The sequence below is a fragment of the Poromitra crassiceps genome (genome assembly GCF_964638095.1).
Source record: "Poromitra crassiceps genome assembly, chromosome: 1".
Lineage (NCBI taxonomy): Eukaryota > Metazoa > Chordata > Actinopteri > Beryciformes > Melamphaidae > Poromitra > Poromitra crassiceps.
The window spans coordinates 16047867-16104005 of NC_139623.1; the positions used below are offsets into that span (position 1 = coordinate 16047867).

General features: G+C 43.4%; 2 protein-coding genes across 2 annotated transcripts; one reads left to right on the top strand and one right to left on the bottom strand.

Annotated features, from left to right (window-relative positions):
- Nucleotides 1-10874: 10874 nt before the first annotated feature.
- On the top strand, nucleotides 10875-31953 carry cacng8b (calcium channel, voltage-dependent, gamma subunit 8b; the record flags this gene model as incomplete). Its single annotated transcript, XM_083634573.1, has 4 exons — nucleotides 10875-11097; nucleotides 26107-26190; nucleotides 28458-28598; nucleotides 31151-31953. The coding sequence occupies 4 exons, from the start codon at nucleotides 10875-10877 to the stop codon at nucleotides 31951-31953; spliced, it is 1251 nt and encodes a 416-aa protein (XP_083490699.1).
- Nucleotides 31954-38398: 6445 nt separating this feature from the next.
- cacng6b (calcium channel, voltage-dependent, gamma subunit 6b) lies at nucleotides 38399-49644 on the bottom strand (the record flags this gene model as incomplete). The annotated part of the gene is made up of 4 exons (XM_083648857.1): nucleotides 38399-38834; nucleotides 40904-41041; nucleotides 41385-41459; nucleotides 49272-49644. 4 exons carry the CDS (start codon nucleotides 49642-49644, stop codon nucleotides 38614-38616), a joined length of 807 nt encoding a protein of 268 aa, XP_083504983.1. The 3' UTR covers nucleotides 38399-38613.
- Nucleotides 49645-56139: the final 6495 nt, after the last annotated feature.

Sequence of the window (56139 nt, forward strand, 5' to 3'; positions counted from 1 at the left end):
TTTTCTGTCCCTTTACCCATCTCTGTTAGCTGCTCTCTGTCCTCGCTCTCTCTCTCCCTCTCTCTCTCTCTCACCCGCCACTCTCTCTCCCCCCATCGCTCTATGCTGATCTAGACTTTGGAATTCAATGTTGCTATGGTAACAATGTCGGGCTGGTCCTCTCTGCCTCCCCCTCTTGCTCCTCTTATTCAGAATAGATGCAGTACAACTCGCTCTGGAGTCCTGTTTTTAGTCTATCATTCGTTCACTACTATAATTAATCTGTTCTAGCACAAGACTCAAATGCAGCACCTGAAATATACAGCGTTTCACAGAGATGACACTTTGAATTAGGTTGTTTGATCTCTTGCAGGATGAGCCATTTTGCATACATGGTTTTGATATTTTACTTACTTCCTCTGTGTGCTTACATACCATCTGCAAATATGTGACCTAGGGGTGGGAATCACTAGAGTTCCCACGATACGATATTATCATGATACTTAAGTCACAATACGATATTATTGTGATTTAAAAAAAATATTGCGATATATTGCGATCTATTACCTTTTTTCAACTGCAAATTATGTCCCCAACGGGCAAAAAAATCTGTTTTATCTAATGAGATCAAGTTTCCAGTCTGTTCATCTCACTTCAATCATTTTTATTGCTGCAAAATGGGATTGTCAAGCAGACAGACTGACCAACATTGTCATAAATGTCATTATGCAATTTATATAATAAAATATTGTAATACTTGGCATTCGTGCGATACGATATATTGCCCCACAAAAGATTGCGATACTATGCTGTATCGATGCCTCCCACCCCTACTAATAACACAGATTTCTAAACTGAAATTTCGGTATAAAATGCATGTGTTGCAACTGGGCAGGCTACTAATTTCCCCTGTCTTTCTCTTGCTCTGTTTCATATACAGATAGCGACCATGTCCTCCTGGGTGCAAGCTTTCTGCTAACGGAGGACGGAGAGGGACTTAGCCGTCCAGACCACAGCCTCCACCAGCACAGCTTCCCAGTGAGAGAGAGAGAGAGAGAGAGAGAGAGAGGCAGAGGAGAGTGAACGAGTGCAAGGAGAAGAGAGTGAAAACAGTCGATGGATGCTGTCCGGATTGAGGGGACAGCACATTCTTCACTGACGAGGAAAAGAAAGATTTCAAAATTGAGTCGAAGGATAGAAACTCGCCATCAGGTAAGTGTCAAATCAGGAGCATCACACCTTTAAATGTGCTTGAGTTTGTAGAAAGGGAGAGTTCTAGAACCTCTGTCAGTGTCAAGTAGGAGGGAGAGTTCTAGAACCTCTGTCAGTGTCAAGTAGGAGGGAGAGTTCTATAACCTCTCTGTCAGTGTCAAGTAGGAGGGAGAGTTCTATAACCTCTCTGTTAGTGTCAAGTAGGAGGGAGAGTTCTAGAACCTCTGTCAGTGTCAAGTAGGAGGGAGACTTCTATAAACTCTGTCAGTGTCAAGTAGGAGGGAGAGTTCTATAACCTCTGTCCGTGTCAAGTAGGAGGGAGAGTTATATAACCTCTGTCAGTGTGAAGTAGGAGGGAGAGTTATATAACCTCTGTCAGTGTCAAGTAGGAGGGAGACTTCTAGAACCTCTGTCCGTGTCAAGTAGGAGGGAGACTTCTATAAACTCTGTCAGTGTCAAGTAGGAGGGAGACTTCTATAACTTCTGTCAGTGTCAAGTAGGAGGGAGACTTCTAGAACCTCTGTCCGTGTCAAGTAGGAGGGAGACTTCTATAAACTCTGTCAGTGTCAAGTAGGAGGGAGAGTTCTATAACCTCTGTCAGTGTCAAGTAGGAGGGAGAGTTCTATAACCTCTGTCAGTGTCAAGTAGGAGGGAGAGTTCTATAACCTCTGTCAGTGTCAAGTAGGAGGGAGAGTTCTATAACTTCTGTCAGTGTCAAGTAGGAGGGAGACTTCTAGAACCTCTGTCAGTGTCAAGTAGGAGGGAGACTTCTATAAACTCTGTCAGTGTCAAGTAGGAGGGAGAGTTCTATAACCTCTGTCAGTGTCAAGTAGGAGGGAGACTTCTATAACTTCTGTCAGTGTCAAGTAGGAGGGAGACTTCTAGAACCTCTGTCAGTGTCAAGTAGGAGGGAGACTTCTATAAACTCTGTCAGTGTCAAGTAGGAGGGAGAGTTCTATAACCTCTGTCAGTGTCAAGTAGGAGGGAGAGTTCTATAACCTCTGTCAGTGTCAAGTAGGAGGGAGAGTTCTATAACCTCTGTCAGTGTCAAGTAGGAGGGAGAGTTCTATAACCTCTGTCAGTGTCAAGTAGGAGGAAGAGTTCTATAACCTCTGTCAGTCTCAAGTAGGAGGGAGAGTTCTATAACCTCTGTCAGTGTCAAGTAGGAGGGAGAGTTATATAACCTCTGTCATTGTCAAGTAGGAGGGATAGTTCTATAAACTCTGTCAGTGTCAAGTAGGAGGGATAGTTCTATAAACTCTGTCAGTGTCAAGTAGGAGGGAGAGTTCTATAACCTCTGTCAGTGTCAAGTAGGAGGAAGAGTTCTATAAACTCTGTCAGTGTCAAGTAGGAGGGAGAGTTCTATAAACTCTGTCAGTGTCAAGTAGGAGGGAGAGTTCTGTAACCTCTGTCAGTGTCAAGTAGGAGGGAGAGTTCTGTAACCTCTGTCAGTGTCAAGTACTGTAGGAGGGAACTTCTAGTTTACTTTTTAGCTGGACGACCAGCAGCTCTTTAAGTCACTCTGTCAGTTGGTTGGTCCACAAAATGTTTTCGAGGCTGAAATTTGGCATGGAGGTCAAGTGTGTGTGTGTGTGTGTGTGTGTGTGTGTGTGTTTGTGTGTGTGTGTGTGTGTGTGTGTGTGTGTGTGTGTGTGTGTGTGTGTGTGTGTGTGTGTGTGTGTGTGTGTGTGTGTGTGTGTGTGTGTGTGTGTGTGTGTGAAGGTGTGTGTGTGATTGTGCTCATGCCAATTGCTAAAACGGACGGTGTGGGAGGGGGTTCAAATTTCAAAAGGCAGGGTGGCAGAGGCAGAGTAGGGTGGGCTGCCCCTGCTATCCTGTATTTCAGAAATGTGCATACTGTATGTGGTCACAGCTATTCCGAATTCTGGCTTTTGTATCTCCCCCCACCCCCTTTTCTCCCCAATTGTACTTGGCAAATTCCCTTTGCTGTCGCGGTCGTTGCTCCACCCCCTCTGCCAATCTGGGGAGAGTTGTAGACTAGCACATGCTTCCTCTGATACATGTGCAGTCGCCAGCCGCTTCTTTTCACCTCACAGTGAGGAGTTTCACCGGCAGGACATAGCACATAGGAGGATCATGCTATTCCCCCCAGTTCCCCTCTCCCCCTAACTGGCGCCCCGACTGCCCAGAGGAGGCACTGGTGTAGTGAGCAGGACATCTGGCTTCCCATCCACAGACATGGCTAATTGTGCCTGTATTGAGGGGTGTGAATTTCGTCATTGTAGGGGCAAGGCCATTTGGCCTTCGGCATCGCAATTTTTTTTAGGGCACAAGGCCACATGCCAGGGCAGAAAGGCCATTGCTCTATTGACAATGTGAAGAGTGATTTTTCTGAAATGTGTGTTAAAATGAGCCAAGTACACATCCTACATTACACTGAGACCACTGATGCTTTTAAAGCAGCTGACAGTAGCAGGCTGGTAGCAGGGCACTGCCAATGTGCCCTTAGGGATCTCAGGGCATCACGGCCAGAGGGAGAGCAACAGAGCCCTCCATGTAATTGACGCCGGACCAAGCTGGAGGTGGGGGGGCTTGATCCTACGACCCTCTTGTTGGTAGGCAGGGAATCTCTCGCTGCACTACGCCCTGAACTTATATATATATTTTTTTAATATATATTTTTTATTTTCAATTTTTATACAACAATATACGAACAAGACAAACAGGCACAGACATAGGAAAAGAAAGGAAAGGCGGTATTAACCATGTCATGCTAGCTTGTTGGGAAGGTGGCAAAATAATGTTCCAAATTTAGGTAAAACTTTGGCAAGGGTATGGCCATTTTCAAAGGGCTCCCTTCTCAAGATATCTGAGTGAGAATGGCTTATATATACCCATGAGTTCCCACTTTACAGACATGCCCACTTTAAGCTAATCTCATGTAGTTTTTGTACGCATTATAAATATGTTATTTTTGCCTATTCTATTTGAATATGTATGCATACTTGGGGTTCCTAAACATTGGGTATAACCAAATTGGGTATGATGCTTGCTACCCAATCGCCGAAAAATGCAATTCTTACAGAAATCTTCAATGTCAAAAGTTAATGATACCAATTCACAGCATTATTTTTTCTATATTGTTCCTCAAGGTCTTGGTGTATTAATGTGTTATTTTGGGGGGATTTTTGACCTTTTTTTTTTTTTTTTTTTTTTACTTTTTATTTATGCCTTTTCATATATATAGACAAAACAATCAGCAACATGTATAAACAAAAACAAAAACAAAACAAAACAAAACAAAACAAAACAAAACAAAACAAAACAAAACAAAACAAAAACCAACAACAAGAATACAGAAACATCACCAACAGTGACAAAACAAAAACAAACAAAACAAAATATATACATGAAACGCAACACCCTTCCATGTTTGATTGCTGATCAATTGTTGGAAACAACTTCATGTCTATCACAACCATTACTTCAGTAACTCACATTCCATCACAAAACATACAGGTCTTATTCCACCAACATACAAGTATTTCATTGAACCCTTGTCTTTATTCAGTCGTCATTTCTGACCTACCTGATGTCCATAATGACCATATATCACTAAAGTTGTCCATTTTAAATTGTATTTTAACTGTAATCATTTCCATGATGGACACCTCATTCACCTTTTGTTTCCATTGTTTTATGTTCGGGGGTTGTGGCTGCAACCATAGGACAGTAATATTTTTCTTAGCTATCAAGAGCATGGTCCTCAATAAATACAATTTCTTTTTTTCCATTGGAGTTTCTGTTGGAATGCCTAGGATAAATAATTTTGGATCAAGATTTAATTTTATATTCAAAATGCATTCTATTTCCTTTTTCACATCCTCCCAGTACCCCTGCAGCTTAGGGCAAGCCCATAGTATATGTGAAAGGTCTCCCTGTTGGCCACAACCCCTCCAACATAATCCTGATGATTTTCCATATTTAGCCATTATGGCAGGAGTTCTGAAATACCTATTTTTGACCTTCCAGTCAAACTCCCTCCAGTTTGGACTGTTTGTTAGTTTATGACCAGACATACACGCTTCATCCCATTCAATTTCAGAGATTACACTATTCAATTCCAGTTCCCCTTCTTTTTTTGCTGTCCCAATCTTTATCCCTTAAATCATGTTGCAATGCTTTGTAGAATTTTGAAAGTATTCCTTTCTTAAGTTTTTCTTCCTCCCCTCTTATAATGAGTTGTTCTATGTTTGATGGATCCCTTAATATATTTTCCCATTCCTTGTTTTTCTGGAGATAATGTCTAACTTGTAGAAATTTATAATGATCTTGGGCAGGTAGATTAAATTCCTCACTAATTTGTTCAAATGATTTTAGTGTTTGCCCATCAAATAGTTGGCCAATATACACCAGTCCCCTATCCATCCATTTCTTAAAGCCTGTATACAAACTGGCTGGTTGAAAGTCTGGGTTTAATGCAATTTTAGTAGCTCTTGATATTGAGTTTGACAATCTTAACTTAGTCCTTATTTTTGTCCATATTTTCAAAGTGTTCTCTACCCATTCATTTTTTATTCTTAGTTTTTTCCATTCTTTCTGGCTCATAAATGGTAGAGAGCCTAGTGGTACTGGAGAAGAGTTCTGTTCCATTTCCACCCAAATGGAGTCTTTATCTTCTGTAATCCATGACATTATTGTTTTAAGTTGTGCTGCCCAGTAGAAATGTAACATATTAGGTAAATTTAAACCTCCATCTCCTTTAGAACTTTGTAACCTTTTATAACTTATTCTTGCCTTTTTATTTTGCCAAACAAAATTTGAAATCATCTTGTCTAAGGTCTTAAAAACAAATTTTGTAATATTCATTGGAAGTGATTGAAATAAGAAAAGCAAGCGTGGCAGTACATTCATTCGCGTAATTTCCACTCTACCCATTAATGTCAGAGGCAAGAGCTCCCACTTTTTCAAGTCTCGTCTTATCTCTGAAATCAATTTGTCATAGTTGGCCTTAAATAAATGGGATGTTGATGGTGTTAATATCACTCCTAAGTATCGGAAACCTTTCTTGGTCCATTGAAATTTAACTCTTTCCTCTAGTCCACTTGGCCTCTCTCCCGAAAGCATCATTGCAACAGATTTAGTTTCATTGATCAAAAAACCTGAAATTTTTCCATAATCATTTAAGTCCTTCAACAAAGCAGGTATAGAAGATGAAGGTTTGCTGATAAAGGCAAGTAAATCATCCGCAAATAGCGAAGTTTTGTGTTCTTTATGTCCATCATCAGTTATTCCACAAATTTCTGTATTTTGTCTTATAGTCTCTGCCAGCGGTTCAATACTCAGAGCGAACAGTAGAGGGCTAAGACAATCCCCCTGTCTCACCCCCCTTCTAATAGGGAAAAAATCTGAGCAACATCCATTCACTCTAATACGTGATTTTGGATCATTATAAATGATTTTTATCCAGTTGATAAAGGCAGAATTGAATCCAAAAACGTGTAGTGTTTCATATAAAAAACTCCATTTAACCCTATCAAATGCTTTTTGGGCATCAAGACTAAGTATTAGAGATGTTTGTTTATTCTTTTGGGCTCTTGATATGATATTTATAGTTCTTCTTATATTATTTGCTCCCTGTCGAAATGGAACAAATCCTGTTTGGTCCGGATTAATTAATTTTGCTATTCTTTTCTGTATTCTTTGTGCCAAGATACTGGTTAATATTTTCAAATCATTGCATAACAAACTAACTGGTCTATATCCCTCACAATGTATAGGGTCTTTGCCCTCTTTGTGCAACACAGAAATAATAGCTTCAGACCATGTTCTTGGAGGGTCTCCTTTTGACAATGCATAATTAAAGACTTTCACTAGTATTGGTGTAATCTGTTCGGAGAAAAGTTTGTAGAATTCTCCTGGCATTCCATCTGTTCCTGGTGATTTATTATTTTTCAAGGAAGTTATAGTTTTCATAACTTCTTGGTGTGTTACAGGCTTTGTCATATCAAATGCCTCTTCCTCTGTCAGTGATGGTAAGTATATTTTTGAAAATAAATCTTTATTTTCCTTTTCTATTAAGGTGGAGTCTGAATCTGCATATATGTCCTTAAAATAAGCTCCAAAAGCTTCTGCTATATCTTTTGGTGATGTCAAAGATTCCTTAGATTGTGGATGGGTTATTTTTGCCACCAGTCTACTTGACTGGGTCTTTCTTAATTGAAAAGCCAATAAGCGACTAGCTCTGTTACCCATTTCATAAAACCTCTGTCTAGAGAAACGAATAGCACCTTCTGCCTTATATGTTAAGTGTTCATCTAGTCTCTGTCTAGTTTCTTTCAATTCCAAGAGTGTTTTATTTTTAGATGTCATTTTATGTTCTTTCTCCAAGTTGTTAATTCTCTCTTCAAGTTCCTTCTGTTTTTTTAACTGAATTTTCTTCATTCTCGATGATATTTCTATCATTTTCCCCCGGGTAACTGCTTTACAGCCTTCCCATAGAATTGAGGGTGTAACTTCATTGTTGTCATTTATCAGAAAATACTCTTCAATATTTTTTCTAAGTTCATTTACTATTCCTTTATCTGATAGAATCGAAGTATTCAGTCTCCAATATTTAAAGAATGTTTCACCTCCCATATCCATAGTAAGTACAACCGGAGCATGATCACTTATAGTTATGGATTCAATTCTGCAGTCCAGTACATTATGCATATGTTGCTTTGATACCAGGAAAAAATAAATTCTTGAATAACTATTATGTGGATTAGAGTAGAAAGTAAAATCTCTTTTTTGAGGATTTTTGTCTCTCCATGGGTCAATCAATCCCAATTCTTCAATCATATTACCAAGCATTCGATGTTTTTTAGATCTTGGGCCATGTTCTGAGGGCAACCTGTCCATTCGACCATTTTGGACAACATTAAAATCTCCTCCTATTAACGTCGTCCCTCTCCCCTTGCTAACTATTACATTTGCTATGGTTTTAAAAAACGTAGCATCATCTTCATTCGGGGCATAGACATTTACAATGGTCATAACAGTATCTCCTATAGTACCCACTATCATAACATATCTACCTTCTACATCTTTAGTGATACTCTCAAGAACAAATGGGACTGATTTGTGAATTAGTATAGTAACCCCCCTTTTCTTGCCATAACATGCATAGTATACTTGATTTACCCATTCCCTTTTTTTAATCAATCTTGCACCAACTCTGTGTAACAAATGGTATCAACTGAAAAATTGCTGCAACTGTTTGAGACAAAAATTAGCCTGGGGATGGCCATCATATAAGTACCGTAGAGGGGCCTCCAAGTGCTTGTGCCCAGGGGCCTCTGCATTCGTAATCTGTCCTTGCATCCGTCCCTCCTAACCTCAGTCACTGGTCATTCTTAACCTCGTTGAAGTAGGCCAGAAACGGGTCCCAGATAGCCGAGAACCTTCCAAGCGAGTTGGTTCTCAGGGAGCTGAGTCTCTCCATCTGCACAACAGAGATCATGTCCATCAGCCACATCTGAAAAGAAGGTGAAGAGGATGACTTCCATTCCTTCAGAATGAGTCTTTTGGCGACAGTTGGCCCCAGTGTCAAAGACTGTTGCACAGCTGTAGGGAAGTTCAGAGAGGACTCAGAGCAGGCGAAGATGGCGAGTTCTGCCTCTGGCTGTAGGGTTATTTTCTAGGCCTTGGAGTACCAATAAAATATTTTGGCCCAGAATCCTGTTAATGAAGGGCAAAACCAGAAGGCACGAGATAGTGTTCTGAACGTGTAGTTTACTGAAGCAACTTTATTGTACCTCAAACACATGTGATGATGAGCTGGGATTGAGCTTGTGTGCACATGTTTGCATGCATGTGGGTGCATCTGTGTTCAAAGTGAACTTGCGGTGTCCCGTTTCCCCCCTAATAAAGATATAACAGGTTCAAGGTGATCTTATGAAGATCTGTTATACTTTCTATCTGTGTGTGTGTGTGTGTGTGTGTGTGTGTGTGTGTGTGTGTGTGTGTGTGTGTGTGTGTGTGTGTGTGTGTGTGTGTGTGTGTGTGTGTGTGTGTGCGTGCGTGCGCGCGCACGTGCGTGCGTGCGTGCGTGGTGTGTGTATGGGGTCAGGATATGTTTGTGTATTCAACTCCAGCCCTGCTGATTGTGAGGGGGAGAACGGTGTCAGGGTCATGAATATGGAGTAGACTGAGATTGGGAGGGTGTGATCCACATCTATTGTGTCTTGTTAAGCGGAGTCAGCAGAGTCATCCAACTCTCCTCCAAGGACACATCATAGCACCACTTACACTCGCTCTCTCATCTTCCTCATCACACACTCAGTCTCTCACCTTCCTCATCACTTATGCTCACTCTCTCATCTTCTTCATCACACGCTCACTCTCTCATCTTCTTCATCACACGCTCACTCTCTCATCTTTCTCATCACTTACGCTCACTCTCTCATCTTCCTCATCATTTATGCACGCTCTCTCATCTTGCTCATCACTTACGCTCACTCTCTCATCTTCCTCATCACTTATGCTCACTCTCTCATCTTTCTCATCACTTACGCTCACTCTCTCATCTTCCTCATCACTTATGCTCACTCTCTCATCTTTCTCATCACTTACGCTCACTCTCTCATCTTCCTCATCATTTATGCTCACTCTCTCATCTTCCTCATCACTTACGCTCACTCTCTCATCTTCCTCATCACTTATGCTCACTCTCTCATCTTCCTCATCACTTACGCTCACTCTCTCATCTTCCTCATCACTTATGCTCACTCGCTCATCTTCCTCATCACTTATGCTCACTCTCTCATTGTCCTCATCACTTATGCTCACTCGCTCATCTTCCTCATCATTTATGCTCACTCTCTCATCTTCCTCATCACTTATGCTCACTCGCTCATCTTCCTCATCACTTATGCTCACTCTCTCATTGTCCTCATCACTTACGCTCACTCTCTCATCTTTCTCATCACTTATGCTCACTCTCTCACCTTCCTCATCACTTACGCTCACTCCCTCATCTTCCTCATCACTTATGCTCACTCTCTCATCTTCCTCATCACTTATGCTCACTCTCTCATCTTCCTCATCACTTACGCTCACTCGCTCATCTTCCTCATCACTTACGCTCACTCCCTCATCTTCCTCATCACTTATGCTCACTCTCTCATCTTCCTCATCACTTATGCTCACTCGCTCATCTTCCTCATCACTTACGCTCACTCGCTCATCTTCCTCATCACTTATGCTCACTCTCTCATCTTCCTCATCACTTACGCTCACTCGCTCATCTTCCTCATCATTTATGCATGCTCTCTCATCTTGCTCATCACTTACGCTCACTCTCTCATCTTCCTCATCACTTACGCTCACTCTCTCATCTTCCTCATCACTTACGCTGGCTATCTCATCTTCCTCATCATTTACGCTCACTCTCTCATCTTCTTCATCACTTACGCTCACTCTCATCTTCCTCATCATTTACGCTCACTCTCATCTTCCTCATCATTTACGCTCACTCTCATCTTCCTCATCATTTACGCTCACTCTCTCATCTTCCTCATCATATATGCTCACTCTCTCATCTTCCTCATCATTTATGCTCACTCTCTCATCTTCCTCATCACCTCCCTCTATCCCTTCCCATCCGCACCCCTCACCTGCTCTCCTGCCACTTACTAACGTCTCTCCCACATGTTTCGCCTGTCTTTCTCTCTTCAGGCATGGTGTGTGAGAAGGGGATCCAGATCCTCCTCACCACTGTGGGGGCATTCGCCTCCTTCGGCCTGATGACGGTGGCAATAGGGACGGACTACTGGCTGTACTCCCGTGCCCTCATCTGCAACAGCACAGCCAACGTCTCCCAGGATGACCCCCATAATAAGGACAAGAAGGACCCCGGGGCGCTCACCCACTCTGGCCTCTGGAGGATATGCTGCCTGGAAGGTATGGACGCAGGCATTTTGGGTCTCCAGGTGGGGATTTGGAGAGGAAAAGTTGCATTGGTTGTTGCATTGGTTGTTGCATTGGTTGTTGTAACTTCAGTGAAGAGGGAACTGGAGTTGATGTCAGCCAACATGGTTTCCTTTCTACCCGTAGCTAGATTTGAGATTGAGCAAATAGTGTGAACTAGCATGAACAGGAGCTTCACTGTGCTGAATGCCTGATTCTATTTTATTTTTCCCTGTAGCCATATTTGTAATGTGTCAAGTTCAAGTTCAAGTTTATTAGTTGTCCTGAAAGGGCGATTTGTGTTGCAGCAAGCATAAAGACCACATATATCACATACAACAGTAAACAACAGTAAACATGGACAGCAGAAAACATTTCAAATAGGGTAAGTGTACACTGAGTCAAGTAGGTGAGAATGGATGCTGGTTGTTTCCATCTCGCCCTGTGGAATAATTCAGATGGAGCTGCGAGGGCTTTGGAGTTAGTGTGACTTGAAGTGATGCTCGGAGAGGGGTCAGGGGAAGTCAACAACAGCTGGGCCCCTGTCTGCTGCTGCAGAGAGGGCAGATGGATTTGGTGATATACTGTCCTCAGCTCATCAACAAACTAGAGGCAGAGATCACAGTGTTCAGACCGTGTTAGAGGCAGAGATCACAGTGTTCAGACCGTGTTAGAGGCAGAGATCACAGTGTTCAGACCTTGTTAGAGGCAGAGATCACAGTGTTCAGGCCTTGTTAGAGGCAGAGATCACAGTGTTCAGACCTTGTTAGAGGCAGAGATCACAGTGTTCAGACCTTGTTAGAGGCAGAGATCACAGTGTTCAGACCTTGTTAGAGGCAGAGATCACAGTGTTCAGACCTTGTTAGAGGCAGAGATCACAGTGTTCAGACCGTGTTAGAGGCAGAGATCACAGTGTTCAGGCCTTGTTAGAGGCAGAGATCACAGTGTTCAGACCTTGTTAGAGGCAGAGATCACAGTGTTCAGACCTTGTTAGAGGCAGAGATCACAGTGTTCAGACCTTGTTAGAGGCAGAGATCACAGTGTTCAGACCGTGTTAGAGGCAGAGATCACAGTGTTCAGACCTTGTTAGAGGCAGAGATCACAGTGTTCAGGCCTTGTTAGAGGCAGAGATCACAGTGTTCAGACCTTGTTAGAGGCAGAGATCACAGTGTTCAGACCTTGTTAGAGGCAGAGATCACAGTGTTCAGACCTTGTTAGAGGCAGAGATCACAGTGTTCAGACCTTGTTAGAGGCAGAGATCACAGTGTTCAGACCTTGTTAGAGGCAGAGATCACAGTGTTCAGACCTTGTTAGAGGCAGAGATCACAGTGTTCAGACCTTGTTAGAGGCAGAGATCACAGTGTTCAGACCTTGTTAGAGGCAGAGATCACAGTGTTCAGGCCTTGTTAGAGGCAGAGATCACAGTGTTCAGACCTTGTTAGAGGCAGAGATCACAGTGTTCAGGCCTTGTTAGAGGCAGAGATCACAGTGTTCAGACCTTGTTAGAGGCAGAGATCACAGTGTTCAGACCTTGTTAGAGGCAGAGATCACAGTGTTCAGGCCTTGTTAGAGGCAGAGATCACAGTGTTCAGGCCTTGTTAGAGGCAGAGATCACAGTGTTCAGACCTTGTTAGAGGCAGAGATCACAGTGTTCAGACCTTGTTAGAGGCAGAGATCACAGTGTTCAGACCGTGTTAGAGGCAGAGATCACAGTGTTCAGGCCTTGTTAGAGGCAGAGATCACAGTGTTCAGACCGTGTTAGAGGCAGAGATCACAGTGTTCAGGCCTTGTTAGAGGCAGAGATCACAGTGTTCAGACCTTGTTAGAGGCAGAGATCACAGTGTTCAGACCTTGTTAGAGGCAGAGATCACAGTGTTCAGACCTTGTTAGAGGCAGAGATCACAGTGTTCAGGCCTTGTTAGAGGCAGAGATCACAGTGTTCAGACCTTGTTAGAGGCAGAGATCACAGTGTTCAGACCTTGTTAGAGGCAGAGATCACAGTGTTTAGACCGTGTTAGAGGCAGAGATCACAGTGTTCAGACCTTGTTAGAGGCAGAGATCACAGTGTTCAGACCTTGTTAGAGGCAGAGATCACAGTGTTCAGACCGTGTTAGAGGCAGAGATCACAGTGTTCAGACCTTGTTAGAGGCAGAGATCACAGTGTTCAGGCCTTGTTAGAGGCAGAGATCACAGTGTTCAGGCCTTGTTAGAGGCAGAGATCACAGTGTTCAGACCGTGTTAGAGGCAGAGATCACAGTGTTCAGACCTTGTTAGAGGCAGAGATCACAGTGTTCAGACCGTGTTAGAGGCAGAGATCACAGTGTTCAGACCTTGTTAGAGGCAGAGATCACAGTGTTCAGGCCTTGTTAGAGGCAGAGATCACAGTGTTCAGACCTTGTTAGAGGCAGAGATCACAGTGTTCAGACCTTGTTAGAGGCAGAGATCACAGTGTTCAGACCTTGTTAGAGGCAGAGATCACAGTGTTCAGACCTTGTTAGAGGCAGAGATCACAGTGTTCAGGCCTTGTTAGAGGCAGAGATCACAGTGTTCAGACCTTGTTAGAGGCAGAGATCACAGTGTTCAGACCGTGTTAGAGGCAGAGATCACAGTGTTCAGACCGTGTTAGAGGCAGAGATCACAGTGTTCAGACCGTGTTAGAGGCAGAGATCACAGTGTTCAGACCTTGTTAGAGGCAGAGATCACAGTGTTCAGACCTTGTTAGAGGCAGAGATCACAGTGTTCAGGCCTTGTTAGAGGCAGAGATCACAGTGTTCAGACCGTGTTAGAGGCAGAGATCACAGTGTTCAGACCTTGTTAGAGGCAGAGATCACAGTGTTCAGACCTTGTTAGAGGCAGAGATCACAGTGTTCAGACCTTGTTAGAGGCAGAGATCACAGTGTTCAGACCTTGTTAGAGGCAGAGATCACAGTGTTCAGACCTTGTTAGAGGCAGAGATCACAGTGTTCAGACCTTGTTAGAGGCAGAGATCACAGTGTTCAGGCCTTGTTAGAGGCAGAGATCACAGTGTTCAGGCCTTGTTAGAGGCAGAGATCACAGTGTTCAGACCTTGTTAGAGGCAGAGATCACAGTGTTCAGACCTTGTTGTCCCTGCCGGGAACACTTTATTTGGATAGTCCGCCTACAGAGAGTCTACAGTACTTTGTAACATTTCAAAAGCTTATTATCTGACATTTTAGTTGACATTCAACAATTCAACTGTTTGGCTATTTCTGTAGAGGTTGTTTTAACAGCGTATATAGTTGAGATTCAACAAACAGATTATGTTTGGTTCGCGTTCCACACACCTGCACCTAGTGTAATTTTCATGAATTATCACATACTCTATAGATAATATTTGTTGGGGGTTAGGGTTAGGGTTAGAGTTAGGGTTAGGGTTAGGGTTAGGGTTAGGGTTAGGGTTAGGGTTGGGGTTAGGGTTAGGGTTACCTAACCAACACCTGTTAAACAGTTGAAGTGTTGAAATGTTACAAATACTCTGTAAACTCTCTGTAGGCGGACTATCCAGAGAGTTTTACCAATGGATCCAACTCACGGCTGTGGAATGGAAACATTGTATCTTCTTGTATCTCAAAGCTTTTAAAATGTTTCCTTCAGTCGCCATGTGTTTTTTTTAAATCAGGATGTGTTGAATGGATGATAAAAAATGATTACTACAAATACTAAGGTTACTACAGAGCGGCATCAATGCTGTAATAACAATAGTAATAATTATTAACATCAGTGCATGCATGCACACTCCATTCATATTTGTTCAATGGTTCCCACGGTGACAAGCAAACAGTTTTGCATAATTGCAATATAATGGCATGATACTCAGGCAGAACCCTCAGTCAAAATAACCCATTCATCACTGTCTTTGATTCAGACTGCAGTGCTTTGATTCAAGTGCTGAAACAAAGGGCCGTGTCCACCGTGTGGCCCCTCCCCTTCTGATTGGAAGTGACACAAGCTACAGAAACTGGCAGTAGCCAGCGCTCCATCTTCACTTTGTCACTGCAACACCAGCCGCTCATTCATTCTACTGTACATGACACTTCCTGGCTGATACTCAACAGTAACAGTAACATTCTACATGACACTTCCTGGCTGATACTCAACAGTAACAGTAACATTCTACATGACACTGCCTGGCTGATACTCAACAGTAACATTCTACATGACACTTCCTGGCTGATACTCAACAGTAACAGTAACATTCTACATGACACTGCCTGGATGATACTCAACAGTAACAGTAACATTCTACATGACACTGCCTGGATGATACTCAACAGTAACAGTAACATTCTACATGACACTGCCTGCATGATACTCAACAGTAACATTCTACATGACACTGCCTGCATGATACTCAACAGTAACATTCTACATGACACTGCCTGGATGATACTCAACAGTAACATTCTACATGACACTGCCTGGTTGATACTCAACAGTAACATTCTACATGACACTGCCTGGCTGATACTCAACAGTAACATTCTACATGACACTTCCTGGCTGATACTCAACAGTAACAGTAACATTCTACATGACACTTCCTGGCTGATACTCAACAGTAACAGTAACATTCTACATGACACTGCCTGGCTGATACTCAACAGTAACATTCTACATGACACTTCCTGGCTGATACTCAACAGTAACATTCTACATGACACTGCCTGGCTGATACTCAACAGTAACATTCTACATGACACTGCCTGGTTGATACTCAACAGTAACATTCTACATGACACTGCCTGGCTGATACTCAACAGTAACATTCTACATGACACTTCCTGGCTGATACTCAACAGTAACAGTAACATTCTACATGACACTTCCTGGCTGATACTCAACAGTAACAGTAACATTCTACATGACACTGCCTGGCTGATACTCAACAGTAACATTCTACATGACACTTCCTGGCTGATACTCAACAGTAACAGTAACATTCTACATGACACTGCCTGGATGATACTCAACAGTAACAGTAACATTCTACATGACACTGCCTGCATGATACTCAACAGTAACAGTAACATTCTACATGACACTGCCTGCATGATACTCAACAGTAACATTCTACATGACACTGCCTGGCTGATACTCAACAGTAACATTCTACATGACACTGCCTGCATGATACTCAACAGTAACAGTAACATTCTACATGACACTGCCTGCATGATACTCAACAGTAACATTCTACATGACACTGCCTGCATGATACTCAACAGTAACATTCTACATGACACTGCCTGGATGATACTCAACAGTAACATTCTACATGACACTTCCTGGCTGATACTCAACAGTAACAGTAACATTCTACATGACACTTCCTGGATGATACTCAACAGTAACAGTAACATTCTACATGACACTGCCTGGATGATACTCAACAGTAACATTCTACATGACACTGCCTGCATGATACTCAACAGTAACATTCTACATGACACTGCCTGGCTGATACTCAACAGTAACATTCTACATGACACTGCCTGGCTGATACTCAACAGTAACATTCTACATGACACTGCCTGGATGATACTCAACAGTAACATTCTACATGACACTGCCTGGATGATACTCAACAGTAACATTCTACATGACACTGCCTGGATGATACTCAACAGTAACATTCTACATGACACTTCCTGGCTGATACTCAACAGTAACAGTAACATTCTACATGACACTGCCTGGCTGATACTCAACAGTAACATTCTACATGACACTGCCTGGCTGATACTCAACAGTAACATTCTACATGACACTGCCTGCATGATACTCAACAGTAACATTCTACATGACACTGCCTGCATGATACTCAACAGTAACATTCTACATGACACTGCCTGCATGATACTCAACAGTAACATTCTACATGACACTGCCTGGCTGATACTCAACAGTAACATTCTACATGACACTTCCTGGCTGATACTCAACAGTAACAGTAACATTCTACATGACACTTCCTGGCTGATACTCAACAGTAACATTCTACATGACACTTCCTGGCTGATACTCAACAGTAACAGTAACATTCTACATGACACTTCCTGGCTGATACTCAACAGTAACAGTAACATTCTACATGACACTGCCTGGCTGATACTCAACAGTAACAGTAACATTCTACATGACACTTCCTGGCTGATACTCAACAGTAACATTCTACATGACACTGCCTGGATGATACTCAACAGTAACATTCTACATGACACTGCCTGCATGATACTCAACAGTAACATTCTACATGACACTGCCTGGATGATACTCAACAGTAACATTCTACATGACACTGCCTGCATGATACTCAACAGTAACATTCTACATGACACTTCCTGGCTGATACTCAACAGTAACATTCTACATGACACTGCCTGGATGATACTCAACAGTAACATTCTACATGACACTGCCTGCATGATACTCAACAGTAACATTCTACATGACACTTCCTGGCTGATACTCAACAGTAACATTCTACATGACACTGCCTGGATGATACTCAACAGTAACATTCTACATGACACTGCCTGGATGATACTCAACAGTAACATTCTACATGACACTGCCTGCATGATACTCAACAGTAACAGTAACATTCTACATGACACTTCCTGCATGATACTCAACAGTAACAGTAACATTCTACATGACACTGCCTGCATGATACTCAACAGTAACATTCTACATGACACTTCCTGCATGATACTCAACAGTAACAGTAACATTCTACATGACACTGCCTGGATGATACTCAACAGTAACAGTAACATTCTACATGACACTGCCTGGATGATACTCAACAGTAACAGTAACATTCTACATGACACTTCCTGCATGATACTCAACAGTAACAGTAACATTCTACATGACACTGCCTGGATGATACTCAACAGTAACAGTAACATTCTACATGACACTGCCTGGCTGATACTCAACAGTAACAGTAACATTCTACATGACACTGCCTGGCTGATACTCAACAGTAAAGGCTGGAATCAAGTGAACAGGGAAGCAGCTTCGGCCAAGCGGCTGGTGTGAGTTAGCTAGCTGTGCCACTGTCACATACAAGCGGAGGTCATTGTTCCTGTTGAGGTCGTGTGGTGACGAAAACCTCCCGACTCTCCTTAGGAAGCATCGGCGGCGCAGCCCATCCTTGGCTTGGTCATTGTACAAAGCTAATTTGTCCTCATCTCTAAGCTTCCTGATAACAAAGCAACCAATTAGAGATAAGCTGCTGCAGTGCCCACTGTGCCCCCACCCCATCCACTGCCTCACATCCCTGTCTTTCAATGTCTCTACTTGCTACACCTCTGTCTTACTCCACCCTACACTATATTACATATTACACCTCTGTCTTACTCCACCCAACACTATATTACACCTCTGTCTTACTCCACCCAACACTATATTACATATTACACCTCTGTCTTACTCCACCCAACACTATATTACATATTACACCTCTGTCTTACTCCACCCAACACTATATTACATATTACACCTCTGTCTTACTCCACCCAACACTATATTACATATTACACCTCTGTCTTACTCCACCCAACACTATATTACATATTACACCTCTGTCTTACTCCACCCAACACTATATTACATATTACACCTCTGTCTTACTCCACCCAACACTATATTACATATTACACCTCTGTCTTACTCCACCCAACACTATATTACATATTACACCTCTGTCTTACTCCACCCAACACTATATTACACCTCTGTCTTACTCCACCCAACACTATATTACATATTACACCTCTGTCTTACTCCACCCAACACTATATTACATATTACACCTCTGTCTTACTCCACCCAACACTATATTACATATTACACCTCTGTCTTACTCCACCCAACACTATATTACATATTACACCTCTGTCTTACTCCACCCAACACTATATTACATATTACACCTCTGTCTTACTCCACCCAACACTATATTACATATTACACCTCTGTCTTACTCCACCCAACACTATATTACACCTCTGTCTTACTCCACCCAACACTATATTACATATTACACCTCTGTCTTACTCCACCCAACACTATATTACATATTACACCTCTGTCTTACTCCACCCAACACTATATTACACCTCTGTCTTACTCCACCCAACACTATATTACATATTACACCTCTGTCTTACTCCACCCAACACTATATTACATATTACACCTCTGTCTTACTCCACCCAACACTATATTACATATTACACCTCTGTCTTACTCCACCCAACACTATATTACATATTACACCTCTGTCTTACTCCACCCAACACTATATTACATATTACACCTCTGTCTTACTCCACCCAACACTATATTACATATTACACCTCTGTCTTACTCCACCCAACACTATATTACATATTACACCTCTGTCTTACTCCACCCAACACTATATTACACCTCTGTCTTACTCCACCCAACACTATATTACATATTACACCTCTGTCTTACTCCACCCTACACTATATTACATATTACACCTCTGTCTTACTCCACCCAACACTATATTACACCTCTGTCTTACTCCACCCAACACTATATTACATATTACACCTCTGTCTTACTCCACCCAACACTATATTACATATTACACCTCTGTCTTACTCCACCCTACACTATATTACATATTACACCTCTGTCTTACTCCACCCTACACTATATTACATATTACACCTCTGTCTTACTCCACCCAACACTATATTACACCTCTGTCTTACTCCACCCAACACTATATTACATATTACACCTCTGTCTTACTCCACCCAACACTATATTACACCTCTGTCTTACTCCACCCAACACTATATTACATATTACACCTCTGTCTTACTCCACCCAACACTATATTACATATTACACCTCTGTCTTACTCCACCCAACACTATATTACACCTCTGTCTTACTCCACCCAACACTATATTACATATTACACCTCTGTCTTACTCCACCCAACACTATATTACATATTACACCTCTGTCTTACTCCACCCAACACTATATTACATATTACACCTCTGTCTTACTCCACCCAACACTATATTACACCTCTGTCTTACTCCACCCAACACTATATTACATATTACACCTCTGTCTTACTCCACCCAACACTATATTACACCTCTGTCTTACTCCACCCAACACTATATTACATATTACACCTCTGTCTTACTCCACCCAACACTATATTACATATTACACCTCTGTCTTACTCCACCCAACACTATATTACATATTACACCTCTGTCTTACTCCACCCAACACTATATTACATATTACACCTCTGTCTTACTCCACCCAACACTATATTACACCTCTGTCTTACTCCACCCAACACTATATTACATATTACACCTCTGTCTTACTCCACCCAACACTATATTACATATTACACCTCTGTCTTACTCCACCCAACACTATATTACACCTCTGTCTTACTCCACCCAACACTATATTACATATTACACCTCTGTCTTACTCCACCCAACACTATATTACACCTCTGTCTTACTCCACCCAACACTATATTACATATTACACCTCTGTCTTACTCCACCCAACACTATATTACATATTACACCTCTGTCTTACTCCACCCAACACTATATTACATATTACACCTCTGTCTTACTCCACCCAACACTATATTACATATTACACCTCTGTCTTACTCCACCCAACACTATATTACACCTCTGTCTTACTCCACCCAACACTATATTACATATTACACCTCTGTCTTACTCCACCCAACACTATATTACATATTACACCTCTGTCTTACTCCACCCTACACTATATTACATATTACACCTCTGTCTTACTCCACCCTACACTATATTACATATTACACCTCTGTCTTACTCCACCCAACACTATATTACACCTCTGTCTTACTCCACCCAACACTATATTACATATTACACCTCTGTCTTACTCCACCCAACACTATATTACACCTCTGTCTTACTCCACCCAACACTATATTACATATTACACCTCTGTCTTACTCCACCCTACACTATATTACATATTACACCTCTGTCTTACTCCACCCAACACTATATTACACCTCTGTCTTACTCCACCCAACACTATATTACATATTACACCTCTGTCTTACTCCACCCAACACTATATTACATATTACACCTCTGTCTTACTCCACCCAACACTATATTACATATTACACCTCTGTCTTACTCCACCCAACACTATATTACACCTCTGTCTTACTCCACCCAACACTATATTACATATTACACCTCTGTCTTACTCCACCCAACACTATATTACACCTCTGTCTTACTCCACCCAACACTATATTACATATTACACCTCTGTCTTACTCCACCCAACACTATATTACATATTACACCTCTGTCTTACTCCACCCAACACTATATTACATATTACACCTCTGTCTTACTCCACCCAACACTATATTACATATTACACCTCTGTCTTACTCCACCCAACACTATATTACACCTCTGTCTTACTCCACCCAACACTATATTACATATTACACCTCTGTCTTACTCCACCCAACACTATATTACATATTACACCTCTGTCTTACTCCACCCAACACTATATTACACCTCTGTCTTACTCCACCCAACACTATATTACATATTACACCTCTGTCTTACTCCACCCTACACTATATTACATATTACACCTCTGTCTTACTCCACCCAACACTATATTACACCTCTGTCTTACTCCACCCAACACTATATTACATATTACACCTCTGTCTTACTCCACCCAACACTATATTACATATTACACCTCTGTCTTACTCCACCCAACACTATATTACATATTACACCTCTGTCTTACTCCACCCAACACTATATTACACCTCTGTCTTACTCCACCCAACACTATATTACATATTACACCTCTGTCTTACTCCACCCAACACTATATTACACCTCTGTCTTACTCCACCCAACACTATATTACATATTACACCTCTGTCTTACTCCACCCAACACTATATTACATATTACACCTCTGTCTTACTCCACCCAACACTATATTACATATTACACCTCTGTCTTACTCCACCCAACACTATATTACATATTACACCTCTGTCTTACTCCACCCTACACTATATTACATATTACACCTCTGTCTTACTCCACCCAACACTATATTACACCTCTGTCTTACTCCACCCAACACTATATTACATATTACACCTCTGTCTTACTCCACCCAACACTATATTACATATTACACCTCTGTCTTACTCCACCCAACACTATATTACATATTACACCTCTGTCTTACTCCACCCAACACTATATTACATATTACACCTCTGTCTTACTCCACCCAACACTATATTACATATTACACCTCTGTCTTACTCCACCCAACACTATATTACATATTACACCTCTGTCTTACTCCACCCAACACTATATTACATATTACACCTCTGTCTTACTCCACCCAACACTATATTACATATTACACCTCTGTCTTACTCCACCCAACACTATATTACATATTACACCTCTGTCTTACTCCACCCAACACTATATTACATATTACACCTCTGTCTTACTCCACCCAACACTATATTACATATTACACCTCTGTCTTACTCCACCCAACACTATATTACATATTACACCTCTGTCTTACTCCACCCAACACTATATTACACCTCTGTCTTACTCCACCCAACACTATATTACATATTACACCTCTGTCTTACTCCACCCAACACTATATTACATATTACACCTCTGTCTTACTCCACCCAACACTATATTACACCTCTGTCTTACTCCACCCAACACTATATTACATATTACACCTCTGTCTTACTCCACCCAACACTATATTACATATTACACCTCTGTCTTACTCCACCCAACACTATATTACATATTACACCTCTGTCTTACTCCACCCAACACTATATTACACCTCTGTCTTACTCCACCCAACACTATATTACATATTACACCTCTGTCTTACTCCACCCAACACTATATTACATATTACACCTCTGTCTTACTCCACCCTACACTATATTACATATTACACCTCTGTCTTACTCCACCCTACACTATATTACATATTACACCTCTGTCTTACTCCACCCAACACTATATTACACCTCTGTCTTACTCCACCCAACACTATATTACATATTACACCTCTGTCTTACTCCACCCAACACTATATTACATATTACACCTCTGTCTTACTCCACCCAACACTATATTACATATTACACCTCTGTCTTACTCCACCCAACACTATCTTACATATTACACCTCTGTCTTACTCCACCCAACACTATATTACATATTACACCTCTGTCTTACTCCACCCAACACTATATTACATATTACACCTCTGTCTTACTCCACCCAACACTATATTACACCTCTGTCTTACTCCACCCAACACTATATTACATATTACACCTCTGTCTTACTCCACCCAACACTATATTACATATTTCACTCTTTTCTCTCCCTCTCTCTTAGACTTTCTCCTCTCTATCTTTGTGGTGCAGCAAAGCTGACAGTGTCTTGGCATGGCTTAGAGGTCAAGTATCCTTGATGTCTGTGGAGTAGTCAGCCAAGATAGATGCTCAGTCGTGCAGTGATGCAGTGAGGTGTAGGTGGAGTGGAAATGCAGGACATGTTAGCTCTAAAAGATTTATGCCTGCGGGTGGGTGGCACATATTGCTGTGGATAGAGCTTTCTCCTCCCCTGTCTCCTCTGCTGGCTTGCTAAAGGTGCAGTCACTTGGTTACTTTTGGTTATTTGGGAGTTTATTGTTCAAACGTAGGCACATTTGTGGGGTTGGCACTGAGCGAGGCAGCTCATAGGAGGACTACTTAGTAGAGTTTGATAGTATGTCCTGTGATGGGTTGCTGATAGACTTGCCCCTTTCGGGACATGTGTCATCTAACTGACTGAAAAGGAACCAGGTAACTCCTTCAGTTACAGTTACATGTAACATGACACATGTAACACATGTTACACAACTGAAGGAATCAGTTAAATGATTAACTGATTATTTCAGTTACAGTTACATGACACATGTCCCGAAAGGGGCTACTGATAGACCTGCAGTGGATTAGGTGCAGTATGTCATAATATCTGGTAAGCCATTCAGGAAGTAGATGATCAGTCCTGTCAAAGACGATGGGATTTCAAACAAAATTAACCAACCTAAACTCACTTCCTGTCATTTTGGCACGCGGGTTTTGCCCATGGCTTTCCACAGACACGGCCACTAGGAGATTTTCGGCAGGTCTGAGTCTATTGGAGCCAATGGGAAAAGTCAACGTGATCTCAGATTATGACAGATCCCTTCGCCCCCATATTCATTAAAGACACTAAAATGGCATTTTTCAGACAGAAAGATCAGGAGAAAATTAAACTTGTTCAAGACCTGTCTATCTCAGCAACACACTCTCAGATTTGGCAACAGGAACTTATGTTAGCGGCCAGGGAGCGATTAGCTAAAGATACATGTGAAGTTTGTTGATGTAGTAGCTAATTGGGAATGGGAACTCACGATCTCTATTTCATGTTAGCTTGCTAGGTCAGCACTAACCCCGCGTCACCAGGCACAGTCCTCTCACAACAATTCAGGGCAGAGGAGACCACGTGAAGTTTTAGGAGACTTGCTGCTACCATTTGTTAGAATTGGCAGAGCCTGCAGTGAATCATCTACAGTAATAGAATATCTATGGTCCTGTGCTCTTGAAAGTATATGAGAGTCATGGCGTCTTTCACCTGATACACTCTGAATCCTAGATGATGACAGTGGCTCCAGCAAAGAACTTACTTTGCTAAGAACTGAACGTTCCATTATTGCAACATCTGTGCACAACAAATCCGCCATTTTGGCCTGAAGGAGACAACTGTACATGTATATGCCAGTAAAACATCCTGCCTACAAAGTGTCGTACAAAAGTACCTCTACCGAAATGGTCTGCATTCTTCCCGGTCATGGTGTGTCTCTGTCATGGTTCTGTGCTGTTTCCCATTGGTGTAAAGATGCGTTTTCAGGCCAAAATGGCAGCAGCGCTGTTGTCAGAAAAGCAGCAGAGCATTGTCTCTTGGGTTCTTTACTCTGTGGCTCTCCAGTGTGGCTCAGCTTATGACTCTGCCCTCTGTACCCCTCTCTCTTTCTTTGCAGACCAGCCTGTGGGAATGTAAGAGCTTTGAGAAAGAGACCAGCTCACCCCACATCTGTCCATCTCTCCCTCCGTTTGTGTCATCATCCCATCACTCCATCTTTCTCACAAATCCATCAATGAGCACCAGTGGTGTGCTGCTGTCATCATCGTGTGTGCATCCCTCCGTTCCTCTGTCTGTCTACAGTAGAGATCCAAGACCCCAGCTGGTAGTTATCTGTCTGCCTGTGTGCTGTGTGTCTGCATACTTTCTTTTTTTCTTTTTTTTTTTACGTGTGTGTGTGTGTGTGTGTGTGTGTGTGTGTGTGTGTGTGTGTGTGTGTGTGTGTGTGTGCGTGCGTGCGTGCGTGCGTGTGCGTGTGCGTGTGCGCGTGTGCGTGTGTGTGTGTGTGTGTGTCTTTCATGTGGAGACTGCATGTTACTAACCTGTGTTTCCTAGTAGTGCCATTTGCCTTTGTTAGCCTTTCCACTGTTCATTATCTGTACCTCAATATTTGAGGTATTGAATTTGTCGTTTTATAGCAAGGAACAAAAAATGCATAATGCAATTAATTTAAAAGATGAAGCATTTATAGCCCAAGGTTTGTATTCAAATATAGAGTTTCTAACACCCATATGGCTGTGTTCCTGTGTCAGTCAAATTGTCCCTGACAAGGGTATTTTCAGTTTTCTCTTCTTAAAGTTGATGCAGATACGAGTGCTTGTCTTTTATTGTGTCTGGTCATCCTTGTTTCTTCTCTTCTCCATCTCAGGGGTGAAGAGAGGCGTGTGTTCCCAGATCAACCACTTCCCAGAGGATGCAGACTTTGACCATGATGGGGCAGAGTATGTCCTACGTAAGTCAATAGCAGCATCAGCAGGCTGGCTGGCCTGGCTGGTGGGAGAGAGAGGGAAGCCCAGATCAGACAAACACAAAGAAAGCCAGACATGGTGTCTTTATTGCTTATTCCTCAAAAGATTGCCTGTGCGTGAATTAAACATGTGACTGTGTGAACAGGAAGTCAGGGGAGATGGGTTGCCCTAGTTCACACTCAGTGCCCTGCAGTGATATCTTTCTGTTCTATGATTATGCTACATGTGTGCCTGCATACATAAGGAAACACTTGTGTTCTGTTTACAATGTTGCCCAGGCATTTTGTTGGCATTTAGGTGGCATTTCCCTCCTGTGGCCTAGTTGTCCTAGATGAGAGGAGCGTGCGTGCGTGCATGTGTGTGTGTGTGTGTGTGTGTGTGTACTTGAACACTTAAAAAAAAAATCTTTCTTTGTGTCCGTTATTCTGCTCTGTCCTCGCATTTTCCAAACCTGGGCTAAAAACCATTTGTATAGATAAATCTTAATGTTTGTTTGTAATCTGCTGTAATTAGATATGTTGGCTTTATTGCTGCTGCTATTATCATGAACTATATTATTATATTATTACCATACCTCAAACTATTAAATAATTATTAAATAATTATGTATGCCATACTATAATTATTATACTATTGCCATTTATCACAGACTTTATTATTACTATACTATTTATCATACTGCTGCTACTATTAATAGTCTGTGTCTATACTGTGGCGCCTGGTAAATTGTTTTGGTGAATTCTTATTTAATTGGTGATTGTATTGTATTGTACTGAATGGTTGCACGATGGGGAGCCTGGAATTTCGTTGTGTAAATTCTTATGCAATGACAAATAAACTACTACTACTACTTAAGACAATTCAGATACACACCCAGAATAATAAAGGTGCTGGAGCTGAAAATGGTTCTTTGGGGTGATGCCATAGAAGAACCATTTCTGGTTTCACAAATAACCTTTCAAGAACCTTTGGGGATTTAAAAGGTTCTTGATTCTTAGTTATTGGATGGTGGGTGATGCCGTAATTGTGGGAAATAACCCACCATGTCCATAGTATATATTGTGCAATTGGGGTGTCCGGGTATTGCAGCGGTAGATCCACGGCCTATCAACACGAGGGTCGCAGGTTCGAGTCCCCGTGTTACCTCCGGCTTGGTTGGACGTCAATACAGGCACAATTGGCCGTGTCTGCAGATGGGAAGCCGGCTTAAGGGTATGTGTCCTGGTCGCTGCACTAGTGCCTCCTCTGGCCTGTTGGGGAAGGGGGGGGGTCTGGAGTATAGCGTGATCCTCCCACGCGCTACATCCTGCCGGTGAATCCCCTCGCTGTCAGGTGAAAATAAGCAGCATGTATTCGGTGGAAGCATGTGCTAGTATAGTCTACAACTCTCACCAGATTGGCAGAGGGGGTGGAGCAACGACTAGGACAGCAGGGGAATTTGCCAAGTACAACTGGGGAGAAAACAGGGGGGTATCCAGAAAAAAGTATATAAAAAAAAAAGTATATATTGTGCAATTGCAAATGAGACTATACAAGGACAGATAAATAAAAACACAGTGCAGGTGTCTGAGCAAGGAGTGCAGAAATGGTTCTTCCATTTCACTCCAATGCATTACTCCTCCAGTGCATTTATTTTTCTGTCAGTTATATATATATTTTTCTGATTTTCCCCCCTTTTTCTACACAATTGTATGCTACTTGGCCAATTTCCCCCTGCAGCCCCGGCCGATGCAGAGGCTGCACCCTCTGCCAATCTGGGGAGAGCCGTAGACTAGCACCATGCTTCCTCTGACACATGCGCAGTCGCCAGCCGCTTCTTATCACCTGACAGCGGGGAGCTTCACCGGCAGGACATAGAATGTGGGAGGATCATGCTACCCTTCACGCTAGTGCAGCGATACACATACCCTCAATCTGGCCAACAGCCACAGCCAATCGTGCCTGTATGGACGCCTGACCAAGCTGGAGGTAACACGGAGGCGCGAACCTGCGGCCCTCGTGTTGGTAGGCAGGGAATCTCCTGCTACACTACCCAGGCACCCTTCTGTCAGTTATATGATTGCCTCTACTTTATGGCACTCATAGTGTTGTCCTATGTGGAAAACCAACCCACTTGGTACTCCAAATACCGTAGGCTAAAACAAACACCAAGAATCATTAGCTGATACTATTTGACCCACGTCTGCTCCTCTTCTCGTCTGCTCCTTCTCCTTCCCAATGCTTGTAGATGAACATTGTTCTGTGTCTGTAGGGGTCGTCAGAGCTTCCAACATCTTCCCCATCCTCAGTGCTATTCTGCTGCTGATGGGAGGGCTGTGCATCGCTGCTAGTCGTTTCTATAAGAGCAAGAGGAACATCATCCTGGGGGCAGGAATTCTCTTTGTGGCTGCAGGTAGCTGGTGCAATCCTCTAGAACTCTGTATGTGCGTCTGTCTGTGTGCTGTGTGTGTGCGTGTCCGTGTGCGTGTGTGTGTGTGTGTGTGTGTGTGTGTGTGTGTGCGTACATACGCGTGTGTGTGTGTGTGTGTGTGTGTGTGTGTGTGTGTGCGTGCGTGCGTGCGTGCGTGCGTGCGTGCGTGTGTGTGTGTGTGTGATATTTGTGGTTGTAACAGGGTCTGTAAGCTATATTTACCATTTGGTCCATCTCCTTAACAGCCAGCATCCATAAATACAATGTGATGCTCTGAGCCACCAAATGTTATTGTGGCCAATGTAGTGGAAGAGGATCTGTATTTCTAATGGAGGTAACTCGGCAACAAATCCCCATTACAATCAGAATATTAGCTTAATAAAGGAAGGAACAAAGTTGTAGCACTGATTTATTTAGGCATCTCGCACACTACGCTATGCATGCTCGATTCCTTGGCTCGCTCGCTGCGTGGCCTCGCCCGCCCTGCAGCTTGCATACGCAGCTCAACCGCTGTGTGTGCTCACTTTCTCTTATGACATCACTGATGATGTCACAATGCCTATGACATCATCAATGATGTCACAATGCACAATTGGTCATCACTTCCAGTTGGGTAATTGCTCAAGTGACATCACTGATGACATCACTTCCAGTTGGGTAATTGCTCAAGTGACATCACTGATGACATCACTTCCAGTTGAGTGACATCACTTCCGGGACAAAAATTGAAGCAAACATTGCCCACTTGCTCCCATAGGATGATTCAGCTCACCTTTTAGCCACAGCTAATGTGCCTTGGAGTCTCCAAGCACCACTTCCTTCCATCCATGTGCTTTGGTCGCTGTGTGGTTCAGTAGTAGCTGTTTGTTGTAGTGTGGAAAGGGTTAAGTTTCCCTCCAGTCATTGTAACTGGAACACGGTCTTGGTGGTGCTTTGTTCGTCTATACGCCTATTTCACATCACACCCCAAGCAGCCATTTTGTGTCTAAAACCCACACGGATTAAAGCTCTTATTGACTCCTTTCTCTGATGTGCTCCAGAGTCGAGGCAAGTGTGAAAGCCAACAGGAGCGTCAATCTGTGTGGGTAGGTAGGCTTCCTGCCTTTTAGACACAAAATGGCTGCTTGAGGTACCATGTGAATTATGCGTATATATACTGTACGTGCTGCTAACTGCCAAAGCGACTGCGCCTATAAACCCATAGTGGGGCAAGCTGCACAAATTAGCCAGTCCTTTGCAGCAACGCATATGAAGATCAGGGACAATATCCAATCATTGGGCATTTGCTGTGTATCAGGATAAAGTGGCCTTTCTGTCTGGGCTATCTGTATTAGCTCTGTTAGCCTGTCCACTTGTTCTCTGTCTCGTTGTGTGTGTTACTGCGTCCACGGTTGCCGCTTAATTATGTCATCTTCAGGATGCTCGGGTGCGTGCGCAGAGAATAGCTTCTTTGCAACCATGTGATTGCGATGATGACGTCACTGGCAGCTCTCTCAGAGCTACTGTGGAGAATGGAGGAAAGCGAGTATGCAAGAGGTTGGATGGCGCTGCACACTGCACGCTGCAGGTATCGCCAGAAGATTGCAAAACAGATATGATCCATATGCAATGAAGAGAAGTGATTTTTCCAGCAACTTGTCCAATTTCACTTAGTGCTTTTCTATGTAGCCTGCTGCTGCTTAGTGCTTTCCTATGTAGCCTGCTGCTGATTGGCCCTCCGCATGATCATGTGGTTTGCAAATAAGCCAATGGTCAACGGTCTCGCCTCCTTGACATGGCGTCAGCAGGCCCGTAGCAGGGTTTGAGAAATACAGAGGTCATTTTAGTGTGGCGTGGGGGGCCTCCCCGGTTAGAAAATTGTGTCCATTTGAAAGTAAAATGCTTCAATCTGGTGCACTTTGAGAGCAAAATTAAGAGGCTTGATCTATAAAGAACTACAGACATCATATTAGATTAATATCCTCTTTACTGGGCTGTTGCTTTACAATGATAGGAATGTCTCCCCACATAATATATATTCTGCATACTGCAGGTCACATATGGCAGAATACTGCTCAATTAAATACAATGGCCCATCTACACAAACATCACTTACAGGGGAATTACTTACCCATTCACGTGTGTGTGTGTGTGTGTGTGTGTGTGTGTGTGTGTGTGTGTGTGTGTGTGTGTGTGTGTGTGTGTGTGTGTGTGTGTGTGTGTGTGTGTGTGTGTGTGTGTGTGTGTGTGTGTGTGTGTGTGTGTGTGTGTGTGTGTGTGTGTGTGTGCGTGCGTGCGTGCCTGCCTGCCTGCCTGCCTGCTTGCCAGTCCATGTGAATGGTGGTCTGGACAATTATAAGTGTCGTAGTACTTTATGCATTGTTTTGAGTGAGTCTCAAGTTGTGTTTAGTCTCAAGTCTTTCACATTCATCTCCTTGTCTTGTGTTTCTTTGTTGAGTATGCCATAAACATTATGTTTCACTTGTGTTTATTAGTACCATAAGTTTGAGTTGATTTAGATCTGGTGTAAACAGCGTATCTCTGTGCTCTTTCAGGTCTGAGTAACATCATAGGCGTGATTGTGTACATCTCGGCTGCGCTGGGGGACATCTCTCCTAAGAAGGACGAGGATAAAAAGTGGCAGTACTCCTACGGTTGGTCGTTTTACTTCGGAGGCCTGTCCTTCATCATGGCCGAGATGGTGGGGGTCCTGGCTGTCAACATCTACATCGAGAAGAACAAGGAGCTGCGCTGCCGCTCGCGCACCGACATTTTCAAGAGCACCACGCACGCCATGCTCCGCCTGCCCAGCTATCGCTTCCGCCGCCGCTCCCGCTCTTCGTCCCGCTCCACCGACCCCTCCCGCTCCCGAGACCCCTCGCCCGTAGGGGGAGGCGGGGGCAAGAACTTCGGCCTGCCCCCCTCAGCGCTCCTCTCGCAGGGCCCCATCTCAGTGTCCACGCTGCCTAACCCGCACTCGCGCTCCCACACGGCCCTGGCCGGAGGCGACATCTCCCTCTACACGCTGTCCCGTGACCCCAAACTGGGCGGTTTGCCGCCCATGTATGGAACGGTGGACCGGGCCACGCTCTACCAACTCCACAACTGCTTCCCCAAGGACGGGGGCGGAGGAGGAGGGGGGGTGATGATGAGCGGCACGCTACCCTCACTCAAGTCCCACAACCCTTCCAATTCTTCCAACTCCAACGCTCCCATGCCAAACTCGGTGGGCTCCGGCCCTCCGCCCTTCTCCACCTCCACAGTAGACAGGGAGCGAGGGATGGGAACTCTGGACAGGCTGAAGGGAGATAGAGAGAGTAACTCTAATACCCTCAATAGGAAGACAACGCCTGTGTAGAGAGAGGGGGTGAGATAGGGAGACAAGGAGGAAGGGAGAGAAGATGGGTAGTAGCGAGAGAGGGAAGAGGAAGTGGAGAGGGGAGGTGCATCAGGATCAGAATGGATAGAAAGACAGACAGACGTTTGAAATGCTAGATCTCTCCCTTCATGTTCACTGTTATAAATAGTCTACTCAATCTCACTGAGAACAAAAAGAAGATGAGTAATAACAGAGTGATAATAACAACAACAATGAACTTTCACAATAAAACTATTTTGATATTTTAATGCGCTAGAAATGATTTATTTTGTTAATGATCAAACGCAATTAACCTTGGGCTATTATGAAAATGTTCCACGTATTTTTTGTGCAATATTACTGCTAATTTAACAAGATAATCATTCTGTAAATTGTTGTTGTGATTATTCTTAGCGTTATTACAAGCTAGCTCTGTTTGCAACACAATAGTTTGGAATGAAAATTTAATTTTCATGATTTTTCACTCTAATTTTAGATCTTGACGACTTTTACTGTGAATTTCTTCCATGCAGAGCCACTGGGACTGCCAGTGAGCTATGTAACTGTGTCAAAGTGTCAAGCATGAGTGTGCACAATATGTGGGAGAATGAGAGGCTGTATATTAGATTATTATTATTATTATTATTATTATTATTATTATTATTACCTTTATTATTATTATTATTGTTACTGTTATTATTATGATTATTATGATTATTATGATTATTATGATTATTATTTTAGTCTCCCTAATAGATAATTCAACATTTTATTTGTTTTTTGTTTTTGTTATTTTACCATTTATAACATGAAGTCAGATGTGAATACTGTACATTGTCTTCCAATATTGTTACTGAATGAAATGCAACAATAATGTGAGTGACTGGGACAACTGACCAACTTCATTGTTATGATGAATCTGAGTTTTCTCTGGGCCTGTGTTCGTCTTATTTCCATTCTAATCAGTGTTAACAGTAGTACTAGTAGCTGTAGTCGTGTTGAAGATGTTTGTTCTTGGGCATTAACGGAAACCTCTGTCTGGAGGAAGCAGAGAAAAGAGAATACATTTGTACAGAATCAGGTGAAGGTTGCTGCCTGAGCAGAAAAACAAAAACCTACTCGTCTTTTCTATGGAGAGTCCCAAAGTGAGTTCTACACAACAGACATGCAACTCATCATTTTCAATGGCATTGGCAAAAAATATATACAATAATGTATATGTGGGGGTACGAGGGTTTAAAAAAACACACAATAGAGAAAACTTTTGAAGCGATACATGTACATTGTAATTTACACATACATATTTGTAAAGTCTATAGATACTTTTTTCGGGACCACTGTTCAAACTGGGTATGCATTTGGGGCAGGGAGGGTTTGGGTGAAGTGTTTTTGTTGCTGTGTGCGGGTACAGGCTGGCCTTCTTGAACTCTTGTGGGGTTCCTCAACCAACCTTCTTCCTCCCTACTTGGCTCCGCCCCTGCCCTCATTTGGTCACATGATTAATGTTTCCCTACTTTGTCACATGACCAATAACAGAATTGCCAGAGACGACCCCTAACCTCCCCCAAAGATTCTTTTCACTGTGCTTCCCCTGTGACCGCTGACTCTTGAATTTGAACTTTGACCAAGTTTATGTTGATGAGAATGTATACACAAGTAAACACCCCCCCCTCCCCCCTCTCCTTAACTGTTCCAAGTGACTGCAGATCCGGGTTGAACCATGGACACCCACTACGTTATATAATGAAGAAACAAAACAACCAGACGCTTCCAGATTCTATACATTTTCATTACTTTGATTTCATTTGAGAAAAAGAATAATGTGATAAAACTGCACACAGATAGCATTTATGTGGGCAATATGAATAGTATGTAGTTGAGAATAGATATATCTAGACAAATGATTATGGTTTATCTAAATGTGTGATCAACTGAAACACTGTATTGCACGAAGTTTATAAAAAAAACCAATAACAGACATATTCACAGACTGCTGTCTTGTTTCTTTTTTGCCAAAGAGAGAAGTGGGTCTCCTCTGAAACAAATAGTGAGCAGGTACATTCTGAAGAGAGAAGTGGGTCTCCTCTGAAACAAATAGTGAGCAGGTACATTCTGAAGAGAGAAGTGGGTCTCCTCTGAAACAAATAGTGAGCAGGTACATTCTGAAGAGAGAAGTGGGTCTCCTCTGAAACAAATAGTGAGCAGGTACATTCTGAAGAGAGAAGTGGGTCTCCTCTGAAACAAATAGTGAGCAGGTACATTCTGAAGAGAGAAGTGGGTCTCCTCTGAAACAAATAGTGAGCATGTACATTCTGAAGAGAGAAGTGGGTCTCCTCTGAAACAAATAGTGAGCATGTACATTCTGAAGAGAGAAGTGGGTCTCCTCTGAAACAAATAGTGAGCATGTACATTCTGAAGAGAGAAGTGGGTCTCCTCTGAAACAAATAGTGAGCAGGTACATTCTGAAGAGAGAAGTGGGTCTCCTCTGAAACAAATAGTGAGCATGTACATTCTGAAGAGAGAAGTGGGTCTCCTCTGAAACAAATAGTGAGCATGTACATTCTGAAGAGAGAAGTGGGTCTCCTCTGAAACAAATAGTGAGCAGGTACATTCTGAAGAGAGAAGTGGGTCTCCTCTGAAACAAATAGTGAGCAGGTACATTCTGAAGAGAGAAGTGGGTCTCCTCTGAAACAAATAGTGAGCATGTACATTCTGAAGAGAGAAGTGGGTCTCCTCTGAAACAAATAGTGAGCATGTACATTCTGACCACCAGGAGTCCTTGAGGGGGTTCCAGGGGGTCTCCAGTAAAAAAGGGGGATACTTAATTTTTACTATAATTCCATCCATCAGTAACACAATGACAGAATGTATGACTGTTTTGGTCATGGGTTTCATACACTTTCTGTTATAAAACATATACTAAGCAAAAACTCTTATCAGATGGGGGGGGGGGGGGGTAATCAAATGGGGGTCCTTGGCTTGAAAAGGTTTGAGAACCACCATCTAAGGAACATGATAGTACTGCAGCATGTTGTAAGTATTCAGTATTCTCTGGAATGTCTTGCCTATTGATATTGATATTATATATATATATATATATATATATATATATATACACACACACACACACGCACACACACACACACACACACACACACACACACACACACACACACACACACACACAGTATATATAGCATTCACATGTTGCTTCATTAGGGACAAACACGGCTCATAGTGACTACTGAAGTTTTCTCCCATCATCTTTGGCATACTGTGATCTTAATAGGCTCTGATCTTCCCTGTCAGACCTGGGTCAAACATGCTAATATATGGACGGTGCCAGATGGTTGCTATTTGCCAAATAGGATCATACAAGGAGGAAAGTATTTGAAAGTCAATGTAGTGACCTTTTCTGTCACTGTTTCTGCCCTGATGTGCCCATCTGGCACCTCGTGCAGGTTTCTCTAAGAACTATATTTAAATACTGTTTGACCGACGTCTGCTCTTGGTCCCTTGAGCCTCCCTCCTGACCTCCACAGGCAGGGAGAGAGAGGCCCCAGATGGATGGTCACTGCTAGGGGTGTCTGTGGCCTGTGTGTGTGTGTGTGTGTGTGTGTGGGAGGGGGGTTATTTCAGGGTAGACCAAACTAGAGGGGGCCCTTCAGAGACAAACAGTGGTGTAGGCCACGTGATACGCAGGTATACACAGTATACCCACTAGGAAAGCTCCAGGATTTGAGTATACCCACTTAAAGTGCAAGGATACATATGAATATAGTTTTGTCAGTGATCAGTGATTTTGTTTCCCAAATAGCAGCTAGATAACTGCAGGGGAAGGCATCTCCATTCACCCTGTGCATGGCATGGTCATCATGGATCACAATTTGATGAGATTTTGTCTCTCAAACCCAAATCTAACAATATTTCTAGATGTGATATTGTCCAGAGTTCCATGACTGTATATCTGTATTGTAGGTAGAGAGATAACAGAGAAACTATGATCAAAACAGTCATTGTGTTAACTTCTTGTCTATGAAATAATAATGAACCCCCTCTGGAACGCCCCTCATAAACCCCACCCCCCACGCAGGAACTAAATCTTACACCAGGCTGACACGTACAGTATACCCACTACAATAAACTAGACTACACCACTGGAGACAAGAGGTGGGGCAGGCGGAGGTGGGGGACCAGTGTCAGATCTTAAAGGGTCCTAACATTCCTAGCAGTGCCACTGGGCCTGGGGCATTAGTTAGCAAGTCTTGAATGCCATTCCCTTGCCATTATCATACCCTACTCCACTTTAGTCTATGTCTTAGAATGCCATTCCCTAGCCATTATCATACCTACTACACTCTACTAACACACAGTGATGCAGCAACGAAAGGCATGACCATGGTGAGGGGCTGCCAAGGAAAGTCATGCTGTATACTGCACATGCATTGCTCTACATCACGCAGATCGCAATATATTACAACTTGACCAATAACAGCCATTCACATTTTTCAAATCGTGACGTTCCACCTACTTTGGGCAATCTTCATGTCTTCTATGAAGTTTTTGGCCCTGTTCCATGTGGACAAACATGCAACTAGTGCTCATATACCACTTGCCACGCAGTCTCCGTCCAACTATTAAACAGCTATATATACAACCAGGATAGTGTGTCATGTGGATTCAGTTTCTGCCCACTGGGAGCTAAGAGCATGTACAGTATTTTGGTGTGTGTGTGTGTGTGTGTGTGTGTGTGTGTGTGTGTGTGTGTGTGTGTGTGTGTGTGTGTGTGTGTGTGTGTGTGTGTGTGTGTGTGCAATGCATGTGAGTGTGTTTACGTGCGTGTCAGTGGCACTATGCTGAGACAACCTGCTGGGCTGGGATGAGAGTAGCTTTTGTGACTTGCCTGACCCGATCAGTAGGTTGGCTGTGGGGTCAGAGGCTGAGGGGCCCCCCTGGAGACAGCAGGGACAGTGACGCACAGAGGTCAGGGTGGGGAAGGAGAGGTATGAGGATAGGCTGGGGGTACATAGTTGAAATTCAAGGATAAGGTTTCCCAACCTCTGCAGTGAAATACACTGCGATGAGCTATGGCCTAATTATAGAGGAAGGGGTGCGGGGGAGTTTTTTTTTACAGGCAGAGATGTTAGGAGGCACAGAATGTAAGGGTGAAAATGGGTGAATGTCAAGTTTAAGGGCAGACAGAGCGTCACACCAGCAACAACACAGAGGCCATTATTTTATGTGAAATCACTTTATTGATAAGCAAAACTGGTGTCACATACATCTATCTATATACGTAGAAATAACACAGCATATGTTTTCTAAAGTAACATTTCCTGGTAGAGAGATAAGGTGAGAATCCTATGACGTAAACAAAGTGTATTTACTGTATATATAGTGAAAATACACTGAATACTGGAAACAGCACTACAAAACAGTGAACAAGTAAAGTATAAACACATACATTTTATGTACAGAGTTGTGCTTATAAAGTGAGTCTATACAATACACTGTGATGTACCTCACAGTTGATGTCATTCAAACATACATTCGTCTCAGATACTGAAGCTGCATTCACCCAACAGTTTGAAAACACATTTAGATCATAAATATTCAGTAAAATAGTGAAGAATAGCTTTTTCTATCAAGTTTGAATAAAAGTTTAATTCATAGTTCAGTAACATATTAATGATATGCATCTACCCTGTTCATATGGAAAGGCGAGGTGTTGCAGACATAACAGTCACTTCTACAAATGGTACAGTAGCTCCTCCATATTGATTGTTAGCTTAATTACCTCCGCCAAGGAGGTTATGTATTCGGTGCCATTTGTTTGTTTGTTTGTTTGCTTGCTTGATTGTTTTCTTGTTTGTTTGTTTGTTTGTTGTCTGTTTGTCAGCAGGATTACAGAAAAACTACCGGCCCCATTTTCATGAAACTTTGTGGAAGGGTGTAGCATGGTTCAAGGAAGAACCCATTACATTTTGGAGGGGATCCGGATCCGACTCACAAGCAAGCAATTGGCCTTGGCGGAATATGCGCTCTCCAAGTGCCCTATAAAATGTAGTAGTTTTGTTGCCCGGTTAGTAATGAAAAAGTACCCTTTCGTTTCATTTACTAGATAGGCTACCATGGTGCTTTAGGATTTCCAGAGATTTATTTACTTTTTACTTTTTACAAAATACATTTAAAAATAGCAACTTATCCGAGGTTTCAAATCTTCCCCCCTCCCCCATAACACTAGAGAGACCAGAGCCACTACCCTATAACACTAGAGAGACCAGAGCTATATGTGGTTGTACAGCTAAGTTAGTGAGCATATTCTTGGCACTGGATGGAGTAAACACAATCTAGAGCTACAAGTCAGCAGTGAACCATGCAGCCCCTCAAGTCAGTCCCTCCATCTAGTTTTCTATCGACAAACACTAAAACACATTTTGCTAACTCAGATCCTGGCGGGCTGGGGAGTCCCTTATGTGTTGTTAATTGCTTTTCATTAATTCATTTCATTTGATTAAGACCTAGTATGAGCTGTCTGATCAATTAAATGCCAAGAGCAAGCTCAAAACCCTGCTGATCCACGCAGCCCTCAGGAAATGGACTTTACACTTGCTCTCACACAAAACGTCAAGGAAAAATGCATATTTCAGCATTCAAGTGTTAGGTGGCACTATCCCTGTGAGGCAGGCATTTCTGCCAGGGGCTGAAGGGAAGGGAGAGGATGAGGAAGAGGATACCGCCGATAATAAGGATGGCTCCGGCAGAGCCCACACAGGCCACAGACCAGGACAGCTCGTGGTGTAAAGGGATGGAGTGGTCGCTGGCCAGCAAGGCCAGCACTGACTGGTGGAAGACCAGGATGGAGAGGAGGACCAGTACACCTGCAAGGATGGAAAGAGACAGGATTTTGCTTACATGAACCATATTGTGATATACATTGGTATCAAGAATGATCCTTATGATTATCATGATATTCATTTCAACCATATCGCTCAGCCCCACTTTACCCTGTTTGTTCTGTTCTCTCTCCTACCCCCCCTGTTCCATCCCTTCTCTCCCACTCTCTCTCTCCCCCTTCTCCCCCTCCCACTCTCTCTCCCCCTTCTCTCCCACTCTCTCTCTCCCGCTTCTCCGCCTCCCACTCTCTCTCTCCCCCTTCTCTCCCACTCTCTCTCCCCCTTCTCTCCCACTCTCTCTCTCCCCCTTCTCTCCCATTCTCTCTCTCCCCCTTATCTCCCACTCTCTCTCTCCCCCTTCTCTCCCTGCTCTCTCTCCCCCTTCTCTCCCACTCTCTCTCTCCCCTTTCTCTCCCACTCTCTCTCTCCCCCTTCTCTCCCTGCTCTCTCTCCCCCTTCTCTCCCACTCTCTCTCTCCCCCTTCTCTCCCATTCTCTCTCTCCCCCTTATCTCCCACTCTCTCTCTCCCCCTTCTCTCCCTGCTCTCTCTCCCCCTTCTCTCCCACTCTCTCTCTCCCCCTTCTCTCCCATTCTCTCTCTCCCCCTTATCTCCCACTCTCTCTCTCCCCCTTCTCTCCCTGCTCTCTCTCCCCCTTCTCTCCCACTCTCTCTCTCCCCCTTCTCTCCCTCCTCTCTCTCCCCCTTCTCTCCCTCCTCTCTCTCCCCCTTCTCTCCCACTCTCTCTCTCCCCCTTCTCTCTCTCCCCCTTCTCTCCCTCTCTCTCTCTCCCCCTTCTCTCCCTCCTCTCTCTCCCCCTTCTCTCCCACCCTCTCTCTCCCCCTTCTCTCCCTCCTCTCTCTCCCCCTTCTCTCCCTCCTCTCTCTCCCCCTTCTCTCCCTCCTCTCTCTCCCCCTTCTCTCCCACTCTCTCTCTCCCCCTTCTCTCCCTCCTCTCTCTCCCCCTTCTCTCCCACTCTCTCTCTCCCCCTTCTCCCCCTCCCACTCTCTCTCTCCCCCTTCTCTCCCTCCTCTCTCTCCCCCTTCTCTCCCACTCTCTCTCTCCCCCTTCTCTCCCTCCTCTCTCTCCCCGTTCTCTCCCACTCTCTCTCCCCCTTCTCTCCCTCCTCTCTCCCCCTTCTCTCCCCCTTCTCTCCCTCCTCTCTCTCCCCCTTCTCTCCCACTCTCTCTCTCCCCCTTCTCCCCCTCCCACTCTCTCTCTCCCCCTTCTCTCCCACTCTCTCTCTCCCCCTTCTCCCCCTCCCTCCTCTCTCTCCCTCATAAGATTGTTCAACCTTGTTTATTGATAGTGCTTAGGTAGACCTAGCTAGACATATTCTCTGTGAAGACCTCTGCTACATGCTTGTGAATTAGGGCTATACAAATAAACTTGACTTGACTAAATACTGGATGGAGAAGGAGGGTGGGGGAGAATTAGGGTGTTTCACATCAACCTTTCAACCTCTCATCATCTTGGAAATAATGAAACATGGTACCCAGACTTGTTGGAGTAGGTTTATACGATTACTAGTAACTTGCAGAAGGAGGTGCCTGCAACCTGCAAAAGCTCTAACCTTGCTACTAGTTATTGTAGGTTATATTAAAGTAGCCTACTAACAGCCTTGCAACTAGTTATTGTACAGTAGGTTATATTAAAGTAACCTACTAACAGGACTGAAAATGAAACATCATTAGCCCACTCTATTTCTATGCTGCGGAAATCTCTACATAGGGGGCGGCTGAAGTATGGCTAAACTGGCTAAAATGGCTAAACTGCATTGCCTTAATGAGTCCAAATCTGATATTGTAATTTTTAGCATTATAATAGAGACAGAGATCCAGCAAAAATTGCCAGAAATCCCTTCAGGGGACCAATGTTCCCTCTAAGCTCTGCACGGGTTTGGTGACCTACATCTAATCATTCATCATAGTGGCCAAATAATCATCTATTTTGTCACTCATCAGTCGTCGCTGCAGAAATGTAGTAGAGCTTTTTTTAAATCATATGACACATGGTGACTTTGCCATCCATACTTAACGTCATGCTACATGTCTCACCTGATAGGATGAAGCAGAAGGAGGCTGGCTTGAGGAAGAAGGGCACTCCTTTGCTGAGGGACATGGTGATGCAGATGGAGCCCATCACCATCATGGTCAGACTCAGCAGGGCCAAGATGGCCGCCGCTAGGTTCAGATCTGAGGATGAGAACGGAGAGGACTGAGAAGAGGAGAGGGGGCTGAAAGAACGGGTGACTAAGCGTGGTTAAAGAGGGACTGAGTGAGTGAGTGAGTGAGTGAGTGAATGAGTGAGTGAGTGAATGGCTGGGTGGGAGGGAGGAGTTCTCAGAGGGGAAGTGAAAGATCAGCAAAGTGATATTATAAGCACCTGAGTGAACATCACTAGGGATAGCTGCAGCAGTGCAACTGTTTGTTGTGTATCTGTGTGTACTGTACAATGTGTCAGTCGGATAGAGGGGTGGGAGTGAAGGAGGCAGATGGAAAGAGCAAGGGAAGAGGAGGTGAACGTATGATATCTCACTCTTATTAGTCGTCTTCTTGAATATGACTGCATTCTCCCCAGAGGTGAAGAATTTGAAGTAAGTGCAGTTGGATTCTGTGGGTAAAGTGAAAAGATCAGAGGAAGAGATCAGACACGTGCGCGCAAGCACACACACACACACACACACACACACACACACACACACACACACACACACACACACACACACACACACACACACACACACACACACACACACAGACTCTCTCTCTCTCTCTTATGGATGGTTGCTGGTCCTCTGTGATGTGGCTCCTATGCATCCATGCGCTCTGTCCTCCCAGGCATCATTCCTATTTATATCCAAGTGTCGGGCGGTAGCTGGAATACCCAGAGAGAGACACACACAGACACACACACACACACACACACACACACTGCTCCACACACACTCCCCAGCACCGCACATATGGCGCCGCCAGAGAGAGTGAGAGACGGCAAAACCCATGGGTGGATGGAAGAGAGGGGGGAAAGGAGAGGTAGACGGGGGGAAAGGGGCAGAGAAAGAGAAAGGCAGAGAGAGGCAGAGGATATGTGGGGTGAGCGAGTGATGAGGAAATTGGCAGAGGAGAAGGACGGAATGGATGGAGGGTCAGAGGATAAGACAGCAGGGGGGGGGGGGAGGAGGGAGAGAGAGGGGGGAGAAGGAGCCACAGATGGAGGAGGAGGTGAAGGGAGCAGGAGATGGTTAATACTGCATTAGAGACACACTCTCCCTCGGTCCCCTTCCTCCTTGCCCCTTCTCTATATTTAGACAAAAACTGTGAAGTAGTCAGATTCCGCTCGGCTTCACGAGCGCATAGTGATGACTTTCACCTACTAAATGCTATGTGGTCAAAGATGACCACACACGCACACACACACACACACACACACACACACACACACACACACACACACACACACACACACAGACACACACACAGACACACACACTCGCATGCATTCTGAGACACATATGCACACATCTCTGCCACACGTGCAAACATGATTGGGCTTGCACACAACGTGCAAACACACTTTTGATTGCAACATTATCAATCTACTGATCTCTACACGTTCTGTTATCATGGAGAACTGCTTCTACCTTCTCTAGACTAGCCCTGCTCAGGCCATCATCATTAAGCCTCATGTTCCTCTGCAGCAGGCAGTGGAGATGGATAGCTGCTCTTGAGATGACAGGCAGGGCATCAGTGCTGGGGACAGCAGCCAGGGCATCATGTAAACAGGGATGTGAAACAGAGATGGCAGAGATGGCAAAACAGCTTTCCTCCAAACATGACGAGCCTACAGCCACAGCGGTGTGGGCCAACAGTGTTTGGATCCTCCATCCTGGCTGCTCTCAGAGACCAACAGACCATCTCCCCGCCACGGATATTTATGAAATAGCTAGACGCGCTTGCAGATGTAGGCGTACGTATAACATTAAGACAGGCAAGATGAATCAGCCGTTGACAACTCGATAGATATAAACACAATCTTGTGAAACATCCCTCTAGGTTTTGAGTGTGAGTAGTGTATTTATACTCATATGCTGCATAATCTGCACTATATGAGGAGAGAGTTATTTCTGCTGTCATACCGTTTCTTCAGTCCTGGCGGTGTCTCAGCAGATTCCCTGAGATAGGCCGTGATTACACTGCATTAACTGCATTCTTCCAAATACCTTGCCTATATCTCTATGTGCATTCTTCCAAATACCTTTCCTATATCTTTAACTGCATTCTTCCAAATACCTTTCCTATATCTCTAACTGCATTCTTCCAAATACCTTTCCTATATCTTTAACTGCATTCTTCCAAATACCTTGTCTATATCTCTAACTGCATTCTTCCAAATACCTTTCCTATATCTCTAACTGCATTCTTCCAAATACCTTTCCTATATCTCTATGTGCATTCTTCCAAATACCTTTCCTATATCTCTAACTGCATTCTTCCAAATACCTTCCTATATCTTTAACTGCATTCTTCCAAATACCTTGCCTATATCTCTAACTGCATTCTTCCAAATACCTTTCCTATATCTCTAACTGCATTCTTCCAAATATCTTGCCTATATCTCTAACTGCATTCTTCCAAATATCTTGCCTATATCTCTAACTGCATTCTTCCAAATACCTTGCCTATATCTCTAACTGCATTCTTCCAAATACCTTGCCTATATCTCTAACTGCATTTTTCCAAATACCTTTACTATATCTCTAACTGCATTTTTCCAAATACCTTTACTATATCTCTAACTGCATTCTTCCAAATACCTTTCCTATATCTCTAACTGCATTCTTCCAAATACCTTTCCTATATTTTTAACTGCATTCTTCCAAATACCTTGCCTATATCTCTAACTGCATTCTTCCAAATACCTTTCCTATATCTTTAACTGCATTCTTCCAAATACCTTTACTATATCTCTAACTGCATTCTTCCAAATAGCTTGCCTATATCTCTAACTGCATTCTTCCAAATAGCTTGCCTATATCTCTAACTGCATTCTTCCAAATACCTTTCCTATATCTCTAACTGCATTCTTCCAAATATCTTGCCTATATCTCTAACTGCATTCTTCCAAATACCTTGCCTATAGCTCTAACTGCATTCTTCCAAATAGCTTGCCTATATCTCTAACTGCATTCTTCCAAATAGCTTGCCTATATCTCTAACTGCATTCTTCCAAATATCTTGCCTATATCTCTAACTGCATTCTTCCAAATACCTTGCCTATATCTCTAACTGCATTCTTCCAAATATCTTGCCTATATCTCTAACTGCATTCTTCCAAATACCTTGCCTATATCTCTAACTGCATTCTTCCAAATACCTTGCCTATATCTCTAACTGCATTCTTCCAAATACCTTGCCTATATCTCTAACTGCCTTCTTCCAAATACCTTGCCTATATCTCTAACTGCATTCTTCCAAATACCTTTCCTATATCTCTAACTGCATTCTTCCAAATACCTTGCCTATATCTCGAACTGCATTCTTCCAAATACGTTGCCTATATCTCTAACTGCATTCTTCCAAATACCTTGCCTATATCTCTAACTGCCTTCTTCCAAATACCTTTCATATATCTCTAACTGCATTCTTCCAAATACCTTGCCTATATCTCGAACTGCATTCTTCCAAATACCTTTACTATATCTCGAACTGCATTCTTCCAAATACCTTTCCTATATCTCGAACTGCATTCTTCCAAATACCTTTCCTATATCTCTAACTGCATTCTTCCAAATACCTTTCCTATATCTCAAACTGCATTCTTCCAAATACCTTGCTTATATCTCAAACTGCATTCTTCCAAATACCTTTTCTATATCTCGAACTGCATTCTTCCAAATACCTTTCCTATATCTCTAACTGCCTTCTTCCAAATATCTTGCCTACATCTCTAACTGCATTCTTCCAAATACCTTGCCTATATCTCGAACTGCATTCTTTCAAATACCTTGCCTATATCTCGAACTGCATTCTTCCAAATACCTTTCCTATATCTCGAACTGCATTCTTCCAAATACGTTTCCTATATCTCTAACTGCATTCTTCCAAATGCCTTTTCCTATATCTCTAACTGCATTCTTCCAAATACCTTGCCTATATCTCGAACTGCATTCTTCCAAATACCTTGCTTATATCTCAAACTGCATTCTTCCAAATACCTTGCCTATATCTCTATGTGCATTCTTCCAAATACCTTGTCTATATCTCTATGTGCATTCTTCCAAATACCTTGTCTATATCTCTAACTGCATTCTTCCAAATACCTTGCCTATATCTCGAACTGCATTCTTCCAAATACCTGCCTCAATCCATCTCTGGACTGGCTTTTCAGACAGAAGTAGGTCATTGTGCAGATAATCAAGGCACTGGAGAACCTACCAGCCCTCGAGTGGAATAAATGGTTCATGGGTGCATCTATAACAGAGGTGCCCAAATTCTTTCCCATGAAGGATCAAAAATTCATCTGGATGGAGGGACGTGGGCCAAAAATACATGTTGATGTTGTGTGAAATTACATTACATTAAACTGTATTATTTATAGACAATGCATTCTAAATCTAAGCCACTCTTTTATCTGCTTAACAGTATTTTTTTTTTACTTGCAGAGTTGATTGTAATAGACATAGGCATATTTAAAGGGAAAGACACCTTTCTGACAGAACGTGCATGCAACTCAAGGTGTGTAACCTAACCCTACCCATAGAACCCATTCTCATTCAGATATCTTGAGGTGAGAGGTCAAGGGACCCCTTTGAAAATGGTCATGCCAGGCAGGAAAGCAATTACTAGAAGGTGGCTAAGACCGGACAGACCAACAGTAGATGAATGGATTGATATAATTTACGAAATATATAAAATGGAGAGAATTACTTTTTCAATTAGACTGCAACAGGACAAGTTCCTGAAAAGATGAGAAAGCTGGATAATGTACATCATAAATATTAGACCATCATTTGTGTAAACTGTAATAGCGTTTGTTTTTTCTGTCTGTATGCTGGATTGTTTTTATTTCATCCCCCGTAAGATAAGGGGTTAGAGTAGTATGAAGGCACACCCCATTGCTCGGGTTCGAGCACTATAAAAGTGTGGATTATTGATGTAAGTTATTGACATAGGATAGGACATTGGGGATTATTGGTCAATAACAGTACATAAGTTTAAGAAAGACAACATCATTATTTGAATTGACATCGGAATGATTGGGTAGGATGTTTGTATATGGTTGTGCATGATGAAAAGATGGATACAATGAGGAAAATGTGTGAAATGTATAATGGACCTGATAATTCTATAATAAAAAGAGAATTACAAAAAAAAAGAAAATGGTCATGCCAGTTTTTCCCTTTGCCAAAAATGTGCCTAACATTTGAGCGTTATTTAGCCCCCTACAAGCTACAGTAGCATGACCTGGTACCAATGGATGTCTTATTGTAGGTCTTCTGGTTTCATATGCTATAAGGATCTTCACTCTAGCTTTAAAAGTGAGCCTGCTACAGCCTCTGAAAGACAATCGTGTTGGCCACAGATTTTTTATTCTATTTTATTCAAATCCACGACGGACCAAAACAAGGGAGCGCGGCCAAACGTGGCACGCTGGCCACAAATTGGCAGCCATGATATAGAAAGTGCTGTGACAACACTGAGTGGCTGTGGATGCTCATCAACACAATCATCATAGACCTGTCTATAGTATGTGTACAATAGTCAATTATTTAGTGAAATTAACAATGTTCCATATTACACCGCCACTGTTATGCATCACAGAGATGATATATTGTGCTACCTGTAATTGTGTGTGCAGATATTGGTTGTTATAATAGGAGAAGGTTGTGTGGTTCTTCTCTAAGCCCATCACATTGTTTCATTCCACTGGATCAGTCTTACAGCATCGTATTTCTTTAATGACTCAATTTGCACATTATCTGTAGGATGACCTAGATACATATGTATCAGGCAGCCTCACATACAGTACACTATCGTTTCTATGCCTTTGCAAGGTTACAGTGGATATACATATAAACACAGGGCCAAAAGATCTCGGATAAATCTCATAAATCATAAAATATTTTGTTAAATCTGTAGCTCATGTCAGAGGGATGGTAATTTGTTGAATTCAAGCCCATGGTGATGCTATCCCTTTATGGGCTCAGAGACCTACAGATGTAAGCATACTCCCAGTGGGCATACATCATATTAGTGATGCATGCTCCCTCTGTTTTCAGATCAGTGGTGATGGCAAGGAAGACTCATGGAGATGAGGTGTGCAGCCTTTCTCCTCAATGTCGTCAACAACTTGCAACCGATCCAGAAACATCTCTTGGACCTTTTCCATAATAATGCATCATTGACAGTAATAGCGCAGCAGGTAAAGTAGCATGGAGGCAGCCTGGAGATAGGCTGACATGGCCAGGCAATTCAGTTGCAGCAAAGCAGACATGAACAGACATTCAGAGAAACGAATAAAGACACGTTCCCTGCAGCTCACCTCGATGGAGACAGCTTGAAGAAGAGACAGACAGATAAGCACAAAATCACAAACGCACAGAGACACATCGTGAGCTTAGAATGATACGGTTCTATCTGCCTTCAGGATAGTTCTGAGAGATAGTGAGCTTCAAAGTTACAGACTCAAAAATCATTATTTTCAAAACATAACACCCCACACACACACACACACACACACACACACACACACACACACACACACACACACACACACACACACACACACACACACACACACACACACACACACACACACTATCAACAGGCACTCATAGAATAAAGCTGAGCAGTCACATGACATCTTTTGCCACGGAAGTGAGTTTCCCATTCATTTTCTCGATAGACATTTTGAAAAATCCTTATATAACGAGTTTTAAGGCTGGAACCAAGCCAACCCGTGACCTACTGAATCATGAGCGACCATAAAACATTTCACTTTGAGCAAAAAGAACAAATAAAGACAGGGGGGAAGGGGTGGGCGGAATGAAAATTTGTTTTTTATCCCAATGTTATTTTTTGTTTTTGCTCCAATTGAAATGTTTTATGGTCACTCATGATTCAGTAGGTCACGGGGTAGCTATATATGGTATATATCAGTGATACTCAACTTGCGGCACGGGGGCCAGGTGCGGCCTGCGATAGGGTGCTGACTGCTGAGTAGCCCCCCGACCATTTTCTAATTCACAATGAAAACTAACGTTAAATAAGTTTGACTGAGCTTCAGCTAAATTGTCAAATATCACCGCCTGCTTGCCGCCCAGGCACTTTTTAACTAACTTAACTTCCATGTGTTTGCATTGTTGCTCTGATTATTGCTTTGATTATTAGTTTGCATTCTGCTTGGTGGTTCACATTGATGCTATGTGGGTTCATGACAGAGTCAAATTGTCAGACTAAACTTTTGCAAAAGTGGCCCGTGGGCAAACCAAGTTGAGTATCCCTGGTATATATGGTTATATAAGGTTTTTTGAAATGTCTATGGAGAAAATGAATGGGAAACTCCCAGGGCAAGAAATGTCACGTGAATGTTCAGCTCTATTGGTTGATGGGTAACACTTTACAATAAGGGTGCATTAATTAAGGGTAACCATTAACTAAGCAGTTAACTAATGTGACAAGTAATCATTTACTAATGGTGTTCATGTTAACGTATTGATTTCTACATTATTTAATAGTTTAAGGTTAATGAATGGTTAGGGACTGGTTATGGTTAGATTAGGGTTAGTTAATGGTTAGGATTAGGGTCATAAGCATTAACTAAGGTTTAGTTCATGCTTATTAAGCATTAAAGGAAGGCCGCTTTGTATAATTTCAACCCGCTTTGTATCATTATAATCTCGGTAATATAAGCAGATGGACAGTGCTTACCTTCTCTATATGTTTTCCACACCGAGAAATATCAGTTTCTTCTGCCTGCAGAACCTCCGCCCCCGCCAGCTAGGGTGAGTCATTAATGCTTGTTAAGGCTCTCAATGTGATTCTCTGTCATGTGCGCATACATACAAAATAAAAATAAACAATCTATAGTTGCCCTCGAAGTCGCCCTTGAGCAACATCTGTTCATTTCTGTGTCCAGAATGTCCAGAGTGACATGTAATGCGTCATTCTGACACAGAAGTGCCTGGAAAAAACTGCAGAGCTCTCAGTGCAGGAAAACATGAAGACAAGGTAAAGGCTTCCCATCTGCATATATTACTGACATTGTAATGATACAAAGTGGGTTGTTCCTTTAACTCACCATTAATGCTTATTGTAAAGTGTTACCGGAACTCAGTTATGACCCAAAAAAAAGACAGAGAAAAAAGTGAGATAGAACCTTATAATTCCAAGATCACAGCATGCCAACAACCAGTGGTCTCACCTCCAGGTAGTTCAGCAGGGCCACAGCTGGTTCTCTCTGGGTCTATGTCGGCCACCCACAGGGTGCGGATGCATCCCTTCCACAGGCCGTAATGGGCTGTCTGGCAGGTCTGGTTGCTGCTGAAGTTCTTTGGTTGGGCCAGCTCCACCCAAAACTCTGTCCCCACGCCGAGCACCGTCAGGGTCACGCCCACGATGGCAACGAAGAAGGCCAGCTTGATTTTGCCCTCCTGGCTGTCACTCATCCTGGGAATCCGCCTCGGAGCCCGACCGCCTTTCTTTCCCGCCAAGCCTCCCAACCCCCCACCTGGGCCGGCCCCCGCCACCCCCACGCGCCCCTCCTCATCCTGCTGCACAAAGAAGTTGGACCACATGATGATCTCGACTAGTCAGGCCCAGAGAAACCAGGGGAGCAGTCAGGGCACAGAGCCACAAATGGGTAACAGACAGGTGATTGATGAAAATAAAGAAATGGGTAGTAGATGAAAAAAGATGGAGGAAAAGGTGAGAAGACGATGGGCTGAGAAAGAAGAAGTTGAGAAAATGAGGAGAGGTTTAGGTTGAGTGCAGCTTTGCAAGGAATAAAAACTGTGGATTGAAAAAGGAGAGGAACTGATACAGCGAACAGCTATTCTGAGTGGCTGGATGGAGGATAGATAGAGTATAAAGTGCAGAGGATCAAAGAAAAGCAGGGGGTGTTAACTAAGGCAATGCAACGGAAAGAGATATGGATCGAGCTTTGCTGAAGCAGAGGGCGGATGAAGTAAGGTAATGATAGGACAGTGAGAGATGGAGGGAGAGACCAGGAGAGCCCGGCGTCTGTTTTTCGTCCAATCCCCTGAAAGAGAGAGACGAGAGAGAAAGATGAAAGAGCAGCCAGCATATGTTTCACAAGAGCAAAAAATCATTTCATCGCAATTATAATCTTTAATTTCCAACAGCTTTATCAGCATCCATTCCCTTGTAAAAGCCATATGACATGCTCCAAGCCAACAATGGATACGCCATATGGCGTTTTCCCCGAAAGGCAGATTGCGGCTCAGATGAAGGAACAATAGCGCTGGACGATGTCCTGCTTGGAGGTATTCTGGACGATGTCCTGCTTGGAGGTATTCTGGACGATGTCCTGCTTGGAGGTATTCTGGATGATGTCCTGCTTGGAGGTATTCGAGTGGGTTGGAGCTGGGGTCAAGGTGAATGACAACACCAGTGCCAGAATGGACCACCCATTTTCTATTTTCCCAGAGCAGCGGCCTACAGAGCTCTTCCCCAAGCAGGTATCTGTGGCTTAGACCCAGATCCCCTTTGATCTGAGGGGATCATGGATTGCCACAAATACCTCCCCTCATGCATTACATTACCAATACCTCCCCTCATGCATTACATTGCAAATGCTGGGAATCTTTTGCCACGCCTGTCTTTCTGAGGGTGCGTGTGTGTTTCTGAGTGTAGGTGGGTCCTGGCTCCTAGAGTTGTTTGTGTTATTCCAAACAGAGAGTGAGGGGTCTTTGTAGCAGCTTAAACAGCGTGAGTGAGCGGGCACACCTCGCCCTGTGTGAGAGGTGATAATTCATGCCTGAACCCTCTGACAGAGTGGGGGCTGCTGCAGTAATTAACTGTGGCCGGGTCACATAGTGGAGGCAACAAGCCTGGCCAGCAGGCAGGCAGCACCAGGACAGCAGGTCACAGACACTTGGTGGCTCACTTAATTCAGAGCTTGGTGCTAACCGCTTCAGAGGCTGAAACTTGGGGTTTTGCATATTAGCCGATGCAGCAAATGAACCAGTCTTTTATGCACGTCTGTTTGTTTTTTGTTTTTTTTATCTTTTTTTTCTGATTTTCTCCCATTTTCTCCCCAATTGTACTTGGCCAAATCCCCCTGTTGTCCCGGTTGTTGCTCCACCCCATCTGCCGATCTGGGGTGAGCCGTAGACTAGTGCGTGCTTTCTCTGATACATGTGCAGTCGCCAGCCGCTTCTTTTCACCTGACAGCGAGTAGTTTCACCGGAAGGAAGGACGTAGCGCGTGGGAAGATCATGCTATTTCCCCAAGTTCCGCTCGTCCCCAATAGGTGCCCTGACCGACCAGAGGAGGACCAGGACTTACACCTTCCCACCCCCACAAATGGCCAATTGTGTCTGTAGGAACGCCTGACCAAAGCCGGAAGTACCGCTGCCAGGAATTGAACCCGGGTGGTAGGTGAGTGCTTTTACCTCTCCACTACCCAGACTGTGATTTTGATATAATATCGAAGTAATGTCATCAACCAGGTCGATAGTAAACATCTGTAAACTTTCAGAAATAAACCTGCTTTGACAGCGGTATCATCTCCTGACATGAAGAGAATCACAGACATGGCAAACCCAAGGAAAACCGCACAGACAGCAAGTGCAACAACCTAATGGAGCTGAGCGATATCATTGCAGCCATGCATCAGAATAGTGGCCCAACACTGAATGTAATCAAGAGCAGCAAGACTGCAGCTGCAGACAGCCAAAGTGCTAAACGCTCATAGAATTACAAACCCTCATCACATGACACCATATAAAGGACAGGATCGTCAGATGGGCCAGAGCAGCATGCCAGGCAGGAGACAGACAAATCACTTCTCATTTCAGAAAGGAGCATCTGAATGGAAACGCATCTCTTTTTGTGTGCAAATCCAATAGCGCTTGCTAATGGAAGCAACAAGCATGGCACACTGACTGTAGCAGTGGATCAGCTTGTAGCCGACACATTCACTGCTGGCACATTTTATGAGGCAAACATCTGCGGCTGTGAAAATGAGGAATTCTCTCTCTCTCTCTCTTGTTTCCCCTAACAACAGCCACAGCCACCTGTGTGACATGCGGCCATACGAAAGCAAGAAGTAGCAAATGCACTCGAGCGAAAAGAAGGAGAAGTCTGACCTGTTTGGTGTGTGTTGTTCTGTTCGGAGGGAGAGAGAGACGCTTGAAACGTAATAATATAAGCAGGGGGAGAGGCGGTGGTGGGCGAGTTGGTGAGGGAGTGAGAGAGAGAGGGAGAGAGAGAGAGAGAGAGAGAGAGAGGGAGGGGGACATGGGTGGGAGGGAGGGAGGTACGTAAGAGTTATGGAAAGAGAGGGTAAGAGGGGAGGGGGTTGCTGCATGATGGGACAGCACTGTTGATGATTAAATGTGTGTGTGCACAACCTCACAGCAGCTTATGGACACTGTGCAGGGCATGTTTCAAATCTGAAATCAGTGAGCAGAGGTGTCTACATGCAGGGTGGTCCGCTTGCATGGCGACAGCCCCTGACAGCACGATTAAAAACATGTCTGGATCTGTGTCAGCCATGCTGCCGTGTGTGTGCGTGCGTGTGTGTGTGTGTGTGTGTGTGTGCGTGTGTGTGTGTGCGTGTGCGTGTGTGTCTATTTTTGTCATCCACCTGTTAATGACATTAAGTAAGGTTGAAGGAGGAGGCTGTGTTTATGTGTGAGAGGGGCCAGGACAGCGTTTTACAGCAACACATAATACACTGTTGATGGTAAAGTGAGAATTTGACAGAGAGACTGAAAGAGACAGAGAGAGAGAGAGAGAAAAAATGAAGAGTCTGTAAAAAGCAGAAAGTGTGTGAGGGGACACAGTGTGCAGACTTTAGAGGTAGACAGTTCTGGGCTACGCCGGCTGGCTGAAAGTGAAGTTTGTTTGGAGAGAAAATGAGTGTGCAACCCTAGAACGAGGTCCAGGGAGATTTCAGGGAGAAGCAGGAGTCTCTGTTGCACAGCTAGGCAGCAGAGACTCATAGCCTGGTCTTGCGGAAAGCTTTTCCTCATGGTCCAGCTCTGCGTGGCTGTTCCATAGTTTAGGTTACATACGTGGCGCAGTGAGAGAGAGGCCAACCTCAGTGCAGCGGCCAGCCACGCTCAGGGAGGGCAGGGAGGGAGGGAGGTGTGGGGAGAGAGAGTGGGAAAAGTGATCGAAAAAACTAGGGATGTAACAATCCATCGTGAGACAGTTAAAAATCAATACAAATGTGGGAAGATTCATATTGCGATACTTTGTTTCAGTTTTTCTTTTACAAAGATAAAGAAATGGGCAATCATTGCAAAGTTTGTGTTTTGCTGTTATACCCTACCTCAGAAATAAGTAGAACGACCGCACCGCGTTTGTCCGTTTTCCATTTGAAATTTTGCCCGTTTGAAGCCAGATTTAGAGGAATATCTCATTTTAAGGCTGGCATCATCATGGTCTCTCTCTAATTATTGTTTAATAAGTATAAGAATGGAAATATAAGAAATATTAGAATATGAGTAGAATTACAGAACATTAATACTCATTATTGTATGTTTAGTAATGTAATGTATATTATAGTGCTTCACTGTTCACTGTTGCTTTTGACCGTGCTCAAAGACACTTTACAAATACAGGATAAAACAACTTTAATAAAGAGAGAAAATATTAAAGTAGATGAGAGAGAGAGAAAAAGATTATAGGTCAAAAGCAACAGTGAAACGGTGGGTTTTGAAGGCTTTTTTGGAAAGATGACATAATGAGTATGAAAGACAATGAGTTTTGGCCTGTCAGATGTGACTGGGGAGGGCATTCCAGAGGGAGGGGGCGGCTGCAGCAAGGCCCTGTCAGAGGCCCCCTGTCACAGCTTTAGCAAAGAGATACCTGTGATTCTTGTCAAAGTGGATATAAATTGTATGATCCTATTCAGCCAGACAGTGAGATTGAGATTTACAATGGTGATTTTCTTTTTTTTTGCGACTGGGGGGCCTGGCCCCCCTATCCCCCCAATTAACTCCGCCTCACGTCCATCCATTCCATCAAGGAAGGGTATGTAAGGGGGACGTGGTGAGGGAAGGGGTGGGACTCCCACCCCTTCCCTCACCACGTCCCCTCCCACCACCCACATCCCCCTAGCCACTCCCCCTACGCATCCCTCGAACCCCGACCCTCTACGACTGTCCTATCGCTAGCTACGACCCATTTACCCTAGCCCCGACCCTTACAACGACCCCTTACAACGACACCCCCTCCCACCATCCACATCCCCCTAGCCACTCCCTCTACCCACCCCTCGAACCCCGACTCTTTATGTCATGACCGTCCTCTAGCTATGGCCCCTTTTCCCTATCCCCGCCCCTTTCCATCACAACGTCCTCTCATCACAATTGCTCAAGTGACATTACTGATGACATCACTATGGAGATGATGCGCAGTTATGGAAATCGCCCGCTCCGCAGACTCCCAAAATCGTGACTGACAGACAGACAGACACCGCCCACCCACCTAGGCGCCATCGTGCAACTGTGCGCCATCTGCTCATACTACATCACAGTTGCTCGTGTGACATCACTGATGACATCACAACAATTGCTCGAGTGATGTCACTGATGACATCACTGATGACATCACAATTGCTCAAGTGACATCACTGATGACATCACAATTGCTCAAATGACATCACTGATGACATCACAATTGTGACTGACACTGCCGCCACAGACACCACTCACTTAGCCAATTTGAACTAAAATAAAAGAAGAAAGACGATGTTAACTAAGATTCCCCTCAAGGTATTCCTGAGATATCGCCTTAACGAGCATGGAAGGAGTGGTTGTGAAGTCACAGTGACCTTGAACTTTGACCTTTGACCACCAAATTCTAATCAGTCCATCCTAAAGTACATCCTAAAATGTACTTTATCATGACTAGACTCATGGTCAAAACCATTCAATAAGGTCACAAACTAATTTAATTAATCACAGCTGCCTTTATATAAACAAAAAATGTAATCTATAGCGAACCCACTTGAGAATCTTAAAATGATGACTGTTCAGAGTAGGACGTAAATACACACATTACACATGCCCCTATTTCCTCTGTTCCAGGCCATTTTGCGGCACATAATATCTTATATCTTATATACAGTCCTTGTCACAAGATTATGCTCTGGGTGAGTAGGATAACATAAACTAAGCTGAAAATAAGGTCCAGGTTGTTAAAAAAAAAAAAAAAAAAAAAAAGTCTCCTTTACCGAGCATGAAACGGGCGGTCATGAGGTCACAGTGACCTCGAACTTTGACCTTTTCACCTTTCATTTTTCTTCAAAACACAAGCACATCTGTATGTGCATACATAGACATGCACATCTGTATGTGCATACCCTATAGTGCATACATACACACGCACATACACTTACAACACTTAAGAGCAAGGGGTACTCTATGAGCAGGTTGAAATCATGTGTTGTATGGCATCTAACAACCATTTAACATTTAATGGAGCACTTTATAATCCCCCTGCCCAGCCACCCCACACACAGACTAACATGTAACTGAATGAACTTTGACCTTAGAACACCAAAATCTAATCAGTTCATCCTTGAGTCCAAGTGGACGTTTGAGTCAAATTTGAAGAAATTCCATCGAGGTGTTCCTAAGATATTGTGTTAATGAGTATCAGAGGGTTGTAGGGACGGATGGACGGATGGACAACCGGAAAACATAATGCCTCCGGCCACGGCTGTCGCCGGCAGAGGCATATAAAAGTGAGAAAGACTATGATGTAAACAGAGTGGGACTGAAAGACAGAGAGGGGGAGAAATCAGAGCAATTGTAACAAAAAAAACATACACACCCATGTCCAAAACTCATCCAAAACCCTCTTCCTTCTTACTTGAGACTGCAGCACAGCCACAGTTGCACCTGGTAGCCTACTGGCAGATGGGCTTTCCTGGAGAGTGGAAATGTGACAGACGTTAAATTGATTAATTCGGAAGAGGACGTCTACCTATCTTCTGCTCATGTTCATGCATGTGCGTGTATCCATTGTTACCTTTAAAATGACTTTGCTTCTAATTGTACATCTCAAGTCCTCCCTTGTCTCCACAGACAATC